The sequence below is a fragment of the Manis pentadactyla genome, chromosome 10 (assembly GCF_030020395.1).
Source record: "Manis pentadactyla isolate mManPen7 chromosome 10, mManPen7.hap1, whole genome shotgun sequence".
In the NCBI taxonomy this organism is placed as follows: domain Eukaryota; kingdom Metazoa; phylum Chordata; class Mammalia; order Pholidota; family Manidae; genus Manis; species Manis pentadactyla.
Window position 1 is genome coordinate 49,027,710 of NC_080028.1, and position 72,089 is coordinate 49,099,798.

General features: G+C 37.7%; 3 protein-coding genes and 1 pseudogene across 3 annotated transcripts in view; 3 read left to right on the top strand and 1 right to left on the bottom strand.

The window, feature by feature from the left end:
* Positions 1–1,097: 1,097 nt before the first annotated feature.
* Positions 1,098–2,042, top strand: LOC130679345 (olfactory receptor 6C2-like). The gene has a single exon (XM_057487943.1). The coding sequence runs from the start codon at positions 1,098–1,100 to the stop codon at positions 2,040–2,042; it is 945 nt and encodes a 314-aa protein (XP_057343926.1).
* A 6,653-nt stretch (positions 2,043–8,695) lies between these two features.
* LOC130678852 (FERM domain-containing protein 1-like) lies at positions 8,696–15,314 on the bottom strand (annotated as a pseudogene).
* Positions 15,315–24,773: 9,459 nt separating this feature from the next.
* Positions 24,774–25,724, top strand: LOC130679346 (olfactory receptor 6C2-like). The gene has a single exon (XM_057487944.1). It carries the CDS (start codon positions 24,774–24,776, stop codon positions 25,722–25,724), a length of 951 nt encoding a protein of 316 aa, XP_057343927.1.
* A 45,116-nt stretch (positions 25,725–70,840) lies between these two features.
* LOC130679083 (olfactory receptor 6C2-like) overlaps positions 70,841–72,089 on the top strand; it is a 1,589-nt gene continuing 340 nt past the window's right edge. The window contains exon 1 of the mRNA XM_057486801.1: positions 70,841–72,089. This exon is cut by the window's right edge and continues 340 nt beyond it. Within this exon, the coding sequence (XP_057342784.1) occupies positions 71,494–72,089 (596 nt within the window). The 5' untranslated portion in view covers positions 70,841–71,493.

Sequence of the window (72,089 nt, forward strand, 5' to 3'; positions counted from 1 at the left end):
TCCCACATTTTCCTGAATCAAAACTTATCAACAACATAAAAAATACACAAACTCATTCACACAGAAAACACACACAAAAATGATCATTATTCCCACGTAAACCATGATCACATAATCTGTTGATATATCACTGAATTTGACACCCTACCCTTCATTACAAATATTGATTCAGAACTATAGAATAAAAAGAAACAATCAGTCACATTCTAGGGTCAATTACTTTCTCAATCCTTAATACAGAACATCAGAAGAAACTGAGCTTCCTGGATGAACCATAGTAATTATTGACAAAGAAGCCATGTTGATTTTAGAACACTGAAAGCTGGCTGGCTCTGATTGGCTGAGTTCGGTATCACAGTGATGCCCCAAGCGCCTATGACTTCAGGAGAAGGGGAAGCAAGTTCAGCTGAGAACTGTTTCTTCGCAATTTACCAAGTTCAGCTACTGTGGTTTTTCCCTGGGAAGTCTTAATTTGGAGGAAGCTTTTGGCCCTCAAGCAAAGAACAAAACCAAAATAATTTCCTTCCTTATGATAGTGCCTGCAAAGCCAGAGGCTTGACTGGGGACACTATTAATCTTTTTGTGAGAGTTGATCCTGCCCTCACATCCATAGGAAGAATATATTTTAATAAAGAGAGTAAAAAGTAAAACCACATAAAATAATCAGGTATGCAGGAGGAATTTCCTTATTATTCAGTAATACAGAGAAATTTCAAACCCTGAAGGAACTCACCACAGGCTGAAAGTAATTGGTGTCTTTGTCACTAATTGGTGAAAGCTGAAGAATAAATTTGGGAAATTATCTCAATATTACAAAGTTATGTGACCATGAGCTTCCATACTTCAGAGATAGACATACTATGCCAAAAGTAACGGAACAAAGATGAAGCCGTCAGTATGGAAGAGAAGGCAAGGATGAAAATATACTTACTACTTATATTCACAATAAAAATACTACTCATAGACAGCATGACCACTTCGAGAGTCAAGTCAATTTGCTTGGTATTTACAGGCAGTGTTGAGTGCTCACTGTGGCTTTCCTGGACTATTTAACTGTCTGGTTTTTCCTGCAGACTGGCAGAAGGCAGGAATCAATGATGAGAAACCACACAATAACATTCATCCTGCTGGGACTGACTGATGACCCACAAATGAAAGTTCTAATTTTCATCTTTCTTTTTTTTACCTACATGTTGAGTGCAGCTGGGAACCTGACCATTATCTCCCTCATCTTCACACATTGCCATCTCAGAACAGCCATGTACTTTTTTCTCCAAAATTTTTCCTTCTTAGAAATCTCATTCACAACTGCTTGTATTCCCAGATTTTTGTACAACATATCAACTGGTGACAAAACCATTACCTATGAGGCCTGTGTTGTTCAAATATTTTTTACTTACCTTTTTGGGATAACAGAATTTTTTCTTCTAGCCACTATGTCCTTTGACCGCTATGTGGCCATCTGCAAACCCTTGCATTATGTTACCATCATGAATAACAGAGTCTGCAAAAGGCTCATCATCAGCTGTTGGCTGTCTGGCTTTTTTATCATAATCCCTCCACTTAGCCTGGGCCTCCATCTAGAATTCTGTGAATCGAATGTTATTGATCACTTCTTCTGTGATGCCAATCCTGTGTTAAATATATCATGCTCAGAGACACAGCTCATAGAGCAAATGATTTTAGTGTGTGCTGTATTGACTTTTATCATGACTTTTGTGTGTGTTGTTCTGTCCTACATTTATATCATCATAACAATTCTAAGATTCTCTTCTGCTCAGCAAAGGAAAAAAGCATTTTCCACCTGTTCTTCTCACATGATTGTGGTTTCCATCACCTATGGCAGCTGCATCTTCATCTATATCAAACCTTTAGCAAAGGAAGATGGGGCTTTTAATAAAGGAGTATCCCTGCTCATTTCTTCTGTTTCACCTATGTTGAATCCATTTATTTATACCCAGAGAAACAAGCAAGTGAAGAAAGCCTTAAATGATTCCGTCAAAAAGATTACACTCTTACTGAAGATTAAGAGGAAAAAGTAGTTGATTAATCATTATGAAAGGATGACTATTCCCTCAAGTTTTCTGGTAAAATTCTACTCATATTTTTGTCTTAGTAATCTCTCTTCCAGTTTTACTAACATTTTACAACTTCTACTTATGGAGTACTATAAAAAATGAACTCTATTCCAAATCTACTCAAAAATTTCATCCACATGGATGTAATTACAACAAAACTTGGGTTAAAAGATATAAATAAGGTATAATGCAGTAATAAAAAGCACAATTTTTGTAAGACATGCTGTAATTCCAGAACTAGGACAACATGATTGACTAAAATAATGTAAATTACAACCAATGCAAACACTAGAAAAATTGTCAATACAATTTAAAAACTATTATCTTCAATGTTTAGTTTATCTCACAGCAAATAAGGGATATCCCTATGTGGCAGAGATAAAAAGGCTACTAAAATGGGAAGAGTTTAAGCCTATAAACTGACACTAAGTACGACACAGATTAGAGAAGAATGAATAAAGATATTTGAAAATGTATATAAGAAGAATGAATTGTAGAATGAGGTCTCAATAGCCACATGGTGAAAAAAATGAAGAAATGGCACAATATCATGAAACTTAGATTACCAAATGGATGCACATGCAATGAAAAGGAGAATTAAAAACAATCTGTCCACCTACAACTTCCATTAATAAGTTTGAGTATTTTTGTCTATCAGCTTAAAAAAAAACAGAAAGTTTTCCTAAAGTAAATGAAAATGCTTATTGTAGACTCACACAAATACAGTCTTTGAAGTCTACAAAATATATTTTTAAAAATTAAAAATTGTAAAAATAAAAATCCCTTGAAAAATTAAGTAAACAATGACAAAAAATACTTCATTAAAAATTTGGGACTGAAATTCCAATATTTATTTTTAATATTTACTGGAATAAATATTATTCCAATATTTATTTACCAAGCAATAACATGGTAAAAAGCATATATATAAAGCCCATAAATTTATAAAATTTGTATATATAAAGTGTTACTGGAGATAAATTTGTGTATTTAAACATCTTGGTTGTTAAAATATCTTTAAGTATTTTAAGTACTGGGAAAGTGAAAATTTCTGTCTATAAAATGAAGGAGAACTAAATTATTTTTAAAAGAATTCTTACTAACTTAAAATATATCCTAAAAAATGCCATCCTAAATTAAATCATTCCAGACTATAGAAAAATAAAACATAATAATTTAAGTATACAAATAGAAATTTTCTATATAAAATATGTCATTACATTCTAAGAACATATTAGAAGAAAAATAGATTACGTTCAAGTGGATTTCCGCTGGTAGTAAGAGAAAGCTGTATCCCAGTAAAATCTACCCACATACTTTACCATATAAATCATTTTTTAAAAGTAGACATCATAAGAATAAGTAAATAGATGCTGAAAAAGGTTTAAAAAAATGTAATAGTCACCAAAAAATCCATAATAAATGAGAACATGGTAAACATTAATAAATTAATTAGAATAATATTAATAAAACTAGTTATAAAATATCATAAAGAATATACCAACAGATTGTCAAAATTAAGAACCAAATTCGATTTCTAGCCTTCTCGTTGTACTCACTATTGTTTTAGATGATCTTGAAAAGTCCCAAATTAAGAAAGAAAATTATCATTATAAATACTAGACAGAAGATATAAAAATATAACATTAGCAATTTTAAATGCATGTTTTAAGCATTTAAACTCTGAAAATAAAATGTGTTTTATAATGTGTGGCATCTTAGCACTTACATCACAATGTAATTTGCAGAATTTATTTTCATATCAGCAATAAAAGAAATCATGTCTTTGGATTAATGTGTTTAATCTTATATTAAGAGATATATACTTTTATGTATATATTATTGAAATGTTAGAAACTAATAAATGGAAGAAACAATGGAAAGAAAAAATGGAAGAAACGAATAGAAAAATAATGGAACTTAGAAGAGAATTTAGGTTAGAAAAATAATATTTTTAAAAATCACTGGCCTATTTTCATATAGCAATAAACACCTGATAAGCAATGTAAGAAACTAATTTCTATCATAATAGCATCAAAGGAATGTCAACTATGTTCTAGATGCAGATGATCATCCTGATGTATGGTTAGGTCAACAGTAGCATAAGGCTGTCACAATGCCTATGTCATTGACCTCATTTCATCTCATTGTTGAGGCATTTTATCTTCTCACATCATCATCCTAAGAAGGATGAATACAGTAAAATCAGGTATTTTGAGAGAGAGATCACATCCAGAAGAAACGAAAGATTTTAGAATGATAAAGCTCAGAAAGATATATTATAAATATATATTCAACTACCAAGAAACCCCCAAAGACATGAAGTAACACCTGACAAAAATAAAAGAAGAAATATTCAAAAAATATTTGTGGGGAACTTAAATACATTCAGTCATGGATAGAAAAACTAGGCAGAAGATTATCAAGTGAAGATATGAACAACACTATAAACCAGTGAGACCTAATACACATCTATAGAACACTCGACCAAACTGAAAGATACACATTCTTCTCAAATACACATGGAAATTTCCTAGGACACATCACATACTAAGCCATAAAACAAGCATCACTACACTGAAAAGGATTTAAATCACAGAAATTATGTCCTCCAACCACAATGTAATAAAATTTTAAATCAATAAATGAAGAGACTTTGGGAAATTTACAACTAAATGAAAAGTAAACAAGACACTCCTAAATAGCCAATGAATTAAAGAATAAATCACATGAGAAATGAGCTTTGAGATGAATGGGAGCAAAAACATAAAATATCAAAACTTACAGGAAGCAGCTCAAACAGTGCATACAGAGAAATGTGTGACAGTAAACACACCTATTTTACAAAATAAGCAAGAGCTCAAATCAATAACAGAGCCTTAAGAAAACTCTAAGAGTAAACCAGACCAAAGGAAGGAAATGTAAGGAAATCATAATAATTAGGGCAGAAATTAAACTAGTGACTGTAGCTTTTTTTTAATTGGTGTTAGCATGATAAATCTTGATCTCTTTCCTTTTATTCTGAGTCTATATTTAAAGTTATTTTCTTGTAGATAATCTATAGGAACACACAAAGGAAAAGAAGAATGGAACAGAAGAAATTTTGAAGTTTTTCACAAGAGTCTTGTTTTTAATTCACTCTTATAATCACTGTCTTTTAATTGATATATTAGACCAGTAACATTTAAAGTATTTATTCAGAACACTTAAAGTTTTCAAAGGCCCTTAGGGCAAAGGGAAGTGACTCTTAAAGATCAAGTGTTTGGCAAATATTTTTCCTTTTCCCAACACTTAATTTGTACTAAAGAATGTTTAGTGGCCTGCTCCCTGGTGGTTCCTGACCCTTCTCTGTCTCCGTTACATCCTATAATAATATAAAATTACATAAAGGTAAAGACAAATCAAGGATTTAGGAACAAACCAGGAATGATTGTTCTCTAAGCAGTATAAGTAAAATACTCACCATGAATATCTTAAATGTCCCCCAGGAACATCATGCAGATAATCTTTCCATCAGCTCTTTCTTCTGTGCTTTTCTACTAAACCTTTCAGTGACCCTGTTCATAAGTTTCTCTGCCCATAGTGTTTCTTCTCACCAAATTTAATTTGTTCTAAAACAGTGTTTAATAATCAGAAAGCATCCCCACACAAAGACTGTCCCAAAAGCAAAGAAAAAAAATTAAGGTGAGAATCCTTCCACACCTCTTTCAGCTTCTCCTGGCCCCTGAAATTCCTTGGTTCGTGGCATCATGATTCTAATCTCTGCCTCCATTTCACATGAATTTCTTCCCTGTGTCTCTTTGTGTATTCTTTCTTTTCTATATGGACACCAGTCATCGGATTTAGGGCCTCCTCAAAATTCTTAGCTTAATCGCAACTGCAAAGACCCTTTTCTAAACAAGGGCATAATTACAGGGTCTGTGGGTTAGGACTTAGACATACCATTTTAAGGACACTGTTCAACCCACCACAATGGTCAAATGGTTTATAACAAGGGAACCAAGACAAATTACCAGGAAAAGAATACCATATTCGACAAACAGTGCTAGACAACTGGATATACATATGCAAAAGAGTGAATTTAGACATCTTTCTCATGCCATATAAAAATTTACTCAAATTATTAGAGACCTAATTGCAAAAGCTAAAACTCTTAGAAGAAAATAAAAATCTTTGTTCATTGGGTTTGACAGTGGTTCCTTAAACATGATGCCAAAGCACAAGTGGTAGGAGATAATTTGACTTCATCCAAGTTAATTATTTCTTTTGCTCAAAGGACACCATTCAGAAACTGGAAAACCCATTCAACTAGAGAAAATATTTTAAAATCATATCTTTTAAGAAACTTTCTCCAGAATAAAGAACTCTTAAAACTCAACAACAGGAAAACAACCCAATTTTTTAAATGGGGCAAAAGATATACACAAATACAGCACTGAAGAAGCTATGCAAATGTCAAAACAACTTATGATAAGATGCCTAACATCATATGTCATTAGCAAATTGTAAATTAAAACAACAATGGCTAAAACTAAAGACTGATCAAGCTAACGTTTGGCATTTTTGTGGAACCTTAACTCTCATACACTGGTAATAGGAATGTAAAATGCTAAAGACACATTGCAAAATAGTTTGACAGGGTCTTTAAAAGTCAGATGTACACCTAACTTACAAACTAACCAACTGTTCCATTTCATCCCAAGTATTTACCCAAGAGAAATGAAAGCATATTTGCATACAAATATAATACACAACTTTTCATGGCAGCTTTATTTGTAATAGTCACAAACTGGGAAGAACTCTTGGGGTCCACTAATGTTGGAATGCTACTCAGAAGTAAAAAGGAATGAACTCTTGGCACACATAAAAACAAGAATAAATCTTAAATTCATGTGTATTGACAGAAGCCAGACATTCCCACCCCAAAAAAGAAATCTTGCATTACTGAATTTATTTAAACTTCTACAAGAAAAAAAAACTCAACTGTAGTGGCAGAAAGTTTATCAGGGTTTGGCTGAGAAATGGAGGAGTGCAGAGCATGAGGTCACAGGGGGCCACAGGGATGAACAAGGACGTTATTCATAGTGATGGGCATGTTCACCCCTCTGATTGTGCTAATGTTTTCACATGAGTCAAACTTTTTCACATGTCAAAACTTATTAAATCATATTGTATGTTGCTTTTCCTTCAATAAAGCCTTAAGAAAAATAAGAAAATGAAATAACCTGATAATTATCCTCTTTTCTCCAAGGACACTGGAGCCAACACAGCCTTTGTTAGTTATTTTTCTTTTGCCAGATAAAATTACTGAAAAGATTCATTGATGACTTTTGAGTGTAAATCACAAAGGACCTCTTGTTTACTCATTAATCTGCAGCTAGAGAAAACTCCAAAAAAGAAAAAGTCAAGGTTGATATTGCCCAAACCTTTGTCCCTGTACAGACATATTGAAATACCAGCTCTTTCGAACAGAAGAGCATCTCTGCAGCCACTGTCATTTGGATCAAGTTTCCCTCTTTTAAGTGTTAAAATGTACAAGAAAATATTCCTTGACTTTCATGAGAAAAATCAATGCATTTTGTTGGGGACCACAGTCTCAGAGAGATTTTTTGGTTCAGAGAACTTGTAAGGGTGAACATGACTATATGAGTGAAAGTGAAAAGTTCACGTGAAAATTCATCAAACCTACCATTTCCAAATGAGTACCTTTAATAATTACTATATTTAAACAACTTACTGAAGTTATCATTGACCAAGAGAAAAATAAGTATGATAAGTTTTGCAACATTAGTAGTATTTTCCCTTGTGAAATTTTAGCTATATATTTTTTTCTGAGAGAAGAATTCACCTGCCTGCATTATAATCAGGTATATGTTATAACCCAGATATTTTATAAAGCCTCTAAAATTTATATGAGATGTCATAATAGTAAATAAATGGATATATAATTAGGAATCCTTATATAAGGAACATACAGAAATGTCAGTTATACCATCAACCTCCAGTTGTAAAAGAAAAAGCATCTATTGTATGGGTGTGAGTGTATTTGTGTGTGTAGGCATGTGTTGTGTCTATTTCTCCCTTCATCACTACAAAAGACAGGCTGCATAATATCATTCATTAGATATCTTTGCCTCCTTTCAAATATTTATCATAAGTTAAACAAATCAGTGGTTGTATGTCATTGTCAATTAATTTATTGAATTATGTCTTATAATACTGTGTAAGATATTGTAAGAAAAAAATATTTGCTTTGAGCAATGCCCATAGCAGGTTGATCTGAGTAAGATTATGTAGTGATGCATTTACAACTTGAAAGATAAGGAGAAAGGATGACAGAAGAGTAGGTGAACTGCAACAGTCTTCTCCACTACTTCCAAATTTATTCACAACTTCCAATATTATTCTAATACATATGTTGAAGAAGCCCCCAAATTCCCTGGGATGGTTCTAGTTTTCAGGCAAGCCATGAGCCCAGGTCAGCACTGCTTCCCTGGATCAAGGACTGCCATGCTGTGGGTTTAACAGTATGAACTGGGCAACCTGGTAAATCTAACTCTCTTCTTACTTTAGTATAAATAAAGTGCAGTTAAAAAGCAAGGAAGATAAATATTTACAAGCAAATTAATTGTGGTTTCAAAGGGATTTTTTAACTTATTGATATAGGATTTCAAACACTGAAACACTGTTTGAAAACAAAAAACATTCAAACCCCCACTATAGAAATTAATTCTTGATGCCTGAGAAAATTACTGTGGAGCAGTTTTTGACATAAACACAGCATCAAAAAAATCCATGACCTCTATATTTAACATTGCATTAACAGATAACAGTGAGGATGGAAACACAGTATCAATAAAAAATACAATTACTTTTTAGAAAAGCCAAGGAAGAGAAGACAATTACACCTTTGTCACAACTGTAAAGATCACTTCACAAAGTTACTAAAAAAAAGCTTTTTAATTAAAAGCAAAGAAATACAAAATATTCTAGTAACAGAATCAGAGATAAAGAGCCCATTTTTGAGTCAGCCTCCAGGAGAGCTGGAGGAGTGGGGTCACCACCACACCCTTCCATCATAACATCTGGGGGGACACATGAGCCAAATGTCCACACCCCATGATGCGAGAAACAGAAGTGTCAGCCGGCTGATTCATGGGGAGCACCAGGCCCAGGCCCCGGCTGGGGGATGGGGGCAGTGTGGGCACAGGCAATGCTCTAGGCACCCAGACCACGGGTAGGATGATGGTGTGGACAGGCGCCCACCTTCAGCCTCCTCCAGCTGCTGCAGGCTCTGCAGTGCGGGCTGCAGGGTGAGGTGGAGCTGGTGGCTGGCGCTGAGCAGCTGCAGGAGGTGGCAGGAGTGAGAGGTGCAGCAGATGCAGTAGAGCGGTTCGGGGTGGAGAGCAGCCCGTCCAGCTGGATCTTAAACGTTTTTGCCTGGACAAAGAGACGAGACATAAATTTACAAGAAAACCATACGACAAGTGAAGAGGAGTGTTTTAAACACCAGCCATAACCCAAACTGCCATTGTTTCCATTGTGCAAATCTAACTTCTGTGGGCAGGCAGGCTTTTAGGGGGGCTCACTGCTCTGTATGCAGTAATGAGAAGGCTGCCCCGGGGGTCTGGGATGGCTGTGGGGAGCGCCAGTCCAGGACAGGGTGAAAAGGGCTGCACTGTCCCCGCCCTTCCCCCCTGAGTCCAGGCCCGGGTGACCGTGTGCAGCCAGGTCGACAGAGCAGACACCTGAAAGCCTGCAGTCACAGCACAGTGGTTCTGTGACTTACCCATAATTCCCCTCTACTTTCTCCACACAGGAGCCAAATGTTTCCTGGAACTGAGACTCAGAACGCCCTGTCAGGGCAGGAAAACAATTCCTAGGGGCAGGGCCATCTCCCGCTGAAGAAGCAAGGCCCCAGGCGGGGGTGGGGTCACACTGTCGGGCTGTGTATGTGCCTTGTAGAGGACTAGGTGCCCAGGAAATGCCATGAGGAGCAGCCTTAGTCCTCCCCAGTCCCATCAGACACACACCAGAAATGCCAGCTTCCCTATGGGACCAGGGGAAGTCGTAGAGCAGCTGGGGAGCACGTCCTGCAGAGCAGCAGAGAGGGGTCACGCCAGGGGTCAGAGGCAAAGCCACAGGTTCAGCCCTTTATGGGAAGGGGGTGCTGCAGGGGCTTCACCCCACCTGAGAGATGTACATTCCTTTGAGGGTCAGCCCCAGGGTGAGGGTCGGTCTGTTTTCCTTCTTATCCTAAAAAAGACTCCAACATCAGAGCCCTCAACAGCCTGTGCCTGGGCAGAATGGGCCTTGTCATGGAAAAGCAGGGTGTAGTCAGCTCACTGTGGCCATGCATAGGACTGAGGCAGGGTCCCCAGGCCACAGGTCAGCTGTGGGGACACATGCACCCTGTCCTGGGATCGGTGTCCTGGCCACCCTGTGGGCTCCCTTCCCTTGGGCAGAGGCAGCTCTGAGGCAGTCTGGACTCATTTCCCCACTGGCAGCCACTTGGGCTTGACCTTGTACAGCCTGAAGAAGTGGACAGGAACGTCCTCAAGTCAGCAGGCCTCTCTGATGAAGTGTAGTATTGCCTCCTTGGGGCTCAGGCCCTGCTGCTCGCGGTGCATGCTGGGACCACGCCTGAGGATGTAGGTGCTGCCCCTCTTGGCGATGATCTGAGGGGCAATCACAGGCCTGTCGGGCCCTGCCTGCTCCCCATCACCATGCCCAGTCCTGGCCCTCAGCCTGTCTTCGCTGGGCAGGGGGAAGGCTCTCCGCCATCCAGAGCAGGAAGCCTTGGTGGCCTTACCCACTGTGGGAAGTAGGCCTGTGGCTCTAAGTACCTCCCAACATGGGCCAGCTCCCAGTGGTTGCCCAGGTCGGCCTGCAGCCCATAGGCAGCTAGAAGGAAGTAGGCCTCCTCCCAGTGGGTGCACTCAGACCTCAGCACCCGCTCCCTCAGGTGGCAGTAGTCCGGGTTCCTGGCCTTCCTGTCCCTGGAAGGCAGTTGGCAGGCTTCTGAGAGGCTGGCTCTGCCCTGCCGACCTGGCCACCACCCCAGCCCTCCTACCATTCTGCTCCAGGTCTTGGGCCTCTCCGGGTCCCAGAAGGCCCACCCCTGCCACACGAGCTGCTTCCCAGGGTGGCGGATGAACCTGCTGCCATCACACCTCAGTTCTCTGAATGCTAGACCCAGGTCTGTTCCCCAGCAGGGGTGCCCTTCACCAACCCTGGGCCAGCTGTTGCCAGTGCCCCAGGGATGTGCCCGTGCAGGACTGCCTGGATCCATGGGCACTGGGCAGGCTCAGAGTTGAAGCTCATTCCCAGATGGGGTGTTTTCTGTTCTTTCCCAGCCCCAGCTCTGGGAGAGCAGCTTAGATTTTTTAATCCTATGGACCATGGCTGGTCCCAGAGCCAGCAGAGCTCCCGTCCATCACCCCATCCCTTCCATTCTCCTCTCCATGACTCTTCCACACAAGCATGCACATGCTTCCTCCCCACCTCTCCGCCTAGGAATGTTTGTTGGGGCCATTGGCACCAGCTCAGGGGATTCCTGGGGACACAGGCCCTGCTCATGTGCCCCTGGTCTGGGATAAACAGCCCCTGGGCTGTCTGGGGGTCCATCAGCCTACGAGCTCTGGGGCAGATCTCTCAGGAAAGTAGCTCCTGCACCTCAGGTGGAGCTTGCTGGGGTCCTGCCAAGGGACCCTCTCCTACCCAGGCCAGTGCCCAGCACAGAGCCACACACAGGGGGACAGCCGTCTTAAAGAAGGCATCTTCACACCCTCCCAGCACCTGCCAGGGAAGAATCCCATCTGGAGACACCAGTCCCTGTGCCTGGGAGAGCTTGTCTTTACAGCGTGTAGCATATGGCTCCCACCCACAATGCAGCAGCCACGTCCTTCACGCCTCTTGGTTCACCATGGTGGATGCCCACCATCCCAGGAAATGTCCTTAATGTCAGCAACAATTACATAATGAGCCTTCTGTTTTCCACATAGAACTGCTCCCTGAGGAAGGTCACAAAGGCTGCACCGGGCCTCCCGTGTCCCTGTGGGTAGGGGCGGAAAGAGAAGGAAGGTCCGTGCGAGTGGTCCAGCTGGGCACAGCTGGCACTGTCACCACAGGTAGGCCTCCGAAGGCTCTAAGCTCAAGCTCAGGTCTCAGCCAAGGTAGGTCACAGTTTGATCTTACACTCCTAAAGGGCAAACCCAGTGAAGCATCTGTGGCATCCCCAAGCTTTTGCCTAGACCCACACCCAAGGCCAACTCCAGAGGCAGTGAGAACATTTCAGGCAGCAGGTGCACCAGCGGGGCTGCAGGCCACAGACAGTCACTCTGCACAGGGAGCACCCTGGCACCAGCGCCCGACCCAGATGTGTGGATGCTCGCTCGAGGGGGTCTGGGGCAGCCCCCACCTGGCAGTCTAACTTCCTTTACACATTTCTCTATTCCAATCCTTTGAGAAGTACTTGCTGAGCTCCTGCTCCAAATCCATGAACATGTACTCATTATCTGAAAAGAGGAGCCTCATTGGAGCGATTCCTGTGGTCTGGGAGAAACAGGCCCAGGGGGGCGTGGTGGAGTGAGCTTCTACGGAGTGGCTGACAGCTGCTTTCTGGGCTGGCACTCCAAGCACAGCCCTCAATGTCCAGGGGTCAAATGTTGCTGGCTGCACAGATGGTTTCCAAGTGCAGGAATATTGGATATCGAAGCTGATATGTGCTTCAGGCAAGAAAGAGGTGTCCACATGGTCTTACCCCTCTACCTGAGGACCCCTGGCTAGCTTTGGAATAAATCCTATACAAACAGAAATGACTATGAATCTGGAAATGAATTCACCAAATTCAAGTTGACAATCCACGTTAACTTGGCTATGCCAGGAAGGACACCACATGAGGGGCTTCCTTCCACATTATGCATTTCTGTACCTTTGGAATATCACAACCCTGTGCTTCCTTTATATGCTGGGAAAAAAACAATTATCCTAGAGAGGAACATAAACCTGAGAGTGTCTACAGAAAGCTATGCTCAAGGCTTGGTGCCGGGACAGGTAGTGGTGGTAACAAATGCACCGCTTGGTGAGGGAGGCTGTAAAAGTGGGGCTGCGGTGGGGGGCAGGGGTGGAGGGGGGCCACTGTGTCTTCCCCCAATTCTGCTTTGAAGCTAAAACTGCTTTAAAAAAATAAACACTTAAAAAAATCCTAGTGTCACCTCCAAGTCTAAGGTGCAAGGGCTCTGGGCAGACCCTGAATCTGCAGCTCAGTCCCCCAAAATCCCAACAGGCTTTCAGATGCTTTCAGCTTATTGAGACCACAGTCCTGAAGACATTAGGTGTCCCCATAGTTTTAAAAATAATTCATGTAGGACGCAGATGTGGTTACTTCCCATCTGTTAGGAGCGGGGCAAGGACACAGAGGTTCCTCTTTGGGTCCAAGGAGGTCCTGACTCTGCAGTTAAGAGTTAGCCCACTCCTCCCAGCAGGTGGGGGTCTGCTGGGCCTCTCAGACCTGCTCTGTCCTGGGTGGGGGCCTGTGGAGTGTCTACAAGCGGTCCCTCTGAGGGGACTCCTGAAAGCCCCCTGCCGGGTTCCTGGGAGGACAGAGGTGCTTCTCACAGAAGAGCCCCATTTTGTACCATTTGAGGCCTTACCCAGCTGCATCCTGTGGTTCCAAAAAGTCACGTGGCAAGTACAGGTTTAAAAAAGGGAATGAGTTCTTCCCCAATGGCCAACATGAGGGTAGAAAGGAGGGCTGAAGAGGAAACGGGAGAGGTTGGGGGCTGGAGGTACACGCAGGGACCCCCACTGGGGTGGCCTTCCCACTGGGAGGAGCTGCTCCTCCCTGGGACCTGCTCCATCCACATGGCCTTGTGGGACCAAATCTTGCTCAGTGTGCCCAGAACACTAGTCTTACAAAGCAGAAATGGGGGAGTGAGATGTCATTCTGACAGTGGCCGGCCTGGCCATGCAGGCAGGGGGGTGGGCTACAGCCACAGAGCTGAATCACGTCCATAACAACGGATGTGCCTCTGGTGAGCGCACTCCTAACACTTTAATCTGAGGTCACAGCCTCACGCAAGGTGCAGCGCCTTCCATTTAAGGTGCATCGAGTGCTGCAGAGCAGGGCACCTGCAGAAGAAGGCTGTGTCCCTGGGGCCACTGCCCGTGGAAAGTGGGGGACAGGCAGGGCAGCCAAGGCCCCAGCAAAAGGCTATGAAGGTCAGAGGAGTGGGTGACGATGGGGCATAAAGCAGCCAAGAATTGGGAAACCACAAAATAGAAGAGAGCATCAGAGGGAGCTGCAGCCGCAGGCAAGGTGAGCTGGGGAGTGGGGAGGAGGGTGTGCAGCTGCACCAGGCCCCACAGGTGTCCCAGGCATATCTGAAACCTGCCAACAGCAGCCACGCCTCTGCCTTGCCTGTCACCCAGGAAGACCACCCAAGAAGCGCAGAAACCTCTGGGAAGGAAAGGCATCAGTCTTTCCAAAACATTCTGGGGCAGTGGGCAGCACAGACACCTGAGCGTGGCCGACCCAGTTCCCCTTGCTCAGAGCCCACTGCCCCTGCCTGGGGAAGCTTGTTGTTTAGGCAAGTGGACCAAGAGTGAGTTCAGGGCTCCCCCCACCTGCCATGGCAGCTCCCAGCATGCCCTGCAGACACAGGCCCCATGGGGCATGATGGCTGGGTCCACAGCCTCACCCCTGGCCTGGCACAGGAGGTACTCCCCATCAGCTGCCTCTTGAAGAGAGGATGACTGTGCAAAACACACTTTTAGCAGTTTAATCTCACAGGTGACTTAAATGCATGTTCTCATTTACACCACAAGATTCACATCTAGAGCACAAAAGCTCACCATGGCAGCTCCTATGTAATGCGATGTCCAATTAAAGCACCAAGATTGCATAGAAGGACACACCATCCCCAAGTGCTAGCATGATCTAGAGATAAATCCTGGGCACCAGCAGAGAAGACACTCCCCTATGTCACTCACCTTTGGGGAGGCCCTTGGGGGCAGCCTCAGACCCTGCTGTGCCAGGTCACCAGAGCTGGGGACACTCACCTACCTGACTTGTGTTGGGAGCTTGCCCACACAGCACTGCCAGCAGCGACACCCTCCACTGTGTGCCAGGCTACAGGGCAGGACTCAGAGCCAGCCCTTCCATCTCTACCTTGTCACTGTGCCTACCCCGCAGTACAGATGGGGAAACCAAGGCTTGCAGAGGCTAGAAAACATGCCAGTCACACAACTAATACAGTCTTGGTTACAGGTCCCCCGCCAAGGACACTCAAGGCAAACTAGGGCCTTGGGCCAAACCCCACCTGCCACCTGTTTTTGTAAATGAAGTTTTTTTCAGATCACAGCCACACCTATTGGTTTACATAATCTCTATTGCCACTCTCATGTTTCAAAGCCAGAAATATTCAGCAACCCCTGCTCTAAGCAAACACCATTTTGAAAAGGACTGGCGTAGCAGCTACATAAGAACATATTCTCTTTCAAGAGATACATAGAGTTTTTAGGGGTGAAATAGAATGAAGACTGGAACTTATTTTAAATAATTAACAAAATATGTAGGGTTTGGAGGAGGAGCCAAGATGGCAGCATGAGTAGGGCAGCAGAAATCTCCTCCCAAAACCATATATATTTTTGAAAATACAACAGATACAACTAGTCCTAAAAGAGAGACCAGAAGATACAGTACAACAGCCAGGCTACATCTACATCTGCGAGAACTCAGCACCTCATGAACGGGGTAAGATACAAGCTGCAGCACAGCAGGACCTGAGCGCGCTCCCCACCCTAGCTCCCCAGTGGGAGAAAAAGAGTTGGAGCGGGAGGGAGTGGGAGCCGAGGACTGCTAAATACCCAGCCCTAGTCATCTGCACCGGGAGCACAGACACTCAGTGCATGGTGTGCTGGATATCAGGGAAACAGAACAGTAAAATCTGCAAGTGGGTCCCCGCAGCCGGTGCCCGTGGAACAAAAGAAAAGCAAGTGCTTTTTGAAAGTCTTAAAGGGACAGGGGCCTCACAGCTGGATGGAAGCATCCCGGCACACTTAGACCAGCAGCTGGGAATCCCAGAGAACTCCAGGCGTCCTAACCCTCTGGGAGGCAGTGCAGCTCTGAGGTCCCTCATGGCAATAAACAGCCTCCCGCCCATTCCCCCTCCAGTGTGGCCCCACCATAGGGGAGCAGCAGCCTGAGAGCAGCTGCACCCACAGCAACCACCCAGAGCCTCCTCTGCAGCCGCCCTGGCCAGATTGAGAGGCCCTGTCAGTACACAGCTGCCCAGCACAAGCCGCTAGGTGTTGCCATTCTCACAGGAAAGGAAAGTGACCAACAAGCAAAAAGGGACTTTATTCTCCCAACTGACACACGTGCCAACTGCCCACAACTACCTCTATCACCATAAAAAGGCAGAAGAATTTGATCCAGACCAGAATCACACAGGCAACCCCAGAGAAGGAGCCTGGGGAGATAGATTTAACCAATCTTTCTGGAAAAGAATTCAAAATAAAGGTCATAACCATGCTGATGGAGCTGCAGAGAAATGTTCAAGAGCTAATGGATAAAGTAGGGAGGGAGAATACAGAAATAAAACAATCTCTGGAAGGATTTAAGAGCAGACTGAATGAGGTGCAAGAGGCCATTAATGGAATAGAAATCAGAGAACAGAAACACAAAGAAGCTGCGGCAGAGAAAGATGAAAGGATCTCCAAGAATGAAAAAATATTAAGAGAACTGTGTGACCAAACCAAATGGAACAATATTTGCATTATAGGGGTACCAGAAGAAGAAGAGAGAGAAAAAGGGATAGAAAGTGTATTTGAATAAATAATTGGGTATCCTAAAGTGGAATTACTGGGTTGTATGGTATTTCTATTTTTAGTTTTTTAAGAAACCCTCATACTGCTTTACAGAGACCACATCAATATACATTCCCACCAACAGTGTAGGAGGGTTCCTTTTAATCCACATCCTGGCCAACATGTTATTTCTTGTCTTTGGATAGTGGCCATTCTGACTGGTATGAAGTGATATCTCCTTCTGGTTTTGATTTTCATTTCCCCAATGATTAGTGATATGGGGCATCTTTTCATGTGCCTGTTGGCCATCTGTATTCCTTCTTTAGAAAGCTGTCTGATTCATATCCTCTACCCTTTTTTAAACAAGTTATTATTTTCTTGATATTGTATCACATGAGTTCTTTATATATTTTGGATGTTAACTCCTTATCTGTTAAATCCTTTGTGAATATATTCTTGCATACTATAGGTCACCTTTCTGTTCTATTGGTAGTGTCATTTACTGTAGAGAAATTTTTAGTTTGACATACTCCCACTTGTTCATTTTTGTTTTCCCTGCCTAAGGAGATGTACCCAGAAAATAACTGTTCATACTTATTATAGAGAAAATGGAAATTTCTGACCAAGATTCCCACCTGGCCTTAATAGCACCAGTTGTACATATATAAGAGGCTGTTTGCACATCGATGGGATGTTTATGGGGGACAGAGCAGCTGCTCAGTCATGAGAGTACCAGCACAGGGGAGACGTGGTGAAGAAAGACTCCTCTCTTCAGTTCTTGGTATATAATTAGCCAGGCATCAGCTAGTCAACATAGAGGCCTGACCAGACCTCCTCCCAGTGCTAGAGATAGGGAAGTAGAGGGCTGGGAGAGCAGGGAGAGGGTGGTGCAATCATGGGAGCAGGAAGCTTTGAGAGTGGAGAAGGGAAGCCTAGAGGGGGAACTGGAGAGAATGGAGGCTGGTGGAGGGAAGCCATGAAGCCCTGGTGCTAGAAGAGGATTAAGCCAGAATGGGGAGCAGGAAGGAGCAGCACTGGAGCCAGGAGAAACTGAGACCTACTGTAGTGAGGATAAATGTGGTATGAACCCTTTCTAAAGCCCCCAACTTCTTTCCCTTGTCTTTATTCAGTCTCAGTGAATCTGTAGGGAACTTGTACCTGATGGGGAAAGCCCTCCTCCTGGAGCAACACATGTTCAAGAGATTTTTGCCTGTTTTCCCCTAAGATTTTTATGGTTTCATGTTTTATATTTAGTTCTTTAGTCCATTTCAAGTTTACTTTTTTGGATGGAGTTAGACAGTAATCCAGTTTCATTCTCTTGCATGTAGCTGCCCGGTTTTCCCAACACCATTTATTGAAGAGACTATCTCTTCCCTTTGTATATTCATGGCTTTTTTATTGTATATTAATTGACCATATATGCATGGGTTTTTATCTGTGTTCTCTAGTCTGTTCCATTGATCTATGGGTCTGTTCTTGTGCCAGAACCATACTGTTTTGATTACTGTAGCTTTGTAGTAGAGCTTGAAGCCAGGGAATGTAATAACCCCAGGTTTGTTCTTTCTCAGGATTTCTTTGGCTATTCAGGGTCTTTTGTTGTTCCATATGAATTTGGGGATTATTTGCACTAGTTCAATGAAAAATGCCATTCGTATTTTGGTAGGGATTGCATTGGATCTGTAGATAGCTTAGGCAGGATGGCCATATTGACAATATTAATTCTTCACATCCATAAGCATGAAATAGATTTCCATTTATTTGTGTCTTCTTTAATTTCTCTCATGCGTGTCTTATAGTTTTCAGAATACAGGTCTTTCACCTCATTGGTTAGGTTTATTCCTAGGTATTTTATTCTTCTTGATGCAATTATAAACATAATTGTTTTCCTGATTTTTCTTTCATTGTTAGTATATAGTAATGCAACAGATTTCTGTGTAGTAATTTTGTATCCTGCAACATTGCTGAATCCAGTTATTAGTTCTAATAATTTTTGGCAGAGTTTTAGAGTTTCCTATATATAGTATGTCATCTGCTAATAGTGACAGTTCTCCTTCTTCCTTACAAATTTGGATGAGTTTTATTTCTTCATCTAGTCTGACTTCCATGGCCAGGACTTCCAGTACTATGTTAAATAAAAGTGGTGAATTGGACAGCCTTGTCTTTTTCCCGATCTTAGACGGACAGCTTTCACCTTACCATTGAGTATGATGTTACAGGTGGATTTGTTGTATATGGCTTTTACTGTGTTGAAGTACATTCTCTTTATAGACATTTTGTTGAGAGTTTTTATCATGAATCGATGTTGAATTTTGTCAAAGGCTTTTTCTGCATCGATTGAGGTGATAATATTGTTTGTATCCTTGTTTTTGTTAATGTGATTGATTTATGAATATTGTACCACCCTTGCATCCCTGAAATAAATCCCAATTGGTTGTTATAGATAATCCTTTCGATGTATTTTTGAATTCAGTTCACTAATATTATGTCAAGGATTTTTTGCTTCTGTGTTCATCAGGGATATTAGTCTATAATTCTCTCTTTTTATAGTGTCTTTGCTTTTGGTGTTAGAGTGATGCTTGCCTCATTGAATGACTTTGGAAGTATTCCCTCCTTTTCTACTTTTTGGAGTACTTTAAGGATGGGTGTTAACTCTTCTTTAAATGTTTGTTAGAATTCAGCTGTGAAGCTGTCTGGTACTGGTATTTTTTGTTGGGAATTTTTTTCATTACCAATTCAAATTCATTGCTGGTAATTGGTCTATTCAGATTTTCTGTTTCTTCCTGGGTCAGTTTTGGAAGGTTATATTTTTCTAGGTATTTGTCCATTTCTAGATTGTTCCATTTATTGGCATATAATTTTTCAAACAATTCTCTAATAATTCTTTATATTTCAAGAGTGCAAATGTAATATCAGTTATAACTATTCCTTTTTCTTTTCTGGTTTTATTTCTGTCCTCTCTTTTTCTTGATTAAGTCCAGCTAGGGAGTTTGTCTATTTTATCTTCTCAAAGAACTAGCTTTTGTTTTCATTAATTTTTTCTATTGTTTTATTCATCTCTAATTTATTTGTTTTTGCTCTGAGCTTTATTATGTCCCTACTTCTACTAACTTTGGGTTTCAATTGTTCTTCTTTTTCTGGTTTCTTTAGTTGTGAGTTTAGACTATTTATATGAGATTGTTCTTGTTTCTTGATGTAGGCCTGTGCTACTGTGTAACTTCCCTCCTAGAACCACTTTTGTGGCATCCTACAACTTTTGAACTGTTGTATTTTTGTTTACATTTGCCTCCACATACTGCTTGATTTCTACTTTGATTTGTTAGTTTTGTGTCTATTATTTAGAAGCATGTTGCTTAGCCTCAGTGTGTTTGTGGGGAGGTGCTGCTTTCTTCATGTGATATATTTCTAGTTTCATACCATTGTGGTCTGAGAAATTGCTTGATACAATTTCAGTCTTTTTTAGTTTATTAAGGCTCTTTTTGAGGCCTGACAAAAACTTACTCGCATGTATCCTCAATGATACACAGAAATAATTCTGTGTTAAAGAAAGAAAAATAGCTAAGCTTCACCCAAATAAATACTTCCTCATGATAGAGAATTATAAATCAATATTCCACTGTGTATATACATATCCATACATACATATATACCACATGTTCATCCACTTATCTATTGATGAACATTATCTATCTTCCATATATTGGCTATACCTGAAAACTCTAAGACATTGATTAAAGAAATTGAAGATACAAACAATGGAGCTGCAGTCCATATTAATGGTAGGAAGAATTAATATTGTTAAAATAGCCATAGCACTCAAAGCAATCTACAGATTCAATGCAACCCCTATCAACATGTCAATGGCATTTTTCACAGAACTGGAAAAACAATCCTAAAATTTGTATGGAAGCCCAGAAACCCTAACTAGCTAAAGCAGTCTTGAGTAAGAAGAACAAAGCTGAATATATCACACTCCCTGATTTCAAACTACACTAAAAACGTATGGTAATCAGAATGATAAAGTACTATCACAAAACTAGACACACAGAGAAATGGAACAGGATACCCTAAAACAAATCCATGCTTATGTTGCCAAATTAATGTATGACAAAGGAGGCAAGAACATACAAAGGGGAAAAGACAGTCTCTTCAAAAAATGGTGTTGGGAAAACTGGGAGAGCAACATGCAAAAGAAAGAAACTGGACCACTGCCTTATGTCATACACAAGATCAAACTAGAAAAGACTTTAACATAAGACCTGAAACCATTAACCTCCTATAGGAAAACAGGCAGATTCCGTTGTATATATATGGATATATGTATATAAAGACATGAACCCTCTTTGAGGGAATTTTCTAGAAAAAGTAATAGTGTATACTTAAAGAAGAAAACATCAGGTGACCATGTAACAGGGAAAAACTTAATTTGCATCCATTATCTCTCTCTTTGTGCTTTTATAATTTCATACTGTGTGCACATTTTAAGTATTTGGGAAATTAATTAAATTTTTTTAAATGACCAAGCAAGGCGAAAAAAAGAAAGAAAAGAAAATGCAGGCAGCAAACTCTTGAACATTGACATTAGCATATATTTTCTGGATGTTTCTCTAGGCAAGAGAAACAAAAGCAAAAATAAACAAGTGTTTAATGTTATTCTTTATATTTTTTGGTATGTTTAAAACTTTTTCTAATAGCAATTCAAAATCTTGAAGAATTCCAGCCTGTAAATTTCATTAGGATCCTTAGGAATCCATTATGGATGAGTTGCATCGCCATCAAATTCATATATTGAAATCCAAATCCCCGTACCTCAGTACTCTACTAGGATATAGGGTTTTTAAAGAGGTAATAAGTTAAAATGTTGTCCTTAGAGTGGGCCATTATTGAATATGACTATGTCCTTGTAAGAAGAGGAGATTAGGACACAGATATGTACAGAGGGAACACCATGTGAAGACCCAGGAGAAGATGGCCATCTACCAGCAAAAAAGAGAGGCTTCCAAGGTAACCAAACCTGTGAGCACCTTGATCATGATATTTTAGCTTCCTGAACTGTGAGAAAACATTTCTGTTCTGCCAAAAATAAAAATGTATTGCACAGCTTTTGGGTGTATTTTTCTACATATATCTATTATCTCTCTTGATCATTGTGTTGATCAGATTTTCATTTTACTTACTCATTTCCTTTTCTACTTCTATGAATTACTGAGATAAAGATATTAAAAACTTCTTATTCTGTTGTTGAATTTGGCTATTTCACCTTATATGTACCTTCTGTTTGCATATTTATGCAGAAGGACAAAAACTATACATACATATACATATATATATATTTATATTTATATACACATGTATGTAAAGCAATGTGTGGTCTTATCCATGTTTTTGGCAGGGAGTTCCTGACTGGTGAAAGTTGCTAAAAGACAGGAGTATCTTCTATTACCTTGAGCGTATGCTAATAAGGTGACTTAGGGTCCACCCTAGATAGACTCAGAATGTGGCTGGTCATCAGAAAGTCCAAATGGTTAGGGGATTGGAAATTTCAGCCCATCCATTGATCTCTAGGAAAAGACAAGGAGGGATGGAGACTAAGCACTACTAACTCTCAAAGGAGATTAGGAGAGTTTCCTGGTTTGGTGAACACATTGAGACGCTGGGAGGGTGGTGCACCAGGAGAGAGCATGGAAACTCCATGCTTTCTCATCCCCCATAGATTGCCCTGTGAATCTCTCCCATTTGCCTATTCCTGAGTTGTAGCCTTTATAATAAACTGGGATTAGTAAATACATCCCTTACATATATCTATGAGCAATATTCAGAAGAACAAATATCAAAATGATGTTTATTTTTGGATATTGTCATTTCTATGATTTTTTTCAGTTTTCATATCTACTGTTGGATTACTATATATTGAATATTTTTATGAATGTAATTTTAGGTAAGAAGGCTATGTTCTTATTGCATTGCATAAGCCATGTGTGAACAAATATATAAGAACAGGTTTCTGAGTTGTCATTGGAATTTTATATTTCTACAGTTGAACTGAGTTGGTTTTGCTATGACTGTTTCATTGTCTACCTAAGCAGAATATCCCCATTGGTACTTACCTTAAAACTGCTTATGGCAAAGCAAATAATATTTTTAATTCATCAGAGACTTTTGAGTAATGGCCTCCAAAGACATTTAATTCCTTTGTTTTCTTCACACCTGTAGCAGTGGAGGATATAAAGAGGATCATAAGTGCAAAAACAAGTCTGTCTATAAAAATTAGAACATGAATTTTCTTTCTGAGTCAGAGAGACTTCTTAAGTCTTCCTTGTTCTTTGAACTTTCTAATCTTCCTTTTATACCCAGAATATTCAGAAATATTCCTTTCAAGTTAGGATGATATTTCTTATAAATTCAGAAAGCATGTATGTATGTAGGGTGAGAACAGGTTTTGGGGGACAGGGATCTAGGAAGGCTCTTAGATGATCCTTCCAGTATGTTTTTGTTCAACTGTGAGGCTCACCTAGGTCATTTGAGGTACAGATTCCTGGTGAAGCAAAAAATGTCAAAGGTAAGTCACTGGATGTTTTCAAGTCCAACATATCAAAACTGGGTAGCATTAATTTAAGACATCATTATGTTGCTGCAGTCTCATATATAATGATTTGATTGATTGAAAATACTTTTTAATCACTCTATGTCCTCTCCTTTTTTCTGTGTTTGTCTCTCAATTATCTATCAGGTATATATATATGTATTTATATTTATGTCCCCTGTATATGAATTATCATTAGAAAACTTTCCATTTTTTAAAAAATATTTTCCCTCTTTCAGTACCAGTATCACCTATCTGCAAACTGCCTTGTAAACCCAGGTTAATGTCCCATTTTCTCACATGATATCCATATGCTGTCAATGTCCATGGAAAATCTGTACTGGGTGGGAATTGATACAACTCATTTAAACCTCACAGTAACAGTATGAGAAAGTATTCCTGTTAACTCTATAGATTCAGGAAACTGGAGTACAGAGAGATTAAATGACTTGCCTAAGGTCACTTAGCCAGTAGATGATAGATCATTTGAACCCAGATAAATGGTGTCAAGGTCCATACATTCAACCCCTATGTTAAATTACTGAAAAATGTATCACATATCTTTTCATGTGGAACAGCAAAAAATGTCTTGCTATCCTTCGGCTGTTTATTCTTTTATCCATGGTTTTTCAAGTTATATTAAAATAATCATGCATCAAAGCACTCTCTGCTGAGGACCAAAAATGAATGAATAATAAAGGAACTTAAAAATTCAAGAGAAAGGGCCACTGAATTCTATTATCTGAGAGAAATATGACTTGACATTTAAGTCTTGCCTAGTTCACTAGAAGAAGGATTGGGAGAGTAGTTAGGGCATAACACCATCTGCTACATATTTCCATATTGTCAAGCACTGCAGCTTGAAGCAAAGGAATTGTAGGTTTTAGCTTCTGAGTATTAAGTTTTGGAACAAATAGGCTCTATTCACCATGAAAATATAGCTCAAAGCTAACAATTCCTGATCCTACAGCAGAAATCTCAATCAAAGAATAGACTTAACAAATTAATTGGAATTAGTGCTGTGAATTGGGAGATACTAGAATAGTTGTAAAAATCTCAGTAGCAGTAACTTTCAAGAGAAATGTTCCATAAGCTTTGCTTCCATGTGGAATATTTCAGTTGAGGGACTGTTGAGGGACTAAGGGAGGTAAGGGAATTACCTCATCAACTCTGATTATCAAATTATAGACGGAAATGCATGTGACTGGGTTTGCATGGTATGGGTAGACACGGTCTCATTTTGTCCTATTTGACATTGTTCCTCAGATCCATTTCTGTGACTTTTATGTGAAGATCGGCAACAGATGAAGTCAGTGATGAGAAACCATTCAACAGTAACTATGTTCATCATAATGGGATTGACGAATGACCCACACCTAGAGATTCTGGTTTTTACCTTTTTGTTTATCACATATACATTTAGTGTAATTGGGAATCTCACCATAATTTCTCTCATCTTGGTAGATTCTCACTTAAAAACAGCTATGTATTTTTTTCTTCAAAATTTCTCTTTCTTAGAAATCTCACTCACAACAGCCTGTGTCCCCACATACCTGTACATCATATCAAGTGGGAACAAAACCATTAGCATCAAAGCCTGCTTCAGCCAAGTATTTTTTATCATTCTCTTTGGAGCTACCGAATTTTTTCTGTTGGCTGTGATGTCCTATGACCGCTATGTGGCCATCTGCAAACCCCTGCATTACATGAGCATCATGAACAGCAGAGTCTGCAGGAACCTCATCCTCAGTTGTTGGATATCTGGCTTATTGATTATCCTCCCAGCCTTTTGTTTGAGCCTTAATCTGGAATTCTGTGACTCTACTAATGATCATATTGCCTGTGATGCTTCTCCAATACTGAAGAATTCATGTTCAGATACATGGTTCATAGAGCAGCTGGCTATATTCTGCGCTGTGTTGACCCTCATAATGACTCTTGTTTGTGTGGTTTCATCCTACATATACATCATTAAAACAGTTTTAAGATTACCTTCTTCCCAGCAAAGGAAAAAAGCCTTTTCCACCTGTTCTTCCCACATGATTGTGGTTTCCATCAGCTATGGCAGCTGCATTTTTATGTATATCAACCCTTCAGCTAAAGAAGAGGTGTCTGTTAATAAGGCTGTTTCTCTGCTTACTGTGTCTGTTGCCCCTTTGTTGAACCCCTTCATTTATACCCTGAGAAACAAACAAGTAAAGCAGGCTTTTCATGATAACCTCAAAAGACTTGCATTCCTTTCAAAGGAATATTAGATTTTCATATTGGAAATTTGTTTTTTTTTTTTAATTTGTGTTTGGGGGGAAAAAATTAAACTATGGGAAATCCAGTGTCGTATTGTTGAGGAACAATAAAGAGAGTTGAGAATGTCTATGAAAGAAGCGTAAGAGAGCCAGCATTATGCAGACGGATATTTCTCTTATTTTCTGAGGCTTCTCTGTTTTCCTCATCTACATTTCAATCAACATTTTTTAGTCTCCCCAGATGTATATTATTCTTTAGTCTCATTTGTCTCTATCACTGCTCTAGCCTCCTACCTTTTTTTAAATTGAAGTTGATATACCATACTATATTGATTTCAGGCATATAACTGTATATTTAACAATTATACACATTATGTAATGTCTCATGATAAGTGTAGTTACTATGTCACCATATAAATTCATTACAATAATTTTGAGTATATTTTCCATGTTCTATTTTTTATCCCCTTGACTTAGTTTATAGTTGGTGGTTTGTACCTCTTGATCTCATCCCCTATTTTGCCTTTGACCCAGGCCTTCCTTTTCAGCAACCTGTTGTCTGTATATAGGTGTTTTTTTCTTTGTTCACTTGCTTTATTTTCAATATTCTACATATAACTAAAATCCTATGGTGTTTGCTTTTTCTGTCTTACTTCACCTAGCCTAATACCCTCTAGCTACATCCATATTATTGCAAATGACAAGATTTTAATATTTTTTGGCTGAGACTATTCCGCTGTGTATGTGACCCACACATCTTTACCCATTCACCGAGGGATGGGCTCTGAGGTTACTTCCACTTTGGGATTACTGTGAATAGTCCTGCAGTAAACATAGGTGGCATATATCTTTTTGAATTCGTGTTTTTGTGTTCTTCAGGTAAATATTCCCCTGAGGATCAGTATTGGTGAGCATCTTTTCATTTGTCTGTTGGCCATCTATATGTTTTCTTTGGGAAAATTCTACTTAGGTCCTACTCTGGCCATTTTTCAATCAGATTATTTGGGGGGGGTGTTGAGTTGTAGCAATTCTTTGTATATTTTCAATATTAGACGCTTATTAAAATTATCATTTTACAAATATATTCTGCCATTCAGTAGGTTGCCTTTTCATTCTGTTGATGTTTCCCTTTGCTGTGCAGAAGTCTTTTAATTAAATGTAGTCCCACTTATTTTTGTTTTTGCCACTTGCCTTAGGAGACATGCAGAAAAAATTTACTAATGCCTGTGTTCAGGTTTTACTGCGTATGTTTTCTTCCAGCAATTTGGTAATTTCAGATCTGTTATTTAGGTCCTTAATCCATTTCAAATTTATATTTGTGTATGGTGTAAGATATCAATCCAGTTTTAGTCTTTTTTTGTAGCTCTTCTGTTTACCCAACACCATTTTTGAAGGGACAGTTATTTCCCCTTGCAACACAACCTCTTTGTAAGTATTTACCCTTTACAAGAGCATAAGAACATTTATTTTTAGTCAATGGGAGCTGTCTTCACCCACATCTCTAACTTTGTAATGCTGTCTCACCATAAATATGTGGATTAGAAGAAAATTATAATGTATTAATATTCTTTGCCTCTTGTTGTCTGTATTTATTAAAACATATGCAAAAAAATCATTAATCTAAAAAAAGTAACCAAATAGTCTTTAATAATAATTGATATACTTCTCCTTTGAGTAATTGGATAAAAACAACTAGGAAAGCCTGGTAATACATAAAAATTACTGACATAAAAACATCAGATTGTGGCTGAAACAATGAGGACCAGAGAGGCTGGGATTCTGGAAAGGTTAGTGCGTCAGCACTGAGGGTATTTGGAGAATCATGTCTGTGGTGGATTAAAGATAACTGGAAATCCTTTATTACTTTCCAAATCAGAAGATGTAGTTTTTTAAATCTTCATTTCAATATGAACTGGCTCTTGGACTTGATTTTGACCTTCAGATGAGGTAGAATTGAAGTTTTGTCGCTTCAGGGACCAGGTTACTATAGCCATATAGCTTCCACCTTCTTTTTTGGAGCATATGGTCATGTGAGAGGTTGAAATGCCCTGAGATGGCTATGCCCTGAGGAAGCCCAACCAAGCCTTGCAGAGAGGCTGTGAAGAGATGCTTGGCCACCCTCTCTAACCCAGTCATCTCAATTGTGGTAACATCTAAAGAAGCAATGTTGAAGATCAGCTCCTTTGAGCTTTCTCATTATTTCAAATCCAGTCATCACTGATTACGAGTAATTGAAAGACCCATGTGAGGACCACCCAACTGCCTGTTGTCCACTACCAGTACTATGAATGAAGAAAAATTGTCCTATTCACCAACATTTGGGGTGATACATTGCACAGCAATAGATATTCAAAGATAGCGTGCAGGGGAAGTGCTTTGCCTGGGCAGTGGGCTACCAGGGAACAAGCAGAATTCTGTGGTTCTTGTAAGGCTAGAGATACCATACTGGAGACCTGAGAGGCCTGAGACAAAAATCTTCGAGCTATAGAACTTTGAGCTTTTTCATTCTCTATGTACAGTATATTCAAGAAGTATTAATTAAAAACCTAAGGGTTGTGCAACACAGAGAAGACAAGTAGTGATTTTACAGCACCTTACTACGCTGATGGACAGTGACTGTGAAGGGGTATGTGGGCGGGACTTGGTGAAGGGGGAGCCTAGTAAACATAATGTTCTTCATGTAATTGTAGATTAATGATACCAAATAATAATAATAATAATTATTATTATTATTATTATTATTATAGCAGCAAGTGGTATTAAAAAAAAACTAAGAAAAACCCAAAATCTAGACAGAAAAAAAAGATAAAAATAATGTGACCTCAATGAAAATATATTGCATTTTCAGACTTTGATAGAAATGATAGATCTGGAGGAATATATGTAATGGAAAGGCTCTAAACTGATTAAGATAGTTTTACTGAGACATGTCTAACATTTTATATATTATTGCTAATTGTCAAAACATTTCATAGGGTAATTAAAATCTTTTTTTTCACTCAGAGAAAATGAGATTTATGGAAGTAAGTCCTTTATAAGTGATGGATCTATGATGATATCCACTTTTTAAGACTCCAACTTGTGTTAATAAGGTAACTGATATTTCCTCAGAGAAGCACATTTTGTTATAAGAAAATTTGAAGGCTGACTCTAGAAAAACCTATATTTACAAAGATGAGCAAAATTGTACTCATGACAATACTATAAAATTTTATAATAGTTTTCTGTGTCTAAAGGTTCAAGACAAATTATTTAAGATACAATATATCTATTTAAGAATTTAAAATTTTTTCAGGCTTGAAATATAGTTGGTCGATTTTTTTAAGTTATTTCAAGTGTACATTGTGATGATTTGATATACATATACTTTCTGAAAAGATTCCTCCCATCTTTTAATTAATGCATACATAAACACATATTTATCTTTGTTACTCTCTCAGCAAATTTGAATTATATTTGAATGCTGGTGAGGATGTGGAGAAACGGGAACCACAGATGCCACAGATGCCACAGAGTTACTACTTGTCTTCTCTGTGCTACACTGTCTTCCCCGTGACCCCCCTACACCATATGTGCCAATCATAATACCCCTCAATCCCCTTGTCCCCTCCTCCTCACCTACCCTCACCAGCCCTTTCACTTATTTCTCTTATTTCTTGTGTATCTATTATAGGTTTTTAGTTTTTGGTTACCTTGCGGCTTGTATATGATGTTTTACATACACACCAAATCTATGTTAACAGTGTTACCAACCATAGTCACCACGTTATGCATTACACAGGTTTTATTCATTTTTAGCTGTTTGTACCTGTTTCCCATCCTTTTCAAATTTTTGCCAGCTCCCAGACATGGCAAGCGCTTTTGTACTCTCTTTTCTGAGTTTGACTTTTTATTTAGAGTCCACATATAAGTAATACCATGCAGTATTTGTCCTTCTCTGTTTGTATTATTTCACTTAGCAAAATACCTTCAGGAATATCCATGTTGTCAGAAATGACAGTATTTCCTTCTTTCTCATGGCTGAAAAATATTCCATTGTATGCATACACACACAGAGCACATCTTATCCATTCATCCAATGGTGCTTAGAAGATATTTGCATCTATGTTCATCAGGGACGTATGTCTGTAATTTTCCTTTTTTTAAAATTGCCTTTGTTTTTGTACTAAGGCAACACTAATGTCATCATTTTATTTAATTATGTTCTGTCTAGATTGCTTATCCATTTATTTAATTGTGGTGTTAAAGTTCCCTATTATTGTATTACTGTCAATATCTTCCTTTATGTCTGTTAATATTTGCTTGTATATTTAAGTGTTCCACAGTAAAAATCATTACAACTGTGAATACTTTCTTGCTTGTTTAAACCCTAAATCATTATATAATGTCCTTTGTTTGTTATGATCTTTGTTTTAAAGACTGTTTTGTCTGATGTAAGTACTACTCCCCCAGCTTTTATTTATTTATTTACATGGAATATCTTTTCCCATCCCTTCATTTCAGTCTGTATGTGTCTTTAGCTGTGAAGTGAGTCTCTTGTAGGCAGCATATAGATGGGTCTTTTTTAAAATCCATTCAGTTACCCCTAGTCTTTGATTAGAAAATTTAGTACATTACATTTAAAGTAATTATAGATATGTAAGTACTTGTTGCTCTTTTGTTTAATATTTTGGGGCTGTTTTTGTCATTATTCCCTGATCCTTTCTTCTTCTCTTACTCTCTTCCCTTATAAAGAGATTCCTTTCTATTATTTCTTGTGTATCTATTATAGGTTTTTAGTTTGTGGTTACCTTGCAGTTTGTGTATGATGTTTTACATACACACCAAATCTATATTAAGTAGATGATTGCTAAGGTTTGAATGCATTCTTTCAGCATTTTTATTAAGATATCATTGATATGTAATCTTATAAAGATTTCACATAAACAACATTGTGGTCACTACATTCACCCATATTATCGAGATCCCCAGCCCCCACCACCTCACCACAGTCACTGTCCATCAGCGTAGTAAGATACCACAGAGTCACTACTTGTCTTCTCTGTGCTACACTGTCTTCCCCGTGACCCCCCTACACCATATGTGCCAATCATAATGCCCCTCAATCCCCTTCTCCCCTCCTCCTCACCTACCCTCCCCAGCCCTTTCACTTTGGCAACCACTAGTCCCTTCTTGGAGTCTGTGAGTGTGCTGCTGTTTTGTTCCTTCAGTTTTGTTTTGTAGTTATACTCCACAAATGAGTGAAATAATTTGGTACTTGTCTTTCTCTGCCTGTCTTATTTCACTGAGCATAATACCCTCTAGCTCCATCCATGTTGTTACAAATGGTAGGATTTGTTTTCTTCTTATGGCTGAATAATATTCCATTGTGCATATATACCACATCTTCTTTACCCATTCATCTATTGATGAACAGTTAGGTTGCTTCCATATCTTGGGTATTGTAAATACTGCTGCGATAAACATAGGAGTGCATATGTCTTTTTAAATCTTAGATCTTGTTTCTTTGAGTAAATTCCTAGGAGTGGAATTCCAGGGTCAAATGGTATTTCTATTTTTAGTTTTTTGAGGAACCTCCATTTTGCATTCCACAATGGATGAACTAATTTACACTCCTACCAGCAATGTAGGAGGGTTCCCATTTCTCCACATCCTCACCAGCATGTGTTGTTCCTTGTCTTTTAGATGCTAGGCATCCTAACCAGTATAAGGTGATATCTCATTGTGGTTTTAATTTGCATTTCCCTGATAATTAGTGATGTGGAGCATCTTTTCATGTGCCTGTTGGCCATCTGAATTTCTTCTTTGGAGAAGTGTCTTTTCATATCCTCCACCAATTTTTTAATTGTGTTTTTTGCTTTTTGGGTGTAGCGGCATATGAGTTCTTTATACATTTTGGATGTTAACCCCTTGTTGGATATATCATTTATGAATGTACTCTTCCATACTGTAGGACACCTTTTTGTTCCACTGATGGTGTCCTTTGCTGTACAGAAGCTTTTTAGTTTGATGTAGTCCCATTTGTTCATTTTTGCTTTTGTTTTCCTTGCCTGAGGAGATGTGTTCAGAAAAAAGTTATTCATGTTTATATTCTTGAGATTTTTGCCTGTTTTCTTCTAAGAGTTTTATAGTTTCATGTCTTATATTTAGGTCTTCAATCCATTTTGAGTTTACTGTTCTGTATGGAGTTCGACGGTAATCCAGTTTCATTGTTTTGCATGAAACTGTCCACTTTCCCCAACACAACTTTTTAAAGAGATTATCATCTCCCCTTTTATATTCTTGCCTCATTGGTAATATATTAATTGACCATATATGTGTGTATTTGTTTCTGGGCTCTTTAGTCCATTGACCTATGACTTGTGCCAGTACCATACTGTTTTGGTTAATATAGCTTTGTAGTATAGCTTGAAGTCAGGGAGTGTAAGCCAGCTTTGTTCTTCTTGCTCAGATTGCTTTGGCTATTCAGGGTGTTTTGTATTTTCATACGAATTTTTGGATTATTTGCTCTAGTTCATTGAAAAATGATATTGGTATTTTAGTAGGGATTGCATTGAATCTGTAAATTGCTTTGGTGAGGATGAACGAATGTCTTAATGATATTAATTCTTCCTACCCATGAGCACGGATATTTTGACAATTTTAATTCTTCCTATCCATGAGCATGGGATAGATTTCCATTTGTGTCTTCTTTAAATTATCTCATCGGTGTCTTATAGTTTTCAAAGTATAGGTCTTTTATCTCCTTGGCTAGGTTTATTCCTAGGTATTTTATCCTTTTAGAAGCAATTGTAAAAGGAAATGCATTCCTGATTTCTCTTTCTGCTAGTTTATTGTTAATATATAGAAATGCAACAGACTTCTATGTACTCATTTTGTGTCCTGCAACTTGGCGGAATCCAGCTATTAGTTAAAATAGTTTTTGGTCAAGGCTTTAAGGTTTTCTATATATAGAATCATTCATTATCATCATTTTATATATAGATAGATAGATAGATAGATAGATAGATAGATAGATAGATAGATATAGATATATAGATATATAGATATCAGAATCATCATTATATATATAGAATCTTCATTATCAATTTAAATGCCTTTTATTTCTTTTTCTTGTCTGATTGACATGGCTAGGACTTCCAGCATTAAGTTGAATAAAAGTGGTGACAGTGGGCATCATTGTCTTGTTCCTGATCTTAGAGGGAAAGCTTTCAGCTTTTCACCTTTGAATATGATGTTAGCTGTGGGTCTGTTGTATATGGTCTTTATTATGTTGAGGTACTTGCCCTCTATACTGACTCTGTTGTGCATTTTTATCATGAATGGTTGCTGAATTTTGTCAAGTGATTTTTTAGCATCTGTTGAGATGACAATATGGATTTTTACTTCTTTTTGTTAGTGTGATTTTATCATACTGATTTATGACTACTGTACCATCCATGCATTTCTGCAAAGAATCCCACTTGGTGATGATGGATAACCCTTTTGATGTAATTTTTAATTTAGTTTGCTGATATATTGTTGAGATTTTTGTATCTATGTTCACCAGGGATATTGGTCTATAATTTTCTTTTTTGTATTGTTTTTGTCTGGTTATGGTATTAGAGTGACACTGGCCACATAGAATGAGTTTGGAAGTATTCCCTCCTCTTCTACTTTTTGGATTACTTTAATAGTGATAGGTATTGCCTCTTCTTTAAATCTTGGTAAAACTCACCTGTGAAGTCATGTGGTCCAGGACTTTTGTTTTTGTGAAAATTTTTGATTACCAATTCAATTTTATTTCTGGTAATCAGTCTATTCATATTTTCTGTTTCTTTCTGGTCACTTTTGAAAGACTGTACATTTCTAGGAATTTGTCCATTTCCTCTAGGCTACCCAACTTCATTAGCATACAGCTTTTCTTATAATTTTTTAAATTTCTGTTCTGTCATTTGTAACTTCTCTTTTTTCGTTTCTCCTTTATTTATTTGAGTCCTCTCTTTTTTTTTTTTTGATAATTAGGTTCTTTAAGAATAGCCCTTCATTGATTTTTTCTGTTGTTTTCTTATTTCCTATATTATTTATTTATGCTCTGATCTTTATTATGTTCCTCCTCCTCCTAACATTGGCTTTGTTTGTTCCTCTCTTTCTAATCCTTTAGTTGTGAGTTTAGATTGTTTGAGACTGTTCTTGTTTCTTGAGTTAGGCCTATATCAATACGTACTTCCCTTTTATAACTGCTTTTGCTATATACCACATGTTTTGAGCCTTTGTGTTTCTGTTTGCATTTGTCTTCATAAATTGATTTCCTCTTGATTTGTTCACTTATTTGTTGACTATTTAAGAGCATGTTGTTTAGCCTCCATTTTTTATGGGGATTGTTTTGTTTTCCTTTCTTCATGTAATTGATTTCTAATTTCATACCATCGTGGTCTGAGAAGATGCTTGATACAGTTTCAATCTTTTGCAATTGACTGAGGCTCTTTGTTTGTCTAATATGTGATCTATTTTGCAGAATGTTCCATATGCACTTGAGGAAAATGTATCCTGCTGCTTTGGATGGAATTTTCTGTGTATATCTGTTAAGTCCATCTGGTCTAATGTGTCAATCAGTACCTCTGTTTCCTTATTTATTCTCTCTGTGGCTGATCTATTCATGATGTATGTTGGGTGCTAAAATCCCCTACTATGGTGGTGGTGTTATTTCCCCCTTTAAGTCTGCTTGTATTTGTTTTTAATATTTAGGTGCTCCTGTGTTGGGTGCATAGATATTTACAATTGTTATATTCTCTGGTTGGACTAATCCTTTATTATTATGTAATTTCCTTCTTTGACTCTTGTTATTTTCTTTGTTTTGAATATTTTGTCTGATATAAGTACTGCTACTCCTGCTTTTTTCCTCCTTTTATTTTCATGAAATGTCTTTTCCATCCCTTCACTTTCAGTTTATGTATGTTTTTAGTTCTGAAATGTGCCTCTTATAGGCAGCATATATGGCTCTTGTTTCTTTATCTGTTCTGTCACCCTATAGCTTTTGATTGATGTGTTTAGTCCAGTTACATTTAAGGTAATTATTGATAGGTATCTATGTACTGCCATTTCCTAGCTGTTTTTGTAATTCCTCTCTATTTCTTTCTTCTCTCTTATACTCTTATTATTTGGTGGTGTTCATTAGTGTTATACTTGGATTCCTTTCTAGAATGTGTGTGTGTGTGTGTGTGTGTGTGTGTGTGTGTGTGTGTGTGTGTGTATCTGTTATAGGCTTTAGGTTCAATGGTAATTTCCAAAATATGTAACAGTCTATATTTGGTAGTTGGGTGATTTTGAACACATTCTAACAGTTTTCCCTTTTATTCTTCTTCATCTTCCACACTTTACATACACAGTCCTATAATCTATGTATTTTGTATACCCCTTGATTAATTTTGTGTATGTGTATACTACTTCTGTGTTTTCAATTTCATACTTGCTTTGTAAGTAATTGGTCTACAACCTTCACTGTAGGTTTATTTTCACTGATGAAAACTATTTATACTTTGGAACATTTCCATTTAAAGAAGTCCCTTTAACATATCCTCTCTCCAACAGGTGTTCATGGCATGTTGCATGGTGTTCAAGTCATTTCCAGAGTTCATTTTATTTGCTGTAGTATCTTCTATTTGTATTTGCATTTGCTTCCTTAATGTGTACATGGGAGGAGGTTTTCCCTTGCAGTCAGTCCTACTCTGCCATTTTTCTCATTGCCCACCTCTCTCCAATTCTGAATAATATTCTTGCCTCATAGAATATTCTTAGTTGTAGATTTTCTCATTTCAGCACTTTGAATAGATCATGCCATTGCCTTCTGGCCTAAGGAGTTTCTGAAAAATCTGCTGATAGATTTATGGGGTTTCCCTTGTGTGTAAATCATTCCTTTCATCTTGCTGCTTTTAAGATGCTCTCTTTGTCTTTGATTCTGGACATTTAAATTATTATTGGCTTTATATCAGCCTCCTCAGGTTTATCTTGTTTATAGCTTCCTGTGCTTCCTGAAATTTATCTGTTTCATTCCCAGGTTAGTGAAGTTTTCAGCTATTTTTTTAAATATTATTTTCTGTCTTTTCTTCTAGGACTCCTCTCGCTTTCTCTGTCTTTTCTTCTAGGACTCCCATGCTATGAATGTTGGGATTTTGGAACTTGTGCTAGAGGTCCTTCAGTCTATCTTCGTTATTTTTTATTCTTTTTTCTTTCTGTTGCTTAGCTTGGGTGCTTTCTATTACTCTGTTTTCTATATCCTTATTCTGTTCTTTATTTCCTCTAGTGTATTTTTCATTTCACATTGTATTCATCATCTCTGATTAGTTCTTTCTCATATTTTCTACATCTGTTGAAATCCTCCTGAGTTTATCCACTCTTCTCTCAAGTGCTGTATTTTTATAATCATTATTTTAAACACTTTATCCCACAGATTTCTTAACTTTGTTTCATTTAGTTCTTCTCTGAAGATTTTTCATTTTCTTTTGTTTCAAGTATATTCCTCTGTCTCCACATTTTGTTTGACTTTATGTGTTTGTTTCTATAGGTTAGGTGGCTGGGACTTCTTTCTCTGTCTTGTAGGTGCGGCATGTAGGAATATTCCCTTTGCAGATGGTGTGTGCCTGGAAGCTTTGAGTGGTTGGCTAGGGGCCAGGTGGGTGTGAGCTGTGGTGTCACAATGTCAAGGCTTATATAGTGTTGGCCAAGAGTCTACCTACAGGTAAGTGCCAGCTGGGGCCATGTTGGTGGAGTGGCCAGCGTCAGAAGTATGGAGTCCAAGGAGCTCCTCTTTAGGTAGCATGGTGCGGTCTTGCTGTCAGGGTGACTTGGGGTGATAGGGCACAGTCCAGAGACTTCCTGGGTGGGCACCAGCTGGTGCCTCATTGGTGGGGTGGCAGTCGAAGGATGTGGCCTGGAGGATCCCCAATGGGTGCCAGGCCTGGGCCTTGCTGGTGGTGTACTGTGGATAGGAGGAATGTGGTCCAGAATCTCCTGGGTGGGTACTCATCAAAGCCTTGCTAATGGGGTTCCTGCAAAAGGAAGGGACATGGGATGTGTGAATCTTGCAGGCACCACACTCATGCCAAGTTGGCAGGACTTGTTGATCTCTTTCAGATGTATTGGTTGCAGGTATGTCCTGAGAGAGTGAACTGGTTAAGTCTATAGCTGATATGTGCACCATGACCGTACTCCCATCCACCCTTCAAGATGAAGGGGGAATTTTAACAATGGTGCTCACCCTGCTCCTTTCTGCCCTATCAACATGAAAGGGGGACATAAACAATGGCAGTCATCAGAACCTGTGGTCCCAGAGACAGTTCTAGCAGTTCCCTCACAGTTTGGCAGTTGCTTTAGTTAGGAAAATTGGTTTGATTGCAAATAGTGTTGTTACCCATTAAATCCTTTCAACCATGGCTTTTTTTTTTTCCTTTTTGGTGTCCAGTTCAGCAGAATCTGTATTCTAGTCCTATGGTGATATCTCTCCCTACTACAAGGCCAAGTGGGGTTTAGGGTCCCTCTGTCCCCTTTTCTCTCTGTAGTTTACTATTTTTAGGTGGTTCATCACTTGTTTTATATAAGTTGTTCACTCAGGTGTCTGTTCTTTCTCACAGTGAATTGCTCTGTATGTAGGTATAGATTCTGTGTGTATGTGTAAGGATGTGGTTATAGGTTTTATATGCACTGCCATCTATGACCCACTTCCTCTCTCCCTGTTGTTTTAGTTTGATTTTACTTGATTAATAATTATGCTAAACACCATCTTGTATGCTTATTGGTCATTGTCTATGCTCTTATGAAATGCCATTCCAAGTCTCTGCTCAATTATTTACTGGGTTACCTTTTCTTTGTTGATATGCAAGGGTTCTGTCAATATGGAAGTAGACATTTGAGTTTATAATTTCCTTAGTTTTCAAAATTTTAGTACCTTTTTATTGAGATATAAATTACATAAACAAAATGCACTGATTTCACATACAAAGTCCAATGACTTTGACAAAAGTTTATTTCTAGACGTTACAGTTTCCATGAGAATTTCAGCTTTCATATCAGAAAGTGAATTAAAAATAAGTTATTGAATTTTATACCTCTTTTTTGATCATTCTTCAACTTTAATGTGTCTATACTGTGATTAACATTTATACATGTTCTGAACAAATGTCTGCCACATAGGAATGTACACATTTTCATTTCTAGTATTGTTTTTTAACACCTACTGCCTACTTTACTTCCCTGTTAGTGTAAACATAATTTTGATAAATGTTGTTTTTTTTTTAAGAAATCAGTTTTGGAATTTTACTCTCCCTTACTGTGTTTTGTTTTTAAGTCCATTAATTTTGGTATCTACCTTTATTACTTCCTTCCTCAAATTTATTTTAATTTGACATCCATTATATAGCCTTTTAAGATGGATAGAAATAACTTATTTCCACCCTTTCCTGTTTTGGAGTATGAAATTTTTTCCAATACTTAAAAATTCTGATAAAATATCCATAAGAAAAGAAGGAAGGATATCTGACTTGTGCTACAACATGGATGAACCATGAGGATGTTGTGCTATGTGAAACAAGCTGGTTTGAAAAGAAACACATATAATAATGAGGTACTTACAGTAGTCAAAATCTTAAAAACAGAAAGTAGAATAGGGATATCTGGGGTTGGAAGGAGGGACGAATGGGAGTTATTTTTTAGTGTGTATATAGTTTGAGGTTTGTAAGATGGGTAGAGTTATGTAGATGAATGGTGGTGATGGTTGCAGCACATTACGAATGTATTTAATACTACTGAAATGTATATTTGAAAATGGCTAAGATGGTACCCTTCATGTTATGAAGGTACCACAATAAAATTAACCAGAAAGAAAACATAAAATATGATACCATTTATGTAAAACTTAAAACTCAAAAAAACCATGCTATATGTTGTTTGAGCTTGTATACGTAGGCAGTAAAAGCATAAAGGAATACAGGGAAATCAGCAATGCTAAACTGTAGATAGGGATGCCTTTGGAGGTGGAAGAGATCATGACTGGAAAGTTAATACAGCGAACTTCCAATGTACTTGAAATGTTTAATTCCTTAAGCTGAGCACTGGGTACATTTTTTATTTTACATTTTCTTGTTTATTTTATCCAAAAATGATTTTTATATTTATTTTTATTGAAGTATAGCTGGTATACAATATTATATTAGTTTCAGATGTACGACATAGTGATTCAATGATTATATGTGTTACAAAATGCGCAGTACAATAGAGTTACATCAGTCACCATACAAAGTTATTAAAAATTTTTTATATATTCCTTATGCTGAACTTTTCACACCCATCACTCATTTACTTTACAATTACAAATTTGTACCTTTTTATCCCCTTCACCTAGTTGGCCTATCCCACCACGCCTCTCCTTATGGTGAACATCAGTTTGTTCTCTGTACTCATGAGTCTATTTCTGTTTTGTTTGTGTTTTTAAATTGCTTTTAAATTCCACATATAAACAAAATCATAAGGTATGTACCTTTGTCCACTTGCCTGATTTCACTTAGCATACTACCTTCCAGGCCCACCCACACTGTCACAATGGCCAGGGTTCATTCCTTTTAATAGCTGAGTAATATTCTACTATACATATATTACTTCTTCATCCATTCATCTATTGTTGAACACTTAGATATCTTCTACATATTGGCTATACCTGAAAACTCCAAGACATTAATTAAAGAAATTGAAGATACAAATAATGGAGCTGCTAGAAAAGCTGGTGGAACAAGTGTTGTTCCATTTGTTAATGTTCATGGATAGGAAGAATTAATAGTTAAAATAGCCAGAGTACTCAAAGCAATTGCAGATTCAATGCAACCCCTATCAACATGCCAGTGGCATTTTTCACAGACTAGAGAAAATAATCCTAAAATTTGTATGGAAGTCCAGAAACCCTAGCTAGCTAAAGCAGTCTTGAGAAAGAAGAACAAAGCTGAATGTATCACACTACCTAATTTCAAACTATACTAAGAAGCTATAGTAATCAGAATGGCATGGTACTAATTCAAAAAATAGACACATGTAAGAATGGAACAGAATAGAAACCCTGAAACAAATCCATGCTATAGTGTTCATCAATATATGACATAGGAGGCAAGAATATACAAAAGGGAAGACAGTCTCTTCAAAAATTGGTGCTGGGAAAACTGAACAGCTACATGCAAAAGAATGAAACTGGACCACTGTCTTTTGCCATACACAAAAACAGTCTAGAAATGGATTAAAGACCTTAATATAAAACCTGAAACCATTAACATCCTAAAGGAAAACATAAGCAGATATATTTGCATATATATTTATAAATGCATGAACACTCTCTGAAGCAATTTGCTAGAAATAGTAATAGTATCTGCCTAAAGGAGAAAATATCAAGTGACTATGTTACAGGGAAAAACTTACATTTCATCCTTTATCTGTGTCTTTATGCCCTTAAAATTCACATTATGTGTACATTTAAACTATTTGGGAAATTAATTAAATTTAAAAACTGACCAAACAAGGCAAAAAAAAAAAAAGAAAGAAAGAAAATGCAGTCAGTAAACTGTTGAACATAGGCAGTAGAATTTTCTTTCTGGATGTTTCTCCAGGTAAGGGAAACAAAAGCAAAAATAAACAACTGTTTTATGCCATTCTTTATACTTTTTCTTAAGTCTAAAATATTTTCTAGTAACAATTCAAAATGTCACACAATTCCAACCTGTAAATTTATTTAGGCTCCTTAGGAATCTATTTTGGATGAGTTGCACCCCCATCAAATTTATATATTGAAATCCAAATTCCTCATACCCCAGAACATGACTTGGATATAGGACATTTAAAGAGGGAGGTAGTTAAAATTTTTTCCTTAGGGTGGGCCATAATTTAATATGACTATGTCCTTGTAAGAAGAGATTAGGACACAGAATGTATAGAGGGAACCCAGGAAAAAATGGCCAGCAAAAGAGAAAGGCTTCTATGGACCCCAACCTTGCCAGTACCTTGATCTTGGACTTTGAGATCCCTGAACTATGAGAAAACATATTTCTGTTCTGCCAAAAATAAAAATGCATTCCACAGCTTTTGGGTATCATTTTTCTACATTTATCTATTATCTATCTTCTTCATTATATTGTTCAAATCTTCATTTTACTTACTCATTTCTTTTTTCTACTTTTTTAATTAATTACTAAGAGAAATTTATTAAACATTTTTTACTCTGTAGTTGAATCTATCTCAACTTTTAGATATATAGGCACCTGGTTAGTGTATATTTATGTGCAAGGACAAGAAATATATATATAATTATATATATATATGTAATATGTATATATTAAGAAATATATATATAAAGAAATGTATATTAAGAAACCTGCTTGTTCCTGGCAGAGAGCTCATAACTCATGGAATTTGCTGATTGATAGGAGTGTCTTTTATTAGCTTTAGTCGACATAGGTCGGGGGTCCTAGATAGCTTCAGAATGCACCTGGACATAAGAAAAACCCAATGACTAGGGGATTGGAAACTTCAGCTCATCCACTGATCTCTGAGGTGGGCAAGGAGAGGATTCAGATTAACCACTACAAGCTCTAAAAGGAGATTAGGGGAGTTTCTGGGTTGGTGTCCACACTGAGATGCTGGAGTGTGTGAACCAGGAAAGGGCGTGCCACCCCATCCCCCATCCCCTGTCCTGTGAATGGTATCATTATAATAAAAAATTAATAGTAAGTCTAGCATTTATATATTACTATGGGCAATATTCAGAAGAACAAGGATCAAAACAATGTTTATTTTTGTATATTACAGTTTCCATGACTTTTTCAGTTTTCATATCTACTCTGGATTTATGTATATGTTAAATATGTTTATGAATGTAATTTTAGATAAGAAGGCTATCTTCTTACTCATTGCACTGCATAAACTGTGTGTGAACAAATATATAAGAAATGTATAAGAATTGTCATTGGAATCTTGTATTTTTGCAGGTGGCTGATTTGGTTACTATTATTGCTTTTTTGTTTGAGGACATTATTCAGATTGGTGCTTGGGTTAGAACTGTTTATGGCAAAAGTAAAGTATATTTGAAATTCATCAGAGAATTAGAATCAGCTCCTCCAAGGACTTTTTATTCAGTTGTTTTCTGCACACCTGTTGCAGATAGGCAAAATACACATGGTCATGGGTGTAAAAACTTGTCTAGAAAAATCAAAACATGCTTTTTCTCTGAGTCAGAAAGTCTCCTGAAGTTCTCCTTGCTCTTTGAACTTTATTATCTTCTTTTTAGCTACCCAGAGTATTCAGAAATATTCTTTTTAATTTAGAATGGTATTCTTATAAATTCAGAAACCACATTTATATAAAGAGTAAAAATATTTATTTTTTTGGGGAGAAGGGTCTAGGAAGGAATTTAAATGATCCTACTAGTATATTTTTCTTCAACTGTGAGGCTCACATAGGTCATTTGAGGTATAAATTCCTGGTGAAACAATGAACAATGTCAAAAAAAACAGTCATGGGATATTTTCAACCTCACCATATCAAAACTGTGGGTAGCACTCATTTAACATATCATTATGTTGCTTCACTCTCATATAAAATGATTTGATTGGCACACAGAAAATACTTTTTAATCTCTTTATATTCTCCTTTTTCTTCTATCTGCATCTGTTTCTCAATTATCTATCTGCTATCTATCTATATAATTATATTCCATGCATGTGAATTATCATTGCAAACATTTCATTTTTTTTCCTTCCTTCAGTACCATTATCACCTATGTACAATCTGGTTGCCTTATAAACCTAGGTTAATATCCCATTTTCTAAGATATCTATATGCTTTCGATGTCCTGTGATAAATCTGTACTTGGGGGGAATTAATACTACTCATTTAAACTTCACAGTGACTCCGTGAGGTAACATTCTTAATAACTCTACTTTACAGATTAAGAAATTGAGAGCACAGACATATTAAATGACCTGCCAAGGTCACTCAGCTAATATATGACAGAGATGGGACATGCACTTAACCCCTGTGAATTACTGAAATATGTATTACACTTCTTGTCATGAAGGATAGGGAGCAAGATATGTCTTTATATCCTTCATCTGTTTATATTTTACCCATGGTTTTTCAAGTTATATTAAAATAATCATGCATAAAGTATTCTCTGCTGAAGACAGAAAATAAAGGAATAATAGAGAAACCTAGAGAAAGTCAGGAGAAAGGGCCATTGAAGACTGAACTCTGGGAGGAAACTGACTTGACCTGTAAGTAATGCCTAGTTCACTAGAGGACAGATCTATAGGTAGGGCATATCACCATCTCCTATATATTTCCATTTTATCAGACACCACAACTTGAAGTAAAGGAATTGTAGGATTTGGCTTTTGACTATTAAAGTTTTGGAACAAAGAGACTCTATTCACCATGAAAATATAGCTCAAAAGCAGTCAATTACTGGATCCTACAAGGGAAATATCAACCAAAGTATGGACTGAAAAATATTAATTGGAAATAGTGCTGTATATTGGGAGATCCTGAGATATTTAAAACAATCTCAGTAGCAAAGCAGGCAGTCTTGAATGATATGCTCCCAGACTAGGAAGCTGCTATCCTGGGAGGAAATCAGAGCAGTAAAATTCTTGTAAATAACCAGGAAGACTAATAAACTTAATGTCTCTTCAAAGATAAACATCATTTTGGGACCACTTAGCAGGTGTACATCCCTAGTCCTTTGTCTCTCAACCACCTATAAAACCCCTAGGCAATGCAGCACCCCGGGACTCTCTTGTCCCCTCCTGGCTTGAGCCAGGAGCTCTGTCCTCTCACTTTATCTCTAAATGAAAGCCTCTGCCTTGCTCTCCTACCTTGAGTGTTTGCAAAGTTAATTTTTGACTTCACGAACAAGAACCCCACTATCAGTTTGTCTTTGAGAGCATAAGGCCTCACCTCTGAGGAGGTCATAATTACAATGAGACCTAAAAATTCAAAAGGACAGACATATGAGAAGGTGGAGGAACTGAAAAAGGCCACAGTAAATGGAACTTGCTGAATGAGAGAAAGAGTAGGAAAGGCTCAAGTTGGAAAGATGTGCAGGGAACAGATCACAGGGGAATTTACAGAGCAAAATAGAAAATTTCAGGTTTATCCCAGTTCAGGAAGCCATTGAAGAGACTGAAGAAGGGAAACAATATCACTCCATATATTTCTTTACAAGAGCACAGTTGTTGTGCACATGATGCTTTGTTTTCCTCCAGTTTTGAAAGTGAAGTGAGTAGGACGGTGACAGTTGATTTAAAGGAGCAAATTTGGCTGTGGACTCAGAAAAGGCAGAGACTCATAGAAGAAGCAGCTTTAGGAACCTCATGCCTTTCATTATAATCAACTTTACATCCCACTGTTTTATATTAATCCAGCCATAGAAAAGAAAGAAATCCTGGATGGGAGGGGTGGAAGATGGTGGCATGAGTAGAGCAGCGGAAATCTCCTCCCAAAACAACATATATCTATGAAAATATAAAAAGACAACCCTTCCTAGAAAAAAGACCAGAGGACACAGGACAATATCCAGACCACATCCGCACCTGAGAGAACCCAGCAACTCGCAAAGGGGGAGAGGAGGGCCACAAACCAACAAGAAAGGAAGTCCTTCCAGCCGTCACTCATCCCAGCTCTGCAAAATATTCCTATAACCATGAAAAGGCAAAGCTACAGGCAGACAAAGAACAGAGACAACACCAGAGAAGGAGACAGACCTAACCAGTCTTCCTGAAAAAGAATTCAAAATAAGAATCATAAACATGCTGACAGAGATGCAGAGAAATACGCAAGAGAAATGGGATGAAGTCCGGAGGGAGATCACAGATGCCAGAAAGGAGATCGCAGAAATGAAACAAACTCTGTAAGGGTTTATAAGCAGAATGGATAGAATGCAAGAGGCCATTGATGGAAATGAAATCAGAGAACAGGAATGCATAGAAGCTGACATAGAGAGAGACAAAAGGATCTCCAGGAATGAAACAATATTAAGAGAACTGTGTGACCAATCTAAAAGGAACAATATCCGTATTATAGGGGTACCAAAAGAAGAAGAGAGAAGAAAAGAGATGGAAAGTATCTTAGAAGAAATAATTGCTGAAAACTTCCCCAACTGGGGGAGGAAATAATCGAACAGACCACAGAAATACACAGAACCCCCAACAGAAAGGATCCAAGAAGGACAACACCAAGACACATAATAATTAAAATGGCAAAGATCAAGGACAAGGAAAGAGTGTTAAAGGCAGCTAGAGAGAAAAAGGTCACCTATAAAAGGAAACCCATCAGGCTAACATCAGATTTCTCAACAGAAACCCTACAGGCCAGAAGAGAATGGCATGATATATTTAATACAATGGAACAGAAGGGCCTTGAACCAAGGATACTGTATCCAGCACGACTATCATTCAAATATGACGGTGGGATTAAACAATTCCCAGACAAACAAAAGCTGAGGGAATTTGCTTTCTACAAACCACCTCTGCAGAACATCTTACAGGGACTTCTCTAGATGGGAGAACTCCTAGAAAGAGCACAGCACAAAACACCCAAAATATGAAGTATCGAGGAGGAGGAACAAGAAGGGAGAGAAGAAAAGAATCTCCAGACAGTGTATATAACAGCTCAATAAGCGAGCTAAGTTAGGCAGTAAGATACTAAAGAGGCTAACCTTGAACCTTTGGTAACCACGAATTTAAAGCCTGCAATGGCAATAAGTACATATCTTTCAATAGTCACCCTAAATGTTAATGGGCTGAATGCACCAGTCAAAAGACACAGAGTAATAGAATGGATAAAAAAGCAAGAACCATCTATATGCTGCTTACAAGAAACTCACCTCAAACCCAAAGACATGTAAAGACTGAAAGTCAAGGGATGGAAAAACATATTTCAGGCAAACAACAGCGAGAAGAAAGCAGAGGTTGCAGTACTAATATCAGACAAAATAGACTTCAAAACAAAGAAAGTAACAAGAGATAAAGAAGGACACTACATAATGATAAAGGGCTCAGTCCAACAAGAGGATATAACCATTCTAAATATATATGCACCCAACACAGGAGCACCAGCATATGTGAAACAAATACAAACAGAACTAAAGGGGGATATAGACGGCAATGCATTCATTCTAGGAGACTTCAACACACCACTCACCCCAAAGGATAGATCCACCGGGCAGAAAATACGTAAGGACACGGAAGCACTGAACAACACAGTAGAGCAGATGGACCTAATAGACATCTATAGAACTCTACATCCAAAAGCAACAGGATATATATTCTTCTCAACTGCACATGGAACATTCCCCAGAATAGACCACATACTAGGCCACAAAAAGAGCCTCAGAAAATTCCAAAAGATTGAAATCCTACCAACCAACTTTTCAGAACACAAAGGCATAAAACTAGAAATAAACTGTACAAAGAAAGCAAAGAGGCTCACAAACACATGGAGGCTTAACAACACGCTCCTAAATAATCAATGGATCAATGACCAAATCAAAATGGAGATCCAGCAATATATGGAAACAAATGACAACAACAACACTAAGCTCCAACTTCTGTGGGACACAGCAAAAGCAGTCTTAAGAGGAAAGTATATAGCAATCCAAGCATATTTAAAAAAGGAAGAGCAATCCCAAATGAATGGTCTCATGTCACAATTATCGAAATTGGAAAAAGAAGAACAGATGAGGCCTAAGGTCAGCAGAAGGAGGGACATAATAAAGATCAGAGAAGAAATAAATAAAATTGAGAAGAATAAAACAATAGCAAAAATCAATGAAACCAAGAGCTGGTTCTTCGAGAAAATAAACAAAATAGATAAGCCTCTAGCCAGACTTATTAAGAGGAAAAGAGAGTCCACACAAATCAACAGTATCAGAAACGAGAAAGGAAAAATCACGATGGACCCCACAGAAATACACAGAATTATTAGAGAATGCTATGAAAACCTATAGGCTAACAAGCTGGGAAACCTAGGAGAAATGGACAACTTCCTAGAAAAATACAACCTTCCAAGATTGACCCAGAAAGAAACAGAAACTCTAAACAGACCAATTACCAGCAACGAAATTGAAGCGGTAACCAAAAAAATACCAAAGAACAAAACCCCCAGGCCAGATGGATTTACCTCGGAATTTTATCAGACATACAGGGAAGACATAATACCCATTCTCCTTAAAGATTCCCAAAAAATAGAGGAGGAGGGGATACTCCCAAACTCATTCTATGAAGCTAACATCACTCTAATACCAAAACCAGGCAAAGACCCCACCAAAAAAGAAAACTACAGACCAATATCCCTGATGAACGTAGATGCAAAAATACTCAACAAAATACTAGCAAACCGAATTCAAAAATACATCAAAAGGATCATACACCATGACCAAGTGGGATTCATCCCAGGGATGCAAGGATGGTACAACATTCGAAAGTCCATCAACATCATCCACCACATCAACAAAAAGAAAGACAAAAACCACATGATCATCTCCACAGATGCTGAAAAAGCATTTGACAAAGTTCAACATCCATTCATGATAAAAACTCTCAGCAAAATGGGAATAGAGGGCAAGTACTTCAACATAATAAAGGCCATCTATGATAAACCCACAGCCAACATTATATTGAACAGCGAGAAGCTGAAAGCATTTCCTCTGAGATCGGGAACTACACAGGGATGCCCACTCTCTCCACTGTTATTTAACATAGTACTAGAGGTCCTAGCCATGGCAATCAGACAAAACAAAGAAATACAAGGAATCCAGATTGGTAAAGAAGAAGTTAAACTGTCACTATTTGAAGATGACATGATACTGTACATAAAAAACCCTAAAGACTCCACCCCAAAACTACTAGAACTGATATCGGAATACAGCAAAGGTGCAGGATACAAAATCAACACACAGAAATCTGTGGCTTTCCTATATACTAACAATGAACCAACAGAAAGAGAAATCAGGAAAACAACTCCATTCACAATTGCAGCAAAAAAAATAAAATACCTAGGAATAAACCTAACCAAAGAAGTGAAAGACTTATACTCTGAAAACTACAAGTCACTCTTAAGAGAAATTAAAGGGGACACTAACAGATGGAAACTCATCACATGCTCGTGGCTAGGAACAAATAATATCGTCAAAGTGGCCATCCTGCCCAAAGCAATATACAGATTTGATGCAATCCCTATGAAACTACCAGCAACATTCTTCAATGAACTGGAACAAATAATTCAAAAATTCATATGGAAACACCAAAGACCCCGAATAGCCAAAGCAATCCTGAGAAAGAAGAATAAAGTAGGGGGGATCTCACTCCCCAACTTCAAGCTCTACTATAAAGCCATAGTAATCAAGACAATTTGGTACTGGCACAAGAGCAGAGCCACAGACCAATGGAACAGACTAGAGAATCCAGACATTAACCCAGACATATATGGTCAATTAATATTTGATAAAGGAGCCATGGACATACAATGGCGAAATGACAGTCTCTTCAACAGGTGGTGCTGGCAAAACTGGACAGCTACATGTAGGAGAATGAAACTGGACCATTGTCTAACCCCATATACAAAAGTAAACTCAAAATGGATCAAAGACCTGAATGTAAGTCATGAAACCATTAAACTCCTGGAAGAAAACATAGGCGAAAACCTCTTAGACATAAACATGAGTGACCTCTTCTTGAACATATCTCCCCGGGCAAGGAAAACAACAGCAAAAATGAGTAAGTGGGACTATATTAAGCTGAAAAGCTTCTGTACAGCAAAAGACACCATCAATAGAACAAAAAGGATCCCTACAGTCTGGGAGAATATATTTGAAAATGACACATCCGATAAAGGCTTGACGTCCAGAATATATAAAGAGCTCACATGCCTCAACAAACAAAAAACAAATAACCCAATTAAAAAATGGGCAGAGGAAATGAACAGACAGTTCTCCAAAAAAGAAATACAGATGGCCAATAGACACATGAAAAGATGCTCCACATCGCTAATTATCAGAGAAATGCAAATTAAAACTACAATGAGGTATCCCCTCACACCAGTAAGGATGGCTGCCATCCAAAAGACAAACAACAACAAATGTTGGCAAGGCTGTGGAGAAAGGGGAACCCTCCTACACTGCTGGTGGGAATGTAAGTTAGCTCAACCATTGTAGAAAGCAGTATGGAGGTACATCAAAATGCTCAAAACAGACTTACCATTTGACCCAGGAATTGCACTCCTAGGAATTTACCCTAAGAATGCAGCAATCAAGTGTGAGAAAGATCAGTGCACCCCTATGTTTATCGCAGCACTATTTACAATAGCCAAGAATTGGAAGCAGCCTAAATGTCCATCGATAGATGAATGGATAAAGAAGATGTGGTACATATACACAATGGAATACTACTCAGCCATAAGAAAAGGGCAAATCCAACCATTTGCAGCAACATGGATGGAGCTGCAGGGTATTATGCTCAGTGAAACAAGCCAAGTGGAGAAAGAGAAATACCAAATGATTTCACTCATCTGTGGAATATAAGAACAAAGGAAAAACTGAAGGAACAAAACAGCAACAGAATGACAGAACTCAAGAATGGACTAACAGGTACCAAAGGAAAAGGGACTGGGGAGGATGGGTGGGTAGGGAGGGATAAGGGGGGGGAGAAGTAGGGGGGTATTAAGATTAACATGCATGGGGGGGTAGGAGAAAGAGGAGGGCTGTACAACACAGAGAAGGCAAGTAGTGATTCTACAACATTTTGCTATGCTGATGGACAGTGACTGTAAAGGGGTTTATAGGGGAGACCTGGTATAGGGGAGAGCCTAGTAAACATAATATTCGTCATGTAAGTGTAGATTAGTGATACCAAAAACAAAACAAAACAAAAAGGGCAGTTCCCATGTGGTAACCTCCAATGAGTTCTACACAAGGGTATAAAGGGCATATAAAAGTGTAGGCAAAGGGTCTGTTTGTGTTTATACAGAAGATCAAAGCCTAATTGGGCTACCACGAAAATGAACTAAGATACGATATGAAATAGAACTTCCAACATCAGCACTCTCTGGAAGACTCATGCCAGAAGATGATCATCAAAAAACCCCAACAAAGATCCACGCACTGCTACAGCTGTAGATGCACTCATCCCACCAGCTCCTGGACTTGCCATGGGAATGAAGGAGATATCTAAGCTGGCCTGTGCATACAGTAAAACAACAAATTTGACTGGATCTATACTGTTGGAACTCAACCAAGAATTAGGAGACGTGCAAATTGTAGCGCTCCAAAATCTTACAACTACAGACTATTTACTGTTAAAAGAACATAAGGGAAGTGAACATTCCCCAGGAATGGGTTGTTTTAATTTGTCTGATTTCTCTCAGACTGTTCAAGTTCAGTTGGACAATATCCACCATATCATAGATAAGTTTTCACAAATGCCTAAGGTGCCTAACTGGTTTTCTTGGTTTCACTGGAGATGGTTGGTAGTTACAGATATGCTTTGGTTATGTAACTATACTCCTATTATGTTAATGTGTGTGTGCAATTTAAGTAGTAGCTTAAAACCTACACATGCTGAAGTTACTCTACAAGAAGATATGTCAAAGAAATAATCAATCTTCCCATGTTTTCTTCCGCCTGCTACTTCTATAGCTTTTCTTCTTCCTTCCTAATTACAACCCTTAAATAAAATTCGTGCCTCATATCAAATTTACCGAGTATCATAATTCTTCCAAGTGGTAAAGATACCTCAAGACAAATGCTGGGCATAGAAGCTACAGGGCATAAATATGCAAAGAAATAAAAAGCTAACCATTTCAAACAATAAGGCTTCTCTCTCACTTACCAACTTTACATTTCCCTGTATGGCCCCGAAAGATGACTGGTTAGCCAGAGACGGGTAAGATTCCTCAAGGGAGGAACAACCTAAGACAGGCACAGTCGCAGGGGGGTCATCAGGTGAGAAATTGGGGATCAACAGAGGTGAGGCTTAGAACCTCACCCCCCCGTTCTGAGAGAAATCTTCTGCATACGTGGATGTTTTATTGCCCTTGTCTAGCTTGGATTAACACATAGTCTACAGGCACACACCTGATCATCTACATTTGCTCTCTTACAACACTAAACTATGTTTTCTTCCTTTATCTTGTATCTACCTACCACTTCAGCATTTTATTAAAAATAATAATAATAAAGAGAGAAATGTGGTATCCACATATAAATCAAGTATAAAAACCAAATGAGTATTCATATTTGAACTGTTTATAGTTCATAATGCATGAGCAAAACCGAAAGTTTCTGTGATGACTGCCCTTGTAATGTTCACTATGTAACTTATTCATTATGTAAGAATTTGTTCTCCATGTAAGAACTTGTTTGTTATGCCTCAGAAGATTGGAGACTGACGAAAATTAGGCTTGGGGTGGAGTAATGATTGTGCATTGAACATTGACTCCCCTATACAGAATTTTATTGTCGTTAACAACCATTTGATCAATAAATATGAGAGATGCCCTCACAAAAAAAAAAAAAAAGGACAGACTTCCAATGGTAAAATAAATAAGTAACCAGGATGTAATGTATAGCATAAGGAATATAGTCAAGATATTGTAACAGCTTGGTAGGGTGATAGCTGGAACCTAGAATTATGTATATAAATGTTTTATCACTGTGTTGTAAAAAGAAAAAAAAAAAGAAAAGGCCTACCAAAAAAAAAAAAAAAAAGAAAGAAATCCTGGATGAACACATAGAATTTTAAAAAGTTTACAGTGTTTATGACTAGAAGGTTTATCATTATTAATTCTAAAATCTTGTATATAAAAAGAATACCAAAAACATATGGAGTGCTTATGATATGCCAGACAATATTCCAACTGGTTTAAATGCGTTATCTCATTCATACCTTTTAACAATTCTTTGAAATACGTTCAGTTATCCTCCATAGTTTTTATTTATTTTTAATTAAGTATAGTTGATATATAGTATTATATTGGTTTCAAGTATACAACACAATGATTCAACAGTTGCACAGAGTATTAAATCTTCATCCTACTTCGTGCAGTTATCTGTCAACACAGGAAGATGTTACAGAATCATTGGGTATATCCTCCATGCTGCACTTCCATTCCTGAGACCAACTTATATTATGACAGAGATTATGTGCCTTTTTATCCCCCTCAGCCTCACCACCCAACCACCACAACCCCTACCCATGGTAACACATCAATCACTTCTCAGTGTCTATGGTCTACTGCTGTTACATTTATTATGTTTTGTTTTGTTTTTAGATTACACATAAAAGTGAAATCATATAGTATTTGTCTTTCTCCACCTGGCTTATTTCACTTACCATAATACCCTCCAGGTTCATCCATGTGCTGCAAATGGCAGGATTTCTTTCTTTTCTATGGCTGGATTAATATTCCATTGTGAATATATACAACATTTTCTTTATCCATTCATCTATCAATAGACACTTTGACTGCTTCCATATCATGGCTATTGTAAATAATGTAGCAATAAACATGAGGGTACATATATCTTTTTGAATCAGGAATTTTGTTTTCTTCAGGTAAATACCTAGAAGTGGAGTTACTGGGTCATATGATATTTTTACTTTCAGTTTTTTGAGAAACCTCCATACTGTTTTCCATAGTGGCTGCACCAATTCACATTCTCACCAGCAGTGTAGGAGGGTTCCCATTTCTCCACATCCTTGCCAACATATTATTTCCTGTCTTTGGAGTGGCCATCCTAACTGGTGTGAGGTCATAGCTCATTGTGGCTTTGATTTACATTTCCCTGATGATTAGTGATGTGGAGCATCATTTCATGTGCCTATTGGCCATCTGTATTTCTTCTTTGGAAAAGTGTCTGTTCAGGTCTTCTGCCCTTTATTTAATTGGGATATTTGTTTTTTGGTGCTCAGCCATATGAATTCCTTACGTATTTTGGATGTTGACCTCTTATTGGATAAATAATTAGTGAATATATTATCCCATAATGTAAGTTGCCTTTTTATTGTGTTGATGGTGTCCTTTGCTTTACAGAAGTTTTATTTGATGTAACCCCACTTCTTCACTTTTGCTTTTGTTTCCCTTGCCCAGTGAGACATGTACAGAAATAAAATTGCTCATGCTTATGTTCAAGAGATTTTGCCTTTGTTTTCTGTTAAGAGTTTTACGGTTTGAGGTGTTATATTGAGGTATTTAATTCACTTCAAGTTTTACTTGGATGAACTTTTGTGTATGGAGTTAAATAGTAATCTAGTTTCATTCTCTTGCATATAGCTGCCCAGTTTTCCTAACACCATTATTTGAAGAGACAGTCTTTTTCCTATTGTATATTCATGGCTCCTTTATCATATATGAATTACCCTTATATGTATGGGTTGATTTCTGTGCTCTCTATTCTGATCCAATGATCTATGCATCTGTTCTTATACCAGTACCATACTCTTTTAGTTAGTGTAACTTTGTAGTTAGTATATCGTGAAGTCAGGGAACATGATAACCCCAGCTCTGTTCTTTCTCAAAATTTCTTTGACTATTTGGGGTCTTTTGTGGTTACATATGAATTTTAGATTTGTATTCTTTACTTCATTGAAAAATACCATTGATATTTTGATAATAATTGCATTGAATTTATAAATAGCTTTGTGTAGGTTAGATATTTTGACAATATTAACTTCCTATCCAAGAGCATGAGATAGATTTCCATTTATTTGTGTCTTCTTTAGTTTCTCCCATCAGTGTCTTATAGTTCTCTGAGTTCAGGTCTTTCACTTCCTTGGTTAGGTTTTTCCTAGGTATTTTATACTTTCTGATACAGTTTTAAATGGGATTTTTTTTCCTTTATTTCTCTTTCTACTAATTCATTGTTAGTACCTAGGAATTCAACAGATTTCTGTGTATTAATTTTACATCTTGCAACTTTACTGAATCCATCTATTAGTTCTAATAGTTTTTGGTGGAGTCTTTAAGGTTTTCTGTATATAGTATCATGTCATCTGCCACTAGTGAGTTTTACTTCTTCTTTACAAATTTGGATGCCTTTTATCTCTTTATCTTATCTGACTGCCAAGGCCAGGACTTCCAGGACTATGTTATATAAAAGGGGTCAGAGTGGACATCCTTGTCTTGTTCCTGATCTTAGAGAAAAGCTTTCAGCTTTTTGGCTATTAATTATGATGTTAGTTGTGGGTTTTTCACAGGTGTACTTTATTATAATGAGGTCTGTTTCCCCTATACCCATTTGGTTGAGAGTTTTTATCATGAATAAACACTGGATTTTGTCAAATGATTTTTCAGTATCTATTGAGATGATCATATGGTTTTCTCCTTCCTTTTGTTAATGTGGTGTATCACATTGATTGAATACAAATATTATCATCTTTGTATCCCTGGAATAAATCACCTTTGGTCATGATGTAAGGTCCTTTTTATATATTTTTAATTTGGTTTGCTAACATTTCATTGAAGATCTTTTCATCTATGTTCATCAGGGATATTGGTCTATAATTTTCTTTTTTGTAGTGTCTGTCTGGCTTTGGTACTAGAGTGATACTGTCATGATCAAATGAGTATGGAAGTATTCCCTCCTCTTCTACTTTTTAGGATACTTTAAGATAGGCAGTTATTAGCTTTCCTTTAAATGTTTGGTAGAATTCAGCTGTGAAGCCATCTGGTCCTAGAATTTCTTTTTTGGGAATATTTTGATTACCAATTCAATTTTATTACTGGTAATAAAAATCAGTTCAGATTTTCTGATTCTTCCTGGGTCAGTCTTGGAAGGTTGAACTTTTCTAGGAATTTTTCCATTTATTCCAGGTTGCCCAATTTATTACTATGTAATTTTTCATACAATTCTGTTATAATTCTTTGTATTTCTTTGGTGTTGTCAGTTGTAACTTCTCCTTTTTCATTTCTGATTTTATTTGTATCCTTTCTTTCTTTCTTGATAAGTCTGAATAGAGTTTTTCATTTTGTTTATCTTCTCAAAGAACCAGTTCTTAATTTCATTGATTTTTTCCTATCATTTTCTTTTTCTCTATTTTATTTATTTCTGCTCTGATATTTATTACATCCCTCCTTCTACTAACTTTGGGTTCTGGTTTTTCATCTTTTTTTAGTTCCTTTAGTTGTGAGTTTAGATTGTTTATCTGGTATTGTTCTAGTTTCTTGAGTTAGGCTTGTATTGCTATGTACTTCCCTCTTAAAGCAGCTTTTGCTGCTTCCCACACATTTTTAAACTTTGTGTTTCTGTTTTCATTTGGCTTTATGTATTTATGATTTCCTTCTTTATTTGTTCATTGATCAATTGATTATTTAGAAGTATGTTGTTTGGCCTTCACATGTTTATGTTTTTTACTTTGGTTTTCTTCATGTAACTGATTTCTAGTTTCATACCATGGTGGTCTGCAAAGATGCCTGATACAATTTCAAACATTTTGAATTTATAGAGGTTCTGTTTGTGTCTTAATATGTGATCTATTCAAGAGAACATTCCCAGCAGACTTCAGAAAAATGTGAATCCTGCTACTTGTGTATAGAATGTTCTGTATGTATCTCTTAAGTCCATCTGATCTAGTGTGTTGTTCAGTGCCTCTGCTTCCCAATTTATTTTCTGTATGGATCTGTCCATTGATGTATATGGGGTAGTAAAATCTCCTAACATTGTAATGCTGTCTATATCTCCCTTTAGTTCTGCTAAAATTTGTTTTACATATTTAGGTGCACTGATATTTATGATCACTATATCCTCTTGCTGAACTGATCCCTTTATCATTATGTATTGTTCTTCTATGTCTCTTGTTACTTTCTCTGTTTTGAAATCTATTTTGTCTGATACAAGTACTGCTACTCCTGCTTTTTCCTCCCTTTTATTTGCATGACATGTCTTTTTCCATCCATTCTCTTTCAGTCTATGTATGTCTTTAGGTCTGAATTGACTCTTTTGTAGGCAGCATATAAGTGGGTCTTGTTTCCTTATCCATCTACAACCCTATGCCATTTCATTGGTGCATCAGTCCAGTTATATGTAAGGTAGCTATTGATGGGTGTGTACTTAGAGCCATTTTATCAATTGTTTTGTGGTTGTTCTTTTGTAGTTCCTCTCTGTTCCTTTCTTCCTCTCTTATACTCTTCTCTTGCTATTTGATGATTTTCTTTAGTGCTTTGCTTGGATTTCTTCTTTTTGATTTTTTATGTATCTACTATAGGCTTTAGGTTTGTGGTTAAAATATGGTTCATAGATAGTTTTCTAAATATATTGCAGTCTATATTTAGTTGATGGTCACTTTATTTCAAACACAATCTAGATGTAGTACTTCTTTATTCTTCTTATTCCTCCACACTTTATGTATAACATGTCATTATCTACATCTTTTGTGTATCACTTGACAGATTTTGTAAGTTGATTATACTGCTTTTGTTTTTAACTTCATACTTGCTTAGTAAGTAATTGGTCTACTAACTTTACTGTAGGTTTATTTTCACTGATGAAAAATATTAAGACTTAAAACATTTCCATGTACAGAGTTCCCTTTAGCATGTCCTATAAAGCCAGTTTAGTGGTGCTGAATTCTTTTACTTTCATTTATCTGGGAAACTTTTAATGTCTCCTTCAATTCTGAATGATAGCCTTGCTGGCCAGAGGATTCTCCATTTAGGTTCTTCTGTTTCAATACATTAAATATTTCATGCCACTCCCTTTGGCATTTAAAGTCTCTGCTGAAAAATCTGCTGATAACCTTGCGGAGGTTCCGTTATAGGTAACTGTCTGCTTTTAAGTAACTCTGGTTTTAGGTAAATCTGGCTGCTTTTAAGAAACTCTGGCTGCTTTTAAGATTCTCTATTTTTACTCTTTGCCATTGTAATTACTATATATCTTGTTGTCTTCCTAAGATTCCTTTTGATAGGGGCTTACTGTGCTTCCAAAACCTGGTGATCTATCTGCTTCCCCAGACTGGGGAAGTTTTCAGCTATTATTTTATTCTTCCTTTTTTTTTTTTTTATTGAAGGGTAGTTGACAACAGTATTATATTACATTAGTTTCAGGTGTACAACACAGTGATTCAACATTTATATACATGATAATTCTAGGTACCAGCTATCACCATACCAAGTTGTTACAATATTTTGATTATATTCCTTATGCTATACATTACATCCCGGTTACTTACTTATTTTACAATTGGAAGTGTGTTATATATATATATATATATATATATATATATATATATATATATATATATATATATATTTTGTGAGGGCATCTCTCATATTTATTGATCAAATAGTTGTTAACAACAATAAATTTCTGTATAGGGGGGTCAATACTCAATGCACAATCATTAATCCACCCCAAGCCTAATTTTCGTCAGACTCCAATCTTCTGATGCATAACGAACAAATTCTTACATGGAGTACAAATTCTTACATAGTGAATAAGTTACATGGTGAACAGTGCAAGGGCAGCCATCACAGAAGCTTTCGGTTTTGTTAATGCATTATGAACTATACACAGTCAGTTCAAATATGAATATTCATTTGATTTTTAAACTTGATTTATATGTGGATACCACATTTCTCTATTATTATTATTTTTAATAAAATGCTGAAGTGGTAGGTAGATACCACATAAAGGTAGAAAACAGAGTTTAGTGTTGTAAGAGAGCAAATGTAGATGATCAGGTGTGTGCCTGTAGACTATGTGTTAATCCGAGCTAGATGAGGGCAATAAACATCCATGTATGTAGAAGATTTCTCTCAGGACATGAGGGGGGAGGTTCTAAGCCTCACCTCTGCTGCTCCCCATTTTCTCACCAGATGGCCCCCTGCGACTGTGCCTGTCTTAGGTTGTTCCTCCCTTGAGGAATCTTACCCGTCTCTGGCTAACCAGTCATCTTCCGGGGCCATACCGGGAAATGTGAAGTTGGTAAGTGAGAGAGAAGCCATATTGTTTGAAAAGGTTAGCTTTTTACTTCTTTGCATATTTATGCCCTGTGGCTTCTATGCCCAGCATTTGTCTTGAGGTGTCTTTACCACTTGGAAGAATTATGATACTCGGTAAATTCGACATGTGGCACGAGTTCTATTTAAAGGTTGTGATTAGGTAGGAAGAAGAAAAGCTACAGAAGTAGCAGGCAGAAGAAAACCTGGGAAGATTGATTATTTCTTTGACATATCTTCTTGTAGAGTAACTTCAGCATGGATAGGTTTTAAATGACTAATTAAATTGTGCACACACACTAACATAATAGGAATATAGTTACCTAACCAAAGCATACCTGTAATTACCAGCCATCTCCAGTGAAACCAAGAAAACCAGTTAGGCACCTTAGGCATTTGTGAAAACTTATCTATGATATGGTGGATATTGTCCGACTGAACTTAAACAGTCTGAGAGAATTCAGATAAACTAGAACACCCCATTCCTGGGGACTGTTCATATCCCATATGTTCTTTTAACAATAAATAGTCTGTGGTTGTAAGATTTTGGAGTGCTACAATTTGCACTTCTCCTAATTCTTAGTTTAGTTCCAACTGTATAGATCCAGTCCAATTTTTTGTTTTACTGTATGCACAGGCCAGCTTAGATATCTCCTTCATCATTCCCATGGCAAGTCCAGGAACTGGTGGGATGAGGGCATCTACATCTGTGGCAGTGCATGGATCTTTGTTGGAGTTTTTTTTTTTTGCTGATCATCTTCTGTCATGAGTCTTCCCGACAGTGCTGATGTTGGAAGTTCTTTTTCATATCGTATCTTAGTTCAGTTTCGGGGTAGCCAAATTAGGCTTTGATCCTCTGTATAAACACAAACAGACCCTTTGCCTACAGTTTTATATGCCCTTTATATCATTGTGTAGAACTCATTAGAGGTCACCACATAGGAACTGCTTTTTTTTTTTTAATCATTAATCTACACTTATATGACGAATACTTTGTTTACTAGGCTCTCCCCTATACCAGGTCCCCCCTATATACTCCTTTACAGTCACTGTCCATCAGCGTAGCAAACTGTTGTAGAATCACTACTTGTCTTCTCTGTGTTGTACAGCCCTCCCCTTTCTCCCACCCCACTATGGATGCTAATCTTAATACCCCTCTTTTTCTGCCCCCCCTTATCCCTCCCTACCCACCCATCCTCCCCAGTCCCTTTCCCTTTGGTACCTGTTAGTCCATTCTTGAGTTCTGTCATTCTGTTGCTGTTTTGTTCCTTCAGTTTTTCCTTTGTTCTTATATTCCACAGATAAGTGAAATCATTTGGTATTTCTCTTTCTTTGCTTGGCTTGTTTCACTGAGCATAATACCCTGCAGCTCCATCCATGTTGCTGCAAATGGTTGGATTTGCCCTTTTCTTATGGCTGAGTAGTATTCCATTGTGTATATGTACCACATCTTCTTTATCCATTCATCTATCGATGGACATTTAGGTTGCTTCCAATTCTTGGCTATTGTAAATAGTGCTGCGATAAACATAGGGGTGCACTGATCTTTCTCACACTTGATTGCTGCATTCTTAGGGTAAATTCCTAGGAGTGCAATTCCTGGGTCAAATGGTAGGTCTGTTTTGAGCATTTTGATGTGCCTCCATACTGCTTTCCACAATGGTGGAACGAACTTACATTCCCACCAACAGTGTAGGAGGGTTCCCCTTTCCCCACAGCCTCGCCAACATTTGTTGTTGTTTGTCTTTTGGATGGCAGCCATCCTTACTGGTGTGAGGTGATACCTCATTGTAGTTTTAATTTGCATTTCTCTGATAATTAGCGATGTGGAGCATCTTTTCATGTGTCTATTGGCCATCTGTATTTCTTTTTTGGAGAACCGTCTGTTCAGTTCCTTTGCCCACTTTTTAATTGGGTTATTTGTTTTTTGTATGTTGAGGCATGTGAGCTCTTTATATATTCTGGACGTCAAGTCTTTATCGGATGTGTCATTTTCAAATATATTCTCCCAGACTGTAGGGTTCCTTTTTGTTCAATTGATGGTGTCTTTTGCTGTACAGAAGCTTTTCAGCTTAATATAGTCCCACTTGTTCATTTTTGCTGTTGTTTTCCTTGCCCGGGGAGATATGTTCAAGAAGAGGTCACTCATGTTTATGTCTAAGAGGTTTTTGCCTATGTTTTCTTCCAAGAGTTTAATGGTTTCGTGACTTACATTCAGGTCTTTGATTCATTTAGAGTTTACTTTTGTATATGGGGTTAGACAATTGTCCAGTTTCATTCTCCTACATGTAGCTGTCCAGTTTTGCCAGCACCACCTGTTGAAGAGACTGTCATTTCACCATTGTATGTCCATGGCTCCTTTATCAAATATTAATTGACCATATATGTCTGGGTTAATGTCTGGATTGTCCAGTCTGTTCCATTGGTCTGTGGCTCTGTTCTTGTGCCAGTACCAAATTGTCTTGATTACTATGGCTTTATAGTAGAGCTTGAAGTTGGGGAGTGAGATCCCCCCTACTTTATTCTTCTTTCTCAGGATTGCTTTGGCTATTTGGGTTCTTTGGTGGTTCCATATGAATTTTTGAATTATTTGTTCCAGTTCATTGAAGAATGTTGCTGGTAGTTTCATAGGGATTGCATCAAATCTGTATATTGCTTTGGGCAGGATGGCCATTTTGACGATATTAATTCTTCCTAGCCATGAACATGGGATGCATTTCCATCTGTTAGTGTCCCCTTTAATTTCTTTTAAGAGTGATTTGTAGTTCTCAGAATATAAGTCTTTCACTTCTTTGGTTAGGTTTATTCCTAGGTATTTTATTTTTTTTTGATGCAATTGTGAATAGAGTTGTTTTCCTGATTTCTCTTTCTGTTGGTTCATTGTTGGTATATAGGAAAGCCACAGATTTCTGTGTGTTGATTTTGTATCCTTCAACTTTGCTGTATTCTGATATCAGTTCTCGTAGTTCTGGGGTGGAGTCTTTAGGGTTTTTTATGTACAGTATCATGTCATCTGCAAATAGTGACAGTTTAACTTCTTCTTTGCCAATCTGGATTCCTTGTATTTTTTTGTTTTGTCTGATTGCCATGGCTAGGACCTCCAGTACTATGTTAAATAACAGTGGAGAGAGTGGGCATCCCTGTCTAGTTCCCGATCTCAGAGGAAATGCTTTCAGCTTCTCGCTGTTCAATATAATGTTGGCTGTGGGTTTTTCATAGATGGCCTTTATTATGTTGAGGTACTTGCCCTCTATTCCCATTTTGCTGAGAGTTTTTATCATGAATGGATGTTGAACTTTGTCAAATGCTTTTTCAGCATCTATGGAGATGATCATGTGGTTTTTGTCTTTCTTTTTGTTGATGTGGTGGATGATATTGATGGACTTTCGAATGTTGTGCCATCCTTGCATCCCTGGGATGAATCCCACTTGGTCATGGTGTACGATGGTTTTGATGTATTTTTTAATTCGGTTTGCTAAAATTTTGTTGAGTATTTTTGCGTCTACGTTCATCAGGGATATTGGTCTGTAGTTTTCTTTTTTGGTGGGGTCTTTGCCTGGTTTTGGTATTAGAGTGATTAGTTTGTTAGCTTCATAGAATGAGTTTGGGAGTATCCCCTCCTCCTCTATTTCTTGGAAAACTTTAAGGAGAATGGGTATTATGTCTTCCCTGTATGTCTGATAAAATTCCGAGGTAAATCCATCTGGCCCGGGGGTTTTGTTCTTTGGTAGTTTTTTGATTACCACTTCAATTTCGTTGCTGGTAATTGGTCTGTTTAGAGTTTCTGTTTCTTTTTGGGTCAGTCTTGGAAGGTTGTATTTTTCTAGGAAGTTGTCCATTTCTCCTAGGTTTCCCAGCTTGTTAGCATATAGGTTTTCATAGTAGTCTCTAATAATTCTTTGTATTTCTGCGGGGACCGTCATGATTTTTCCTTTCTCGTTTGTGATACTGTTGATTTGTGTGGACTCTCTTTTCCTCTTAATAAGTCTGGCTAGAGGCTTATCTATTTTGTTTATTTTCTCAAAGAACCAGCTCTTGGTTTCATTTATTTTTGCTATTGTTTTATTCTTCTCAATTTTATTTATTTCTTCTCTGATCTTTATTATGTCCCTCCTTCTGCTGACCTTAGGCCTCATTTGTTCTTCTTTTTCCAATTTCGATAGTTGTGACATTAGACCGTTCATTTGGGATTGCTCTTCCTTTTTTAAATATGCTTGGATTGCTATATACTTTCCTCTTAAGACTGCTTTTGCTGTGTCCCACAGAAGTTGGGGCTTAGTGTTGTTGTTGTCATTTGTTTCCATATATTGCTGGATCTCCATTTTGATTTGGTCATTGATCCATTGATTATTTAGGAGCGTGTTGTTTAGCCTCCATGTGTTTGTGAGCCTTTTTGCTTTCTTTGAACAGTTTATTTCTAGTTTAATGCCTTTGTCGTCTGAAAAGTTGGTTGGTAGGGTTTCAATCTTTTGGAATTTCCTGAGGCTCTTTTTGTGTCCTAGTATGTGGTCTATTCTGGAGAATGTTCCATGTGCACTTGAGGAGAATGTGTATCCTGTTGCTTTTGGATGTAGAGTTCTGTAGATGTCTATTAGGTCCATCTATTCTGGTGTGTTGTTCAGTGCCTCTGTGTCCTTACTTATTTTCTGTCTGGTGGATCTGTCCTTTGGAGTGAGTGGTGTGTTGAAGTCTCCTAGAATGAATGCATTGCATTCTATTTCCTCCTTTAGTTCTATTAATATTTGTTTCAGGTATGTTGGTGCTCCTGTATTGGGTGCATATATATTTATAATGGTTATATCCTCTTGATAGACTGAGCCCTTTATCATTATGTAATGTTCTTCTTTGTCTTTTGTTACTTTCTTTATTTTGAAGTCTGTTTTGTCTGATACCAGAATTGCAACACCTGCTTTCTTCTCTCTGTTGTTTGCTTGAAATAGTCTGTGCGCGTCTTTGGGTTTGAGGTGAGTCTCTTGTAAGCAGCATATGGATGCATCTTGCTTTTTTATCCATTCTATTACTCTGTGTCTTTTGATTGGTGCATTCAGTCCATTTACATTTAGGGTGATTATTGAAAGGTATGAATTTATTGCCATTGCAGGCTTTAAGTTTGTGGTTACCAAAGGTTTAGGGTTAGCTTCTTTACTATCTTACTGTCTAACTTAACTCGTTTGTTGAGCTATTATAAACACAGTCTGATGATTCTTTATTTCTCTCCCTTCTTATTACTCCTCCTCCCTTCTTCATATGTTGGGTGTTTTGTTGTGTGCTCTTTTTAGGAGTGCTCCCATCTAGAGCAGTCCCTGTAGGATGCCTTGTAGAGGTGGTTTGTGGGAGGCAAATTCCCTCAACTTTTGCTTGTCTGGGAATTGTTTAATCCCTCCTTCATATTTAAATGATATTCGTGCTGGATACAGTAGTCTTGGTTCGAGGCCCTTCTGTTTCATTGCATTAAGTATATCATGCCATTCTCTTCTGGCCTGTAGGGTTTCTGTTGAGAAGTCTGATGATAGCCTGATGGGTTTTCCTTTGTAGGTAACCTTTTTTTTCTCTCTGGCTGCCTGTAATACTTTGTCCTTGTCTTTGATCTTTGCCATTTTAATTATTATGTGTCTTGGTGTTGCCCTCCTTGGATCCCTTGTCATGGGAGTTCTGTGTACCTCTGTGGTCTGAGAGGCCATTTCTTCCCCTAGTTTGGGGAAATTTTCAGCAATTATTTCTTCAAAGACATTTTCTATCCCCTTTTCTCTCTCTACTTCTTCTGGGATACCTATAATTCTTATATTGTTCCTTCTCGTTTGGTCACTCAGCTCTCTTAAAATTCTTTCATTCCTGGAGATCCTTTTATCTCTCTCTGCATCAGCTGCTCTGCGTTCCTGTTCTCTGTTTTCTAGTCCATTAATGGTCTCTTGCATCTCGTCCATTCTGTTTTGAAGTCCTTCCAGAGCTTGTTTTATTTCTGAATTCTCCTTCCTTAGTTCTTGCATATTTCTCTGCAAGTCCATCAGCATGGTTATGACTTTTGTTTTGAATTCTTTTTCAGGAGGACTGGTGAAATCTATCTCCCCAGGTTCCTTCTCAGGGGAAGATGTAGCAGATGCTGAAGCTGTCTGGGTTAGTCTTGTCTGGATCATATTTTTTTGCCTTTTCATATTGACAGGTGCTATTGACTGTCAGCTGGGAGGGCCAAAATTTTCACTTGCTACTGGCCTTTCTTTACTGGGACAACTGCGACCCCTAGTGGCTTGTGTTGGGTAATTGCGTGTAGACTGGGTCTTTGTGTCTTGCCTGGCCGGGAGGGAGAAATTTCCCTTTCTGTGGGCGGAATTTGTCTCAGGCTGCTTCTCTGCTTTCGCAGCGACGGGTGGGGTAATGGATGGGGGGCTGCTTGACTGTTTACCTCCGTGAGGGGTCTCAGAGCTGTTGCCCAGGCGGTTAGTGCGCCCGGTATTCCCTGTAATTTCCAGCTGCTGTACTGTGACCTGGGTTGTTTCCGTCAAGCTGTTAAGTCCCTGTCCCTTTAAGACTTTCAAAAAGCCCCCGCTTTTCTTTGTCACAGGGGCATCAGCTTCGGCACCCGCTCAGAGGTCTTACTCCCTGTTCCCCCAGTATCCAGGGCCCCCTGGGCACGTAATGTGTCTGCGCTCTGGCCCGGATGGCTGGGGCTGGGTGTTCGGCAGTCCTGGGCTCCGTCTCCCTCCCGCTCTGCCTACTCTTCTCCCGCCGGGAGCTGGGGGGAGGGGCGCTCGGGTCCCGCCGGGCCGGGGCTTGTATCTTACCCCTTTTACCACTCGCTGGGTTCTCGGTGGTGTAGCTGCAGTCTGGCCACTGTCCTGCGTCTTCTGGTCTCTCTTTTAGGGCTAGTTGTGTTTGTTGTATTTTCAAAAGTATATATGTTTTTGGGAGGAGATTCCCACTGTCCTACTCATGCCGCCATGTTGGCTCCGCCTCTCTATTATTTCTTCAAAGAGACATTCTACTCCTTTGTCTCTCTCTTCTCCTGTGAGACACCTCTTATATAAGTACTGTTTCATTTGGAGTTGTCACACACCTCTCTTAACAACTTCTCATTGTGAGAAATTCTTTTTCCTGTTTCTCAGTTTGGTTGCTCTCTTGTTCTGTATTTTCTATCTCATTAATTATTTCCTCTACTTCCAGCAATCTATTATTCATTCCCTCCACTGCATTTTTCATTTCAGTTAGTGTATTCTTCAGCACTGAGTGGCATTTTTTAAATATTTTCTATCTCTTTGTTGAAGTTGCCTCTGAGGTCATTAATTTTTTTCCTCCTACACTCTTGCTGGAAGTGTAAATTGGTGCATCCACTATGGAAAGCAGTGTGGACATTCCTCAAAAAACTAAAAATAGAAATATCATAGAACCTTGTGTCTCCACTTCAAGGTGTTTATCTGAGAAAACAAAGTCTCCCATTCAAAAAGATATATGCACCCCTATGTTTATTGCCCCATTATCTACAGTAGCCAAGATATGGAAGCAATGAAAGTGTCTATTGATAGATGAGTGGATTAAGAAGATGTGTACATATACATAATAGAATATAATTCAATCATAAAAAAAGAAAAAGTCCTGCCACTTGGCATAAACATGGATGAACCTGGAGGGTATCATGCTAAGTGAAATAAGCAAGGTGGAAAAGACAAACTGCACATGATTTAACTTATATGTGGAATATAAAATCAAACAAACAAAACAAAATGAACAAAACTGTAACAGACTCATAGGCACTGAGAAGGGGCTGGTCATTGGCTGGATGGAATAGGTGAAGGGTATAAAGAGGTACAAAATCTCAATAATAAGTTACTCATTGGGATGAAAGTGAAGAATAGAGAATAAAGCAATAGTTCTGTAACATATTTCTGTGTTGACAAATAGTGACTTCTCAAGTTGAGCACTTAATAATGTATATAGCTGTTGAAACACTATGTTTTATCCTTTGAACCAAAAGAATATTATATATCAACTATACTTCAATAAAGGAAATATATTTTTAAAAATAGAAACTTCGTGCCTGCCTGCTCATCTCCCAACCTTGCCCCATGAATCTCTGCCATTTAGCTGTTCCTGAGTGGTATTATTTATAATAAACTATCAGTAGTAAGTACAGCACTTACATATTCCCATGGGAAATATTCAAAAGGACAAACATCAAAACAATAAATGTTTATTCTGGATATTACACTTTCTAGAACTTTTTAGTTTTTCATATGTGTGTTTGAATTTTCAATGTAATTCATTCTTCAAGATTTCTCTTTCTTATAACTCTCATTCACAATGGCCTATGTCCCCACAGACCTGTACATCACATCAAATGTGAACAAAACCATCAGTTTCAAATCCTGCTTCACCAAAACTTTTTATTGTCCTTTTTGGAGGTACCCATTTTTTTCTCTTGGCTGTGATGTCCTATGACCGCTGTGTGTACATCTGCAAAAACCTGCATTACATGACCACCATGAGCAGGAGAGTCTGCAGGAATCTTATCCTGTGTTATTGGGTATCTGGTTTATTGATTATCCTTCCACCCCTTGGTTTGTGCTTCGGTCTGGAATTCTGTTATTGACAATTTTATCTGTAATGCTTCTCCAGTATTAAAGAATTCCTTCTCAGATACATGGTTCATAGAGCATCTGGTTATATTCCGTGCTGTGTTGACCTTTATAATGACCCTTGTGTGTGTAGTTCTGTCATATATATATATATGTATATATATATATATATATATATATATTGCCCTTTTATTGAGTCCCTTCATTTATACCCTGAGAATTATTCAAGTAAAGCAGTCTTTCCATGACTTCCTCAAAAGAATTGCATCTCCTTCAAAGAAATATTATATTTTCATATCACAAATTTTAAATAAAATAAAAATAATTTATGAACATACAGATGAAAATTGAGCAATGGGAATTTTTCAGTCTCATACTATTGGGGAGCAATAAAGAGAGTTGAAAAGAAAGTCTATTTGCTTTATTTTTACTGATTCCACATATTTGTGAAATCCTATGGTATTTGCTTTCTCTGAGTATTTCACTTAGCACAATACTCTCTAGATCCATTTATTTGTTATAAATGGCAAGATTTCACAGCTGTGCAATGTTCCATTATGTATTTACACCATAATCTTCTTTATATACTCTTCTATTGATGGACACCTTGGTTGCTTCCATATCTTGTCTATTATGAATAATGCCACATTAAACAGAGGGGGCATATATCTTTTCAAATTAATGATTTTGTTTTCTTTGGGTAAATATCCAGAAATGGAATTACTAGGTAATATGGTATTTCTTTTATTTTCTTTCCTCAGAAACCTTCATATTCTTTTCCATATTGGATGCACCAATTTATATTCCCACCAACAGTGAACAACGGTTGCCTTTCTTCTACATCCTCACCAACATTTGTTATTTCATGCCTTTTTTATAATAGCCATTCTACCAAAAGTTAGTTAATATCTGATTATGGTTTTGATTTGCAGTTCCCTGATTAGTGATGTTGAGGATTTTTCACGTGCCTATTAGCCATCTATATGTTTTCAGTGGAAAAGTGTCTATCCAGGACTCCTGTCCATTCTTCAACAAGACTATTTGGGAGATTTTTGGGGTTGAGTTGCATGTGTTGTTTATATATTTTGGATCTTAACCTCTTATCACATCTGTCATTTGCAAATATATCTCCCATTCCATAGGTTGCCTTTTCATTTTGTTGATGGTTTTCTTCACTGTGAAAAAGCCTTTTAGTTTGATGTAGTCCTGTTTGTTTTGGGGGGGTTTGCTTTTGTTTTTGTTTTCATTGCCTGGTAAGACAAGTCCAGAAAAAAGTTTACCAATATCTATGTTCGAGACTTTGCTTCCTATGTTTTCTTTTAGTAGTTTTATGATATCAGATCTTATTATTTAGCTCTTTAATCCATCTTGTGTTTATTTTTGTGTATGTATAAGATAGTGATCCAGTATCATTCTTTACCATGTAGCTGTCCCGATTTTCCAATACTATTTTTGAAGAGTCTGTTATTTCCCCTGGCAATAAAACCTCTTTCCCTTTCAAGAGGATAAGAGCATTGATTTTTAGGAAATATAAGCTGCCTTCATCTTCAGCTATAACTTGTTAATGCTGCCTCACAATAAACATGAAATTAGAACAAAATTATAATATTCCTTACCTATTATAATCTGAGTTTATTAAAACATATGCAAATAATGATTAACGTAAACAAAAACGTAGCCAAATAGTCTCTACTGATAATCAATAGAATTTCTCTTTGTGTAATTGTACCAAAGACAACAAGGCAATCCACGTAAAACACAAATATCACTGACTTAAAAACATCAGACCGTGTCTCATCCAGTGAGGGTGAGAGGGGTGAGATGCTGGAAAGCGTGGAACAGCGCAAGGGTGAATTCATTGGAAGTAGCTGCTCTAGTTCTTAGGGCATTTTCAGATTCATGACTGTGATGGGTTAACAATATTTGCAAATTCTTTGTTACCTTCCCATCAGAAAATGCAGTTTCTTTCTGATCCCCTTTAAACTTCACACGCTCTTTGACTTGATTTTGGCCATTAGATTGTGGTAGAAGTGAAGTTGTGTCACTTCAGTGATCAGGTCATTGGAGCCGTGCAGCTTCCATCCTCTCTTCTGGAACATACCCTGGGTGAATCCAGGTGTCATGTGAGAAGTTCAAATGCTCTGAGATTGCTGTGCCATGAGGAAGCCAAGCTAGCCTTGCAGAGGGGCTGTGGTGAGGGAGATGCGTGCTCAGCCCCATCTGATCCAGCCGTCTTAGTGGTTGTGACATGGGACTGAAGAAGCCATGTTGGGCATCAGCTCATTTGAGGCTTCACATGATTTCAAATCCAGTCATCGCTGATTACAACTAAATGGAACTCCTTTGTGAGAACCATCCAGCTGCCACCATCTACTCCTGCCACTATGAATGATGAAAATCGTTGTCTTATCCACTAAAATGTAGGGTGATATGTTACACAGCAATAGACATTAAAAAATAGTGTGTAGGAAATTGCTTTGCTTGGGCAGTGGGCTACCAGGGAACCAGCAGAACTCTTGGTGGTCTTGTAAGGATAGAGATACCACACTGGATACTTGACAGCCCTGAGAGAAAAATATTCTAGCTGTAGAATGTTCTATTTTTTCCTTTCTGTATATTCAAAAGGTGTAAATTAAAAACAATAAAAAACCAAAGACTTAGGTATAAAAATATTGGATCAAAAATAACAATACCCTCAATAAATATGTATTGTATTTTCAAAGACAGTAAGAATGATAGAAGTCTGGAGGAATATATGTAATGGAGAGGCTCTAAATTGATTAAGATAGTTTTCAGTCAGGCTGTTAAGTGCTCGACATTTTATATATTATTGTTAATTCACAAAGCAACATTTACAAGGTAATTTTAAAGTCTTTTTTGTTGTTGTTTATAATAGCCATTCTACCATTCCATAGGTTGCCTTTTCATTTTGTTGATGGTTTTCTTCACTGTGAAAAAACCTTTTAGTTTGATGTAGTCCTATTTGTTTTTTGGGGGTTTTACAATTACATGAACAATATTGTGGTTACTAGATTCCCCCCATTATCAAATCCCCACCACATACTCCCTTACAGTCACTGCAAGGTTGGTTTAATATTACAGAAACTATTTATGTCTCACCACTTTAATTGAATTAAAAGAGAAAAATATAATGATCTCCACTGATGTACAAAAGGCATTGGTAAAATCATTGTGCATTCATTAATGATTTTAAAAAACTTAGCAAAACTAGAAACTTCAGTACTTCCTTAACATGATTAGAGAAAATCTATAGCAAATACCATAGTGAAATAAAAAATGCTGTCTTTTACCTCTGTTGAAATTGGAAGATGTTTATCATACATTTTTAGGTAAAAATGAAAGTTAAAATGATATTTATAATTAAATTATTTGCATAAATAAAATATATAAAATGTATACTTAAAATATATATGTGTACATAAATATGGACAACATTTGTAATGACAAACATCAAAATAATAATGCTTGTTTCTGGATGTTAGAGGTTCTGTGAATTTTTTTCCAGCTTTTTGTGTCTATTTTAAATTTTCTACATCAAATATGCATTATGTGTGCTATCAGATGAGAAGGCTACCTTATAACTCATTGCACTTCTCGAACTATGTGTGAATAAATAATGAAGACTGCTTTCTGATTTGTAATTAGAATATTATTTTTCTATGTCTGGATTGAGTCTGTTGTCATTATTGCATCTTTTTCTCTCCAGGGATATTAACCCCACTGGTCCTTGAATTGGGATTTTTTTGCCAAAATAAATGTCATTTTAGATTCACTAGAGAGCTTTGGTAAAAGGCCTCCAAGGACATCTTTATCAGTTTTTTTTCTATACACTATTATCAATGAAAGAAATAAAGAGGGCATTTAATGTAAAAATCTGTTTGCCCATTGAAAATCAGAACACCCAATCTTTTGAAAAGCTAGAGAAGCTTCTTAACTTCTCTTTGTTTTTAAGCTTTGTTGTCTTCCCTTTAGTTACCCAGAATGCATAGAAATATTTCCTAATCTAAAAACAGGGTGTTATATTTTGTAATTCAGAAACCATGTGAATATTCACAGTGAGTATGGCTTCCTAAGTACAAGGGCCTAAAAATGCACTTAACTGCTCCTGTCTGTAATTTTTTTTGTTCAGTTCGAGTTTCACTTATGTCATTTGAGGTACAGCTTCTAAGTGAAGTGATGAAGAATGTCAGAGGTAGGTACTGGGTGTTTTACTAGTCAGGTACCTTTCTGTTTGTAACTGATGGTGAAGCTATTTATGTTAGCCTAAATAATATATTTCACTTTATATGTGTTTCACTCTAGGAAAGAAAAGAAAGTATTAGTTTCAGACATTGTTTTTGTTACTTTATTAAGAGAATCAGTAATTTCTGAGATTCTTTATAGAGCAAACAAACCATCAGATCAAACATGTGGGCACAACTCATTTAATGCATTACTCAACTGGTGGAATTCCAGGGACAGCGGTTTGCTTGGCATATGGAAATAACTCCGCAGATGTCTTCAAAAGTCTCCTTTGTCTATCTTTCTACGATGTCTATCTCTCTTTTTTATCTATCAAGTGTCCATCTGCATATCTACCTATTCTTTTTATCTCAATTATCAATGGTACAAATTCAACTTAAAAATATCTCCCTCTCTTTCAACACTGGTGTCATCTATTCACCAACTATCAACCACTTAAACCCATTTGTTAATGTCTCTCCCCATTTTTGCTACCTGGGGGAGCTACCTGGGAGATGCTATCTGAACAGCTAAATTCCTTCTTGAGATGATCAGAGACTGGCTTCATAAAATTAGAAAAATTGTATCTGTACAGTCCTCATTATTTCCTTAATGCTATTGTGAGCATTTTATGTTAAAACCTCACAATAACTCTACGACGTAATATTATAATTAACTCCTTCATACAGAGGAAACTGGGAGCACAGATTGGTTAAATGACTTGCCGAAGGTTACCCAGCTACAAGATGACAGAGAAATGATTGTGAACCCAGAGAAACTGTCTCCATCTTCCCTGTGGTCTATTCAGTGGAGTTCAGGGTATCACCTCATGAAAAATGAATTGTTGGGTTATAGAAGGAAATGCGTATGACTGGTCTAATTGTAATTTATAGTCTCTATTTGATCTATCATGTTTGACATTGCTCCTCAGATCCAATTTCTGTGAGTTTTATGTAAGACTGGCAAAAGACGAGTCAGTGATGAGAAACCATTCAACGATCACCGCGTTCATCATACAGGGGTTGACAAATGACCTACGGCTGGAGATTTTCATTTTCATATTTATGCTTACCACATATATGTTAAGTATAATTGGGAATCTGACCATAATTTCACTCATTTCGGTGGATTCTCATTTAAAAACAGCTATGTATTTTTTTCTTCAAAATTTCTCTTTCTTAGAAATCTCATTCACAACGGCCTGTATCCCCACATACCTGTACAGCATATCAAGTGGGAACAAAGCCATTAGCATCAAAGCCTGCTTCAGTCAAATTTTTTTTATGGTCCTCTTTGGAGCTACGGAATTTTTTCTGTTGGCTGTGATGTCCTATGACCGCTATGTGGCCATCTGCAAACCCCTGCATTACGTGACCATCATGAACAGCAGAGTCTGCAGGAACCTCATCCTCTGTTGCTGGACATCTGGTTTATTGATCATCCTTCCACCCCTTGGTCTGAGCCTTAATCTGGAATTCTGTGAGTCTCTTATTGACCATTTTGTCTGTGATGCTTCTCCAATACTGAAGAATTCCTGCTCAGATACATGGTTCATAGAGCAGCTGGTTATATTCTG

Excerpts from the sequence above, each read along its gene's own strand:
- LOC130679345 (XM_057487943.1), top strand. The coding sequence starts at position 1,098 with ATGAGAAACCACACAATAACATTCATCCTGCTGGGACTGACTGATGAC.
- LOC130679346 (XM_057487944.1), top strand. The coding sequence starts at position 24,774 with ATGAAGTCAGTGATGAGAAACCATTCAACAGTAACTATGTTCATCATA.